Source organism: Vollenhovia emeryi, unplaced genomic scaffold (genome assembly GCF_000949405.1).
Source record: "Vollenhovia emeryi isolate VEMERY1.0 unplaced genomic scaffold, V.emery_V1.0 DF939152.1, whole genome shotgun sequence".
NCBI classification, from domain to species: Eukaryota; Metazoa; Arthropoda; class Insecta; order Hymenoptera; family Formicidae; genus Vollenhovia; species Vollenhovia emeryi.
In genome coordinates this window covers 1510790-1575038 of record NW_011967214.1, presented here as the reverse complement: position 1 = coordinate 1575038, position 64249 = coordinate 1510790, and the positions used below count along the sequence as shown (strand labels likewise).

Here is a 64249-nt window from a genome sequence, read left to right as displayed (position 1 = left end):
ATATTAATTTCGCGAATCGACGTCGCGCTCTCGTGCCAAAATCGTTGCTTCCGGGAATCCGTGACAAAGAAAACCAGGGATTAACTCGTTCTCCAACAAGGTTTTCAATCTTAAATGGACAATGGAAAAGTTTCATAAACTAATCCAAAGTCATATTTCCCGTAAATTTTAAAAATCTCTACCACTCTTTTCCGATAAGTTGAATATTTTAAATAAAACATTAAATGCCGTAATTATTTTATCATTATCACCTATCCATTTTCAGGAAACGAATCTACGAGATATATTTAACTACGATCTACTATCTACAAACTACGAATTACGAGGTGTAGATTCGTTTCCTTAATAAACAAAATTCGCACTCACCGACCTGACGCGCAGCAGCGGAGTTGTTGTTTGTTGTCTATCTGTAACACAAATATAAAATTTATATTAAAAAACAGTGTTTAACAAAACCAATTTTGCAAAATATAATTTCAACGCGTATCTAACTTTTTATTCAGTTAGATTTAAATGATTATAACGTGAAAGATTTTCCGCAAAAAATCTGTATCTTAATTTTTTAATTATTTTAAAATTATGGTGAAATAAAATGACTCAACAATAAACCGGAAAACATTAATTTTACAAAACAGGAAAAATAATATTTACCGTAAAGTTGCTCCGCCGGCGCCTGAAGCCTATCCGAGGCCTCCTCCTCCACTCAGGTTGTCCTTCGGGACTCCTTCTGGGACTCTTCCAGCAGTCTGTAACATACAATTACAAAATTCATGTTAAAACAGTCCAATTATTTTTAATTGTGGTAAAATAAAATGATAGGAAGGAGATAAATTTTATACGAAATGAAAAGTATTTACCTCAAAGATGCTCCGACGACGCCCGATGCCTATCCGAGGCCTCCTCCTCCACTCAGACTGTCCTCTGGCACACTCGCGAAAGATCGTTCGCGCGATTCTACACTCCCGGTTACAAAGCTTTACTGCGATTATTTTATACGGCACTCCCGAACGCGATGGGTACCTTTGGTTGTCCCGTCTTTAGGGTCTGTACTCTCTAAAAATTACTCGGTGCATCATTACTGTAAATCAATGAATATTCATTGTTTTCAGTGATAATCCACTGATTGACTTTTAGAGAGTAACCCTTCAGGGTACTTAAGCCCCTCCACCACGGCAAGGTAGTACCCGAGGAGGGGATTATCAACAACAAACTGTGCAATTACATGTGTGTATATTTAGAAAAATTAATATTGAGTGAACATAAATTAGTGTTGCTATTTAATGCACGACGTGAGAGAGATTCATCCAATCGAAAGATTAATTCACACTCTCGATCTTGGGACAAAATCAATTTTCTCGGAATTTATCAATAATGCCTCATAAACTAATAATCCGAGATGAGCCATTCTTATCTCGTTAGAAGCGCTGAAATCTTAGCTTTCCAACGAGACCAGGAACATCTTCCTACGATTTTTCTGTGCGAAGTTATTGGCGATTATATCGACTCGCGATCTTAATCCTTATTCAGAAGCAGCAGCTACGGCGCGTATATGCGGCGTATACGCGGCGTCTGGCGCGGCGTCTCGCGCGACGATGTTTACTACCGAACACCTGTGCCTCGTATGTTTTGATGCCAGTTTTTTGGGGACGTAGTACGCACGTGTACTATTCGCGTAAAATTTGCGCGGCCTACTTTCATGAATGGTGAGCGCGCGCCCGATTTTTAAAACGCTATAACTCGGCGAAAAATCGACGTAGCGACACGAACCAAAAACCAATCTTCTTCGTTTTGCATCCCGCAGATGTCTACCCTGAATATGTATGCCCTTATCATGAAACTTACACACGGCAATGGAATAAAAATTAAAATTCTGAAATATAAATTATTATACGTATAACTGCAGAATAGAAAAATTGGCTGACAAACTATATTAGACTGTATAGCATGATTGCCCAATAAAATTGTAATATTAAATATAGAATAAAGGCTAATGTAACGCCAATGTTACGTATAATTGCACGGTATTGCATTTACATTATTTACCAATACTACGCCAATACTTTGTGCTATCCGGGCTTTATATACCGACACTTTATATTAAATTATAATTCAACTACAGATTTAATATTTTTATTTTTATTGCAAGAAAGTAACTGCAAAATAACAATTCGTTACTTTTTTAGTAACTGTAACACGTTACTTTTCAGAATTAGTAACTTGTAACTGTAACTATATAGTTACATTTTTAGCGAAAAAACTGTAACTGTAACCAGATACTTTTATAAAGTAACTTTCCCAACCCTGGGTTAAAGTTAAGCGACGTTTGGTGAAACCTAAATACCCTTCAGAACGTGTGTATGGTGTTTTCCCTTTATCCCATATTTGTCTAAATATAAGGTACTCTTTTTTCTAGGAACAACGGAAGTGAAAAAAGATCTCTAACGAGGTAGAGTTTCGAGAAGTTATTTGCCAGAAGGATGCAGGCGGATCGAAGATAAAGATCGAAGAGAGAGAGAGAGGTGTTCTCACGTTTTATCCTTCCCGGAAATTAAGAATTCGGCAGACGAATTGGGACTCTATAGTAAAACGTGGCCTCCACCTTTTCCTGTCGAACATGCCCTCGGATCGTTGATGAGACACGAAGCGGCCATAACAATTAAATATATTGATTTATAATGAGAGGTAAATGCCTATCATTTTTTACATTACGTCGCAAAACGAAATTGTATTTGCTTTATAATTAACGATTATTACTTAGATTCTTGCAATTTAAAAAAGATGGTTAAATTTCCGTGGCAGATTACCCAAATTCTGCGTCTCTAATGCAAACAAATCGCGTATATTCGGTCCGCATTAAACGTCGTGGCGAATTTAATTTAATTCGCTGTTATATATGTACCTCTCATTCATCTTCCGCACTTCCGTGAAACGCCTGATTACGGAAGGAGCGCCGGAGGGATGTCCTTCTTTCTCTCTTTTCTCAGCTCGTTTTATCCGACATTTATTATACGATTGAGGAAACTATTGATTAGATCGTGACGGGAAAAAGGAAGCGGATGATTTCAGAAATCTGCCGCTGGCTACGGCCGGACGCGATTAATATGAGAGGCCTGTGAAATGCTTTAAGGGGATGCTGGAGTAATATCCCACTAATCGGACTGAATCAGAAAACAGCCTGGTATCATTGAAATTAAGTTTAGAAGCCTACAACTTATTCGAGTGAATAGATTTTTTGTTAGGCTCCTAAACTTAATTTCAGTGATACCACGCTGTTGTCTGATTCAGTCCGATTAGTGGAGCACTGTCGGTCTGTATACGAAAGCCACATAATTTGTATATATTACACAAATATTTTCATGAATTGACTATAGATGCAAAAAATGCAAAAGGCGCAGAATAATTCCAACATCCCCTTAAACGTAAAAATTCTCGTTGGAGCTTTGAGAATACATTTGTAATTTAAAAAATTGATTTGCGCGAAAAAGGCCTGGGTGGAAAATATCCAGCGTGCCGTTCTAGAGTTAACGCGCGTCGGATTTGCACGCCAACCTCTTCCTTTTTCTAATTAGGTTTAGAAGCCTAACAAAAAATATATTATCGCTCGAATAAGTTGTAGGCCTCTCAACTTAATTTCAATGATACCACGACGCTGTTCTCTGATTTAGTCCGATTAGTGGAGCACTGTCTGTACACAAGAGCCACTTAATTTGTATATTACACAAATGTTTTCATGAATTGACTAGATGCAAAAGGTGCGACAGATGCAGAATCACTCCAGCGTCCCCTTAACCGCGACAAAGAAGACGAACGCTTCTTGTCGCGGTGATTTTCGGCTCGCGGGTCGCCGAGGGATGGTAGAGCGGACGCGTAATGATAACGATAAACCGGATTTGCGGCTTTTACGGTGCTTTAGATCGACCAGCCTCAAGTTACCGTGTTCGGATCAAATATCGAGTCCCACTTCGGATCTGCAATACGGCGGCGAATTTAAAAGGACGCGAACGTGTTGCGTGTTCAGTCCCGACGTCATATTTAATTGCCAATAAACTGTCCGCGTTTACGCTCGCCACGCACACGCACTCCCGGCACTCCGTCGGATTTGCATTTTGTTTTCCAGCATAAAGTCTCTTCGCGCGCGGGTTTAATCGAAGCGCAGGAAATTAACCGATCCGCAAGATCGCTTAATAGAGACGCATTTCCGGTTCAAAGGAACCTGTTTGTGGCGTACACTTTTCAACTGTCATTGTATAAAAGTTCATTTGCCATACCTGCTCTCCGTGAAGTGAACGAAAAATAAACTGCGATGCCTATAACTAACTGTTCCTTGTTACACTGCGCTTCCTTGTTACACTTAACAGACACTTAGCCGTATCGCGAATCTATCAGTTTTTTTTTAACAGCTGAATCCGGTATTTAAGAGCGATGTGTGCAAAGGTATTATAGCTAATCAATTATCGCACTGTATATTATTTTTACCCTGCGCACTATTGCGCACAATTCATTCTCGTCATTTATTCGTTGAACAACCGTTTTGTTTTTATTAAAGACCCGTGCTTTCGGCGTCATGTAAGACGACATGTAAGTTACGCCTTGCGCATTACTTTACGCACGTTGCCGAATGATAATTAAGTCTCTCGGGCTCAGAGTTAACTAAAACGTTCGCCGGTAGCTCGTTAAGATTTTTCGCGCGTACCGTCGTTCGCACGAGCAAAATGAAAGCATGTACGATTAATTATAATTACAAACCGCAAGCGCTGTGGGCCGCACCGTGTACGGCGCGTCGACATTGTATTTTTGTCGTTGGAGAAGTACCGATAACAACGACAGCAACAATTAACACCGTCCTCATTCGCCGTCAAACCATAATTTATCGCCCTCGCCGGACGCGCGGCAACGACTTTCTCGCGATTAATTCCGTCAGATTTATTGTACGTAGAAACTATGATAAAACCCTGTCAAACCTTAAACTGTGGTTAAAACAAGCGCAGAAATATACGGTTGTACGTCTAAATAACTTCTACTTCATTATTTCTGTTTCGAATCGCGCTCAATCGATATTAAGCAACAACAAGCGAGATCTTACTATGACGTTCACAGAGTCCTTGATAGAAAGCATTAAACCTTGATGTTGCCAACTGGAATACGTTTTGTTCCGAAATATTCATTGTTTTCAATTTAAAAAAAATTTTTAATTAACGAATGTTTCGGAACAAAATTATTCTAGAGATAATTTCTCTTATAAATTCTATGTTTTATACTATATTCTAGCAAAATAGAGCGATTTTCGTTTATAAATATAGCTCTGTTGGAAATTAACTAACATCAAGACTTTCATTGAAGAGTGCAGGATGCTTTTGCTAGCTACTTGCTAAATAAATCGCTGTGCTAAGTAAATCACTGCGCCCCGTTGTGTAAGATCCAGTTTCGATTCTTCCTCCGACTAATTGTAAGTACCGAGAGAGTCTCGAAGACCACAAGAAATGCCTTGGTCCAATTAAATTTACCAACAAATTCAGAAATAAATCCCGCCGTGAAGACGGTCGGCCCTCGTGCAGATAATAACTTTGAGCTCGGGACCCTCAGAGAGCTTCTGGCCAACGATTTCACATTTCGCACCCACACGCGTCGTCATCGTGAGAGGAACGCGAGCCGAAAATTGGTATGTGAAAACGGCACCTTTGCTGCCGTTAAATAAAGCACATCACGGAAGAAACTTTATGTATTCAAATTGGATATAAATCTCATAACTTATATATTGTTACTAAACTTTTATGTGTTGTTCAACAAATGTATTATGGAACAACTTACGTAAATTGCCTTCAACTTTATCGCCACACTTATACATACATCACTTAAGAAGTACAGATAATCCCAAATAAATCATCTTTAAACGAAACAAACTTAACTTTTCTCTAAGCCAGAAAATTATATGTGACTTAACTTTTCAGGTTTATCGTGTTTAAATAATTTTCACTGCTGTATTAAGTGACCGTTGAAAAATTCAAGGATTAATCTCGTTGGCTAAATAAGGAAGTAACGTAGTTCATAAAAGTAGATCAGTTCGGAGAAAGATGATCCTTGAATCTACGATTTCCCGTAGACGCGTAACGGGAACAATCGCGTCGATCGAACCGCTCGATCGAGAATCTCCCTCTCTCTGTGTGTGTGTGTCTGTCTCTCTCGAGCCTTGCATCCGCGAGCGGCGTCGAGCGAATAGCAGGGCGTGGGGTGGCTGACTACTCCGGAGCCCAGATCGCTCCCGCAAGGTGGCCTCAAGTGGGAAGGAGGAACGGCGGGGAAACGACGACTTAGAAAGTGAAACTGAAAACGCCAAGTCGGATGCGAGAAGACCCCACCCTGGCGTGGTTGTACTCGCACACCGTTAAGCCGTTGCACGCGCGAGAGCCTCGCGTACGTGCGCGTCAACGAATTTCAAGCGACGTCGAGAGAAAAACCGCGGTCGTCGCATCGAGACGGGGACCGAGTCGCGATTTTCGATATATCGCTCGTGTATCGATTTAAAATTTTCGAAAGGGTCTCCCGCGGCAAGAGACGAACGCGCGGTATCTCACGCAACGGAATCGAGAGACGAAACAAATATCCGCTAGCGAGACAAAAATCATCTTCCTACAAAGTTATTTATACAATGTACGCTTGCGCAGTTATCCTTGGAACTAAAATGAATTCTACATCGGCGGAAAGAGCGCAAACGCGACGTAGAGATAACAAAAACTCGTGCAGATTCGTAAACCGCGACGTCGCCGTCGGGCAAAAAGTCAGGAAACCCATCTCGCCTATCGTCAAGAGACCGGCCGTCCGCCTCGTCTGCCGCGAAAGGAAAAAAGGAGCAGAACGAATTTCGTGAAAGGATGCCGGGCGGAGGAAGGGAGAAACGATTTTTGCAGTCTGCCCTCGCGAGAGTAGGTGTACGGGCTCTCGGGACGTGCCACGGCGTCGTTCCGTACGACAGTATCGCGAGTATCCAGGAAGAGAGGCGTGGCGCGGGCGCGGGGAGGGAAAAGATCTTAGAAAGTAAAACCGAAGAGTTAAACTTCCACCGGCGCGGCCCGACCGTCCGCGAGCCCCACTCTGACGAGAGCGCGGCGCGCTCCGCTCCGCTCCCGTTGCTCGCGCGCTGCGCCCGTTCAAAGAGGCCTGCAACACGCGGCGCGGGCCGCGCGAAACGCACGCGCGCGCACGCGTGATTAGCAGCGACGGCTCGCCCTCGGCTATCCGTGGAAACGCGGCGCGGATAGGCGATGGGATACGCGAAGAGTAAAAGTGGAGCGCTCGCTAGTTTTTTCTCCCTTTCTTTCTTCCTTCCTTCTCGCTTGAAATTCTACCGCGACTCCGCAGCCTAAAATTCACGAATGCTCTCGCGATTGGTTAGAAACGAGGGGGAAACCGCTGAGTGCATTGTGACGTATAGATTTTTGCGGCATTAGTGGGCATTACTAGGCATTTTTTGGGCATTAGTTTGGACATTAAGCCTTGCTGGGGCATTATAAAGATATAATAAGATAAAATAAGATAAAACAAGATGAAGTAACGCCCATTGGGCATTAGTGGGTATTGGTGTACAAGATTTTGGTCAGCGGTTTCCTCCTCGGTTAGAAATAATTGCGCGCATTCTTTCGCACGGATTAATATAAATTTCTTACGTCGAAGATGCAATTGCGGCGTCCATTGTAACTCGCTGTGCAAAGAACGACAGTCGTAAAGCAACTTGCTCGGTGTAACTTTCTTTTTCTACGTTTAATTTTTTCGTCAAAGAGTTTACGGTATTATTGGATTGATTCTCCGAAGCGGAAAGATGATCAGCGGTGGATCGAGAATTGCCACCGGCTTTCGTCGAAGACATCCGAATAGAGCGCCGGGGAGTGAATGAAACGAGTGAAAGTGAATAAGTCGACGGAGATTGTGATTATATACGTGGGTAATGCCGATACACGATAGACGCGCTTCATTGATGAAGTGACGGGATGAGATATGAGGCAATATCGACATCGAAAGCATCGCGCGCAGTTTCATAAAGATTGATTCGGCTCGTAAAAAGAATCATTAGCGAACTTTGACGATGCTATCAGTTAATTAAATTTCCACTTATTACTGGAATTTCTATTCTAACGCTGCAACTAATTAATATAGTATGAGAAAAATCGTAGTTTCACATTTATTACAAAATTGTACCTCATAATTGATTAGCAGTGCAAAATAAATTCAAGAAGGGATCGTTTTACGAAGTTTTCGCTTCAACTACTTGCATCTTGCAAATGTCTTGCGTCGACCATTTCAGAGTCGAAAGACATATTTCCATGTCTTGTGTTTGTGCATGCGTATCGTACGATTTCAAAGCAAAATAATCGTGTACTCGAAAATCTTATCTACACGGAGAAAATGTTCTCTTAAAATTTACCCTGAAAATCATGTAATCGTGGGACGACACGACATTTCGAGGAACATTTTAATAGTAAAATGTATGGTAAAATTTTAAAAAACTCTTATACAATTTTTCAAAATGCCGTGTTGTCCCATGATTACGTTTTGTGAAATTTTACCATACATTGTACTAGTAAAATGTACTTATACTTACTAAATATAATTACTAGTGAAATGTAAGGTAAAATTTCCAAAAACTGTCAAAGTTCTTCAAAATGTAACAAATGTTGCCTCACGATCACATACATTTTCTAGTAAAATGGTATAAGTATAATTACTAAAGAAATATAAGGTAAAATTTCCGAAAACTCTCATAAAGTTCAAAATGTCAAAAATGTCCCACGATCACATGATTTACAGGATAAATTTTAAGAGAAAATTTTTTGAAAGTTTCTTCAAATTTTGCCATACATTTTACTACAATAGTAAAATATATACTAAGTAAAATTACTAGTGAAATGCAAGGCAAAATTTCCAAAAACTCATAAAATTCTTCGAAATGCCGCGTTGCCCGACGATTACATGATTTTCAGGGTAAATGTTAAAAGGAAATTCTCTCCGTGTACGCGTTTCTCTCCTGTTATAGTCTTTTGAAATATTCCCAAGTTAGTCGACTGAGGCGATCCCCTCCGGCTTCCTCCCGCAGGTGCGATAATGGGTCACCACTTTCGCACTGGCACACCTGGATTCCCCTGCAAGTTTACTATCCCCGGGTACAGAATTTTGTGCGCATCTCCGGCGCCGTGAGACCACTCGCCGTTTTCATGCTACGCTCGTCGCGAGGATATTTCGCATTGGAAATCAATCGCTATCACCAGGCGTTATCTCGCTATTGCTAATGTAGCGTAACGAATACACCTTACGATTATCGCGACATGATTTTGCGCGAAACGTCGTCTGGCGATCGCTCCATTTTGTCTTTTATTCCGCGTTTCGCGAGTTATCTTCGGCAATTTGTATGCAATTTGCGACAGCTTCGGCAAAATGAGATTACCGATATGATCGAACATCTCTGATTAGGATATTACACGGCGACAAAAAGCGAAAGAGAAAAGAAAACTAAATCCGAGCAGGTTTTATCGCAATAAGACTTGATTTTCGACACTAGACTGCGGAACCTTTTGTATCTAACACCGAAGTCGCTGTCACAATTGCGAAAAGATGCACGACTTGGGTCTCGTCTCGCGTGTTAACGTTATTTTTCAAAAATAAATCAGTGAATTATCACTGAAAACAGCGAATAGTCACCGATTTACAGTTACCTATAAGTATACTACTGCGACTTTCAGTTATATATTTACAACTGTGAATCAGTCACCATTCACTGTTTTCAGTGATAATCCTGCACTAATTGATTTTTAGAGAGTAAAGCCAACGGCACACGATACTATTTTTCCTACTGGATTGCTTACGAGAGCCAATCAGGAATTAGCCTTAAGTCACCCGATCCAAAACTCTAAAAAAAATGGCTTAAGACTCCATAGATGCGCCGATCTGCGGCGACACTTGCGGCAACGCGCGCGCGGCAATGCGAGTCGATCGGTCCGAAGCCGCGAGCTTCCTGCGTTGAAGTTGAAATCTCTCGATTCGTTGCCGCAGTTCAACGCGTCCATGGCGTCCTTAGCTTCGGACGGATCCAGAGACGACACGGCGCTCATTCATTCGCGGTGCGCGAGACATATTTTATGGGAACGTCGTCTCGATTTTACTCACGCGCCTTAATGAAGCTATTTACAGTCATAATTTCAATTTGATTTAGTTGCGAATCGGGGGCGAGGCTAATTATGCGGCTCGCGTACGTCCGCCGTGCATTAAAACGGCGATAAAACCCTTTCCTTACGCCCACGAGACGCCGCGCCGGTGGTAACGGGAGACGGAGATGCAGAACTATGAGAACGTTAAACCGTATCTCACGTGTCTCCCACCTCCCGCGATCGCATCGCGGACCCCGGCATCCATCCCGTCGGCGCATTTGCCGCCCATTGAGAAACACCGTAGACGGTGCTGCGCCTTCCCCCCCCCCTTCCTCGACCCCTCCTCGCCCCACGTTTCGATCACCTGGGTTACCTCGTTGCGGTTAGACGACCGCGAATTTCTCGAAAAGCGTGTACCGACTTGGCCGACGCGCGAGATCCTCGCCCTTCCCAAAAATTCCTGCTAGGTACACACCTTCTCCGCAGGATAAATCTCTGCCTTGACTTTGCGCACCTCGCTTTCCCTCCCGCGCATATACTCTCACAGCCTGCCGGCGGCCTTTGTAATTTCCTTATACAGCGTGCTATATACGCTTTACTTATAGCTCGTATGAGGATTTACGGAAGTTCTCATTTTACGGCGCGCATATCGAACCGCGGCGAAATTCAATCGTCGGAAATTGTAATTTCAAACGAAGAAACGACTTCACGTCGAGGAACGAGATGTTTTATCTCTTTAACAACGCCGGTCCAGTTTCGTCGCGCCGAAAGTCACGGCGCGGCGGCGACCCGGCGAGGATTCGCCTCTCGGGCGAGCGCGCCGGAGCCACCCGGTGGGACGCATCCCGGTGTGCGCGCCCCGTAAACGGTTCCGATGTTCTCCTGGACCCCCCCATAAATGGCGCGGCGCGGTGCAGCGGCGGCGCGACCCGGCAGTTCGTATCAGCGTCAGGCATCTCGGGCACCGTGTACCTACCGATGTGCTCTTACACGTGTGGGAAGAATGTGGAATATCGCGAATGGAATGAGGCAACCCGCAGACACACACCGGCGCGGCGCTCGCGTGCACACGCGAGCGACCGGGGCGGCCGTGTGTGCGCGCGTCCGCGGCGCGGGGCGCGGGATGCGCTCCGGCGGGCGTGTAAGAGCATAATCACCGGGAACAAAACGCCGCGAATTACCGCCTCTATCTTCGTAAACGGGGATCTCCTCCGAGCTCGACTCTGCTCGCGCATTAACCCCTTGCACTCCCGGGCCCGACCGGGTTGGCAAACATTCGCGATTTTCGCTCCCGCGTGTGCGCAAGGAGACCAGCAAATTTTCCACAGTTACGACTAAAATAATTATAAGTTTTTTAATAGCACGGTGGTGCAACTTACGTGGAAATTACGTGGTCGAGTGTATATTAGACAACATTTTTTATGCCTTGTAGCTCTTACGTCTCTCGGAAAACGCAGAGAAAAATATCAGTATAATAAATGATAAATATTCAGTATTAATATTTAAAGTAACGCGGAAAACTGCATGTGGCCACTAAATTTCTGTTGTAAAATATGGACAGCTACTATTTAGTTGTGGTAGCTAAATATCTTGCTACTGTGCCTATTGTATTAGGTGCGACAGCAAACCGTTTGCTGTGCTTTTAGAAATGTATAGTTAAGGCAGCAAAATATTTCTAGCAAATCATGATTGGCTACGGTAGCGAAAAATCCTTTTTCAGTGAACGACAGGATAATATTAATAATATTGTAATATTCCTCACACACTGTCATTTGTTTCATGTTTGATCAATAAACAATATTTCAACAATATCGATGTAGGGTAAGGTGACCAAATTCGAATCAGATACAAAATGCGGATCAACAATTTGATGAGTCGCTAATAAGCAACATTAAAACACATCGATGCCTTTTATGATATCGGCAATGTAGCATAAAGTTGTAAATATATGAAAGATCCAAATTTAAGTGAATTACTTTAAAATGCTGTTGATCCGCATTTGGTACCTGATCTGAATTTGGTCACCTTACCCTATACGTTAATTGTACGATAGATGCGTTGGGAAAAATTTATCGCACTTGCACAAGAAAAAAGGTTTAAAGTACATTTTTGCATTTTTATAGTTTATCAATTCAAAAATGTTTGCATTTCTATCTAGAAAAATGTCGTAAGTGTAGTTATAAAATTTACTTAAAAAACAGACTAGTGCGAAGATTGTGTTTCATTTAAAAATACAGTAATGTGGTAAAGGAAAGAGACGTTTAAAAGAAAAATACAGTTTTCACACGGAGAAAGATCCTTCAAGATAAGAAAAGGATAAAGACAATCTTAGCAGACCGCGTGCACGATTCGCAAGCAGAGAGAGATTGAAAGTTTAAAATTATTCTATTGTAATATTTTTCATTCCTGCCAGTTTTCTCGTGCAGAGGCGATACGCTGAAATATGTGGAAATTATCAGATAATTACTCCGCTTTGCTTGGGAGTGTAACCTGCTAAAGTGCGGCAATTAGCCGCGAGCATCTCGGTAAACAATACACGTGCCCACGATCCGTTGGGTGGAGTTCACAATACGTCAATGAGAAAAACAATGTGTGATTTGGCGGATAATTACGGACGCGATAATTATACTCACACGTTTATATACGTCGTGACACATGAATAACCGATCCAGTCCTATCCTGGTATTTTTAACACAAAGCTTTCTTTCTTCCTCCCTATCGCGTTCGCATTATTCTTCGTGTATTATTTGATTATTACAATTTTAGCTCATTTAACTATGAGAAATTGTTAATTTCTCCTACGACAATTATTCTCTCATAAACGATCAGTCTTACGGGGAATAAAAAATAGATGTAATAATTTATACAAAAAAATACAGTTCATGTTTTATGAAGAAATGTCTTCATAATTATTGATTTAAAATTCTATTTATTTCTATGTCGACAGAGCATTCGTAGGTATTTGCTAGTACACCCTCAGAAAGGATTTCTGTCACTGACAATGAGACGAAAGATATTCTTGACGCATTTATATTTCTCACAACCTCATTTAGTATAAAAATAAGACAATATCAAAATAAAATCAATAATTCTTATTTTCCTCTATCGAATTAAAAAAAAGATTGACTTACTGTATTGAGACAAGAGTAACTTATATCCATGTAAGTTTATGTATTCTTGCGACGTTGGCACCACGATATTTCGATTCCGATATTCGACAAAAGACGAAGTTAATAAGCTGTTAGGAGCCACCTAACGAATAATTGTCTTGAGTAAAGTAATATTTTTTTGGATTAAGATATTTTTTTATCGGTGTATGATTGACGCTATATCGATCCTATTTTATGATACATTGAAGTGTAATAGCATTGGATCCGGAAATTTTTTCTGTAGGTGTAGTAATACAGAGCACGCTTGTATTGTACATGGTACAAATTTGTCGATCGGCATTACCAGGGTTGACGTCATCCTAAATACCGAATCGCCTGCAAGCCTGATATCGCAATAATTACGGTTGATTCGTAATCATCGAGGAGGATCGAAACAGGCCGAGCAAAGAGAGGGAGGGACAGTTCCGATGAGGAGAGAAATCTGGTCATTGGCCTAGTTATGATTAAAATGAAGGATTGGGTTATACGAGACGGTAGATAATTTGAGAAAAATGTCCCGTTCGCGATAATATGATATAAACAGATATATGTTGTTTTATTTGTTAACATGACATATAAATATTTTCTAAACCGTAATTAATCTTTTAATAGCTCATTAGTATAAAAAAGATAATCGTTTATGTAAGAGATTATTTCAAAATTATTCTTTGTCCTGCGAATTCGATTTGTAATCGATTATTCCATTCTTTACACTAACTAAAAAAAAGATATTTTATTCCACACGTTACTGGTATTGATCAAACAATGCGTGTTAATTATTTGTAAATTTATGCTAATTAAAGTGAAATGTTAAATTCAAAATAATTCTACATAACATCGTGATAATTCTATTTAAGACATTATTTAAGAGTATCAAGAGGGTCAACGCAATAGCGTTTTCCGTTTAGACTTCTAGAGAGAGTGCAAAAAGAAATTTACTCGACCTACTTATGGTCGCGACAGGGAGGCGAATGGGAGAAAAAAAATTACCAAACACATGATCGGCAAATTAGATGTGCGCGAGGTGGGTGAATACACCGAAGGTATCTAACTGGTTCCGGTTACGTCACGGAGGTTTCCAAGGTCCCCTTCGGACTGACCGTCGCATGCCGGAGATACCGAGTGATCCAAATGACAAATCGTAACTCGCAAACAACCGTTCCAGATCAATAGCGATGACAAAGAAATTTGAGACGACGTTACAATGTAAAAGTAATTAAAGTTGAATTGAATTGATTTAATTTTTCACACCATTAACGAGAATTTTTAATGTCATTGTTAAGGGTCACTTTAGTGGCCGAAACGTTTGACTGTCTTTTAACATTTCGTATTTATTGATTGTTAAAAAATACAGTACTCCACCCTAACACCTTGTGCCTGCTCTTATTGCCCAATCAATACTTTGTTAAAGACAATTATTGTTTAATGAATTTTCCTGGTCACAATATACGAGTCTACGAATCAAGACAGCTGATCTCGTTTCAGAATACAACTTTAAATTAAAGTTAATAAAAGTACGAAGAGTGTACTTTGGCCGGCATTTTAGGAGCGTTTGAATGATAATGTCACTCTGTAAAGACGAAAGAAGATTCCTCCGCGACTTCTAGGACGAAGACCTAGGACGAGGACCTTCGCCATTATGTAGGCTAAGACAATGCGTTTTATATGTAAATTGACAATGGAATTCCGTCCGGTGTATTTCCTGCGAGTGGTAGTCGACGTTTGCCGAGGGGGCAACGTTCAAAGTCAGAGCTCGTGACAAGTCCAAAAGATCCTCGCACACCTGGCGATAAATGTCCGTCAGCGAACATTCTTTAATGATTCACCGTTCGGGATCTCACTTGCGCTTGTTCGTCAGATTCGAAAACCATATTAGAGCGATGTTAACGCGTGTCATGAGATTATCTAGCGGCTGTCACGGTCTCGTAAATGAATCCCGACCGAATTCTCGTCGCGGCCAACAGCGGATGGGGCTCGGTAAAATTTCTAGTAAATTATTTCTAAAATACATAATCGAATGGCGATAATTAAAATGGAAACACTTAGATGGATCCATCATTAATTGTTTCATCGAGAATCGCGGCGTACGTGAAATAATCATTTTTTTTTTACACACAATGTTCTGCGCACACAAATTATTTCGCGCGATCAAGAATCTGGTGGCTCGTATAGTCCCCGCGTTAATATTATTCAAGTGTACAACTACAGAAAAAAATTCCGGATTCAATGCTATTACACTTCAATGTATCATAAAATACAATCGATATAGCGCCAATCATATTTATTATAAAAAGAAAGGAATATTTTAATCCTAAATGCAAAATTCTCAAATCTAGAATAAAGTATATAATGTATCGTCTTTTGTCGAATGTCGTGGTGCCAGCTTCGTGCGTTGTAAGATGGAGGGAAAATTTACTTTAAACGCAAGAATATATAAACTTACATTTATATAAGTTACTATTGTCTCAATACAGTAAGTCGATCTTTTTTAATTCGATAGGAGGAGAATAAGAATTATTGATTTTATTTTGATATTGTATTACTTTTATACTAAATGAGGTTGTGAGAAATATAAATGCGTCAAGAATATTTTTTGTCTCGGTAACAGAAATCCTTTCTGAGGGTGTATATACAGTGACGGGCAGAATGGTTGCGACACTTTTCTCTTTTAGTAAGTTCAGGAACGTGCAGTTAGATTTAGAGTTACGTTCCTTCTTCTCCGAGGAATATTTTACTCGGCGGCTATTCCGAAGCGATTCTGAGCGTTTCCGATCTATTTCTCGGGTAAAATATTCCTCAGAAAAAATGGTTTTGAAACGTAAACGTGAATTTAAATGTGCACTCCTGAACTCATTAAAAAGAACAAGTGTCTCAAACAATTTTGTCCATCACTGTACAGTCATAAATACGCACGATAACTGCCGAGATGTAAATGGTCCGTAAATCTATTTTCGCGAGCGGAAAGCGAGAGAGAGGGGGGAGAAGGAGGAGAGAGAAACGCAGATGTGTCGTTTTGAAAAAAAAAGTGTCGCAACTATTCTGTCACTGCACAATCATAAATGTGCACGATAACTGCCGAGATGTAAACGGTCTATAAATCTATTTTCGCGAATAGAAAGAGAAAGAGGGGGGGGGGGAGAGAGACGCAGAAGTGTCGTTTAAAAAGAAAAAAAAAATACGTGGTAAGTGCCCGGCAAACATTTTGCGGGTCATTTCCGTCCGGTCTCGAGATCCTTATCGAATCGCGGGAGGTGGGGGACATGCCTCGATTCATCATCCGGCCGCCAGAAGTACAATTCGTGCGCGCGCGAGTCAACACAAAGAAGCGTGATTGCGTGCCGCGTAACGCGAAGAGGTGTAACGAAGCCGCCCGCGCGGACGCCCGGCTGTACCGCTGACAGTTACGTAGGCATGCATTATGCATTTTCGCTCTACGCTCGGCCGTACACAGCGCGCTCCTCCCACTGAAAAACGCGACGGTGTGTGGTGACCAATCCAGAGAGAACAGAAATCGCGTCGCCCCTTCCGCGTCAATATCTTACCGCGGCGCATAATAAATGCACTTGCTCGTCGAACACGCGCGGGGACGAATCCTCGCGCGCGCCGGCTTAGAGATGCGCGCGATCCCGTGTTGTATGTAGCCCTTATTGCGCGAACACGAGTTTGCATGTCGCGACGAGATAACTCGACGGCAGTTTCATTAGAAGCCGAATTAAAAAGTATTATATTATATTTTGCTGCGGAAGCGAACAGCCTGACATCCAATAAGAGCGAATACCGCAAGAAGAAAGGAAGACGAAATATACAGACGCACATTTACATGTGCAACTGTATTCTTTTGATTAACAATATACATCGAGATTATTCAGCTTTCGCATCGATGTTATCGCGAGCATTAATCATATCTGTACCTGAGAGGTCAACTGTCTTGATTGACATTTAGCAACTAAGTATACATATATAGGAGAGAGAATCCGAAATGAACTTGCATTTCTATAACATCTTTTATAACATTCTACAGTTTGTTTGAAAATCCTATTTTTCAAAGAATAAAATAAATAAAAAAAATTAGAGCGGTGAAGTATAAAAACCTCTAAATCGGTAATTTTTTAGTTTACAACAGTTTACTTCTCAGATGTCGCGAATGAATTTTGCACAGACCTACTCACGTCGCCTTTGACATCTTTTCGTAATTTTCCTCGAAGCAAACGGTAGATCGGAAGATTTAGATTGAAAATTGCACAAGTGAGGATTTCGCCAGTAATAGCCGGGCCAACCAGATAAGATCTCTGTACTTAACTTATCTAGAACGTCGTTAAAGTAAGATTTAAGGCGAGCCAACTATAGCGTTGCGCCCACGGGAAAGCACTGGCACGAAAATTGCGACGAGCCTAACGAGGATTTGAACATGATTCGAGCATCGACAATAAAGACGAGTTTGCGGCCGTCGAGATGGCCCATAGTCGATGAAAGTCGAGAAGGCGTTACGATATCTCTATTAGCACATCGAGATTCAAGTTGCTCGGTACAACAAAGACTTAAATCCGTTGTACAAGAATTATCTCCATGGTATCCACAAGGCTCTCATTTCTACGTTTCATTTGTGCTTGTCGCACGATATCTCGAATATAAAAATTGTTAATTAAAACGAACGCGTTAAAATAATGAAATATACGTAGGAACTAATTTTTTTTCAACTATTTTTTTCCAACACTAGAGATTTCAAAGCGCCGTTTACTCTTGAGCATTGTGTATATTTTTAAAATTTTGTACACGCTCGAGGAAAGTATTCTATGGGCAACGTCAATTTAACGTAAAAGGTAATTTATCACTCACCGATACGATTCGCAATGGCAGAGTGACAGTCTACATCGCTAACTGTATATACGTTAAACTGTAAAAATACAAATACGTATATGATTATTATAGAATAATTACGTAAAAGCGAAATTATTGTATTAAATATTTTATATTGTTTAAAATAGGTGTGTATTAAAATAATTATATAGAGTAAAAGGTCCTTCCTTTTAAATATAAACTCACAAAATTTTATACGTACGTCTGTAACACTATTCGAATCCTCGTTCGAATTATTTGAATAAATAAAGCAAAAACCGAGAACAGATGTTTTATTTTACACAAGTAGCAAATAAAAATGTAAATCACTCACCTTACGATTGCTCCGCCGTTGCCCGATGCCTCCAAGGCCTCCTCCTCCTCTCGAATCTCCTTGTTGCACTCACACACACTCACTCGCAAAAATCATCGATCGCGCGAAATTTCGGGCACTCCCGTACGCGATGTGAAATCACGACAAATCACGTTTAAATTAGCGATATAAAACGCAACGCGAGCATCGGAATTCAAGCACAATCTGCGGTAAAGAAGTTATTATTAGTCCGCGACGAAACGATATTTTACAATCTTTATTGTCATCCAATATAACCCTCGAAATGAATTATGTGAGCGAAATCTCCAGCGACAAACAGTTGTTATTAATTGCGACAGTTAATACAGATAATTTCCAACTACATTTACATAAGGTAACGACGCGCGATTAGCGATCTTTTCTACTTTCTGCCCGTTCGAGTCGCGAAAAACGACAGAGTGAATTACCGCACAAAAGCCAAATCCGCACAAATTTCTCTTTTCCCGAAAATGAAACAGATTACGCGATATGGACAGATAATTAAAAGCGCGGTGCGTAAACGAGATGTAATTTTAGACGAGTTAGTCTCGTGAAATCCACGTTGATAAAAGCCGTCGCTTGAACGTGCAAATCGAGAGATGAATGTTACTTATTACTAATAAATGTGTATAAATCAATAGCGTTTTATCCCCATATTAACCGCGATCGCGTATTGGAAACTGATAACGCGAAAATAATACGACACACGGAGCGAATCTCGCCGCTGCCTGCCGGCGCGACGTTCGGCGAGCGAGTGATACCGCAGCGGCCTTCGCGTAAACAATGGCCCGCGTAACGTCGCACGATACCGTGCGGGAAGAAAAACAACAAACGTTGAAAGTTCGTTGTACGCAAAAACAGTGTACGTCACCGCGCCGATAGAAAAACAACTACGAACGTTGATAATTCGTTGTCCCGCCTACGAAATTGAAAATACTGTACTGAATAGATTACATTACCTTGTTCCGCGACTGTTACTACGTTTTGTGTATTATTCTGCGGACTTATTGGTATTGATTAAATTAACGATTAATTCCGTTCAATCGAGAAAATGTTTCGGAACAGAAATCGTTGTTACTTAAATTCTAATTACTAAGATTAGAGGTTTTACCTCAATAGTTGATCGCAAACGTATATTTCTAAATTGTAAATCTTCATTTATTATGAGCAAATTATCGAATTATTTACTTCAATAACAATATAAATTGGTATTAAGTACTCTATTAGAAATAGCATTGCACTATTTGATTTTAATTTGTATTTATTCATCCTCTTCTTTACACATTAAGATTTTCTTTATGTAAAAAAGACGCAATCTCACATACTGTCAAAATACATGTTACACGATTTCCGCACTGACAGCTACTCGCGGCACAAAGCCAAGCGAGAGAATCGGCATTGCGGAAAAGCGTCAATAATTAAATCTCTTACACGCCTTTTTAAAAAGAAGATTAGTTAACGTTGTATTTCATTAGAATAAAAATTTCTTTCATTCTCCTTCACTCAATTAGGTATTTGACTTCAACTTCTTTTTCTTGAACTTTTCGTTTATTCTCTAATCATTTTTAAGTATATTTTCTCGCGAACTATCAAAATTTTAAATGCGAGGTGAACACGACACGAATCTGAAAGAGACGTGAAGCATATCGCACTTCAAGAAAACCAATCGGCATTGCGAAAAAGCGTCAATAATTAAATCTCTTACACGCCTTTTTAAAAAGAAGATTATTTATCGTTGTATCCCACTAGAATAAGAATTTCTTTCATTCTCCTTCACTCAATTAGATATTTAACTTTAACTTCTTTTTCTTGAACCTCTCGTTTATTCTCTATCCTTTTTTAAGTATATTTTCTCGCGAACTGTCAAAATTCACATGCGAGATGAAGCATGACACGAATCTAAAGCAGAAGTGAAGCATATCGCGCTTCGAGAAAACTAATCGGCATCGCGGAAAAGAGACTTCAACCTTTTTTAGACAGGGATAATATAATTTTGAATATACCGATATAGCATTGCGTGTCTAAAAGACTTCATAAAGATATCGTTTATGTCTAAAAGACAACTTAATACCGTCTTAAAGATGTCTTTTAGACGTGAATGCTATCTGGATAATTAATGACACAATTAATAATTTCTCACGCTTCTTCATTCAGTCCTACGGTCGCACCTCGCGGCCCGCCTCCTGTAAATATCGGCGAAGGAAAATGTACGACGTAATAACATCGTCAGGTTGGTAACGTAACAAGACGCCGAGGAGATCCCCGCCCGATGGATCCCGGATGATCGGGCTGATCTCCGAGAGGAGCGTTTAGGATGATTAACTTTCACCGCGGCGCGGCGGCGAGCGAGGCTTCCGGTGCGCGCACGCCATTGTCAACGACGTTCTTACCAGGGCGACGCTATTCCGCGCGCGTTTGTCGCGGCCTTTGTCGCGACACGCACGACACCATCAGCGACATCGTGCCGTGCCGTCCTCGCCGATATTCGTCCGCGTAGGCGTTTAATGATGGGCTCCGCGGCCGCGGGCTCCGGGCGCCGTGTATGCGTGCGTGCGTGCGTTCATGCGCGCGCGCGCGCGCGCGCACGCCGTCAACCCCGCGGTGGAGAGGTGTCGTCGCATGAGAATAGAATGCTTCAACGGGAAGAGCGAGGGGGGACAGTCCGTCGCGACGCGGTCGCGAATTCCGACCCGCCTCCATGAGCCTCAAATATCACGATCGACGACCCTGAAGTGACACCAACACGGTGAACCTCCGTCGTTCATCCGGTTCTCCCGTCGGAGGCCCCGTTGAGCAACGTGCCGGGCGTGAACGAGCGATCGCGTATAAATTTCGAGCGCAGAAAATCGACACAATACGCGTGACACGACAAAAGATTCTGAAACGGTATTAAATCGGTCGCTTCTTTTTTTCTTTCCCTCCTTTTCCCTCCTTTTTTTGTTCCCTTTTCCACGAGAACGCGACGAAGGGTACGGTTACATTGTGCGCGATTTTGTGACTATGCAGAATCGCGAGAAGATCCCATTGTCGATGCAATTCGTTTGCTAACGACGGTCATTCAAAGCGACACCGGGCATTGTAACGTCGCGCGAGCGCGGGCCCGGCTTTCGGCGTCGTCAGGCGACATGACGGCGGCCGCGTGCCGAGCCGAAGGCCAAAATTTGTGCACGTTGCAACACACGCCGCCGCGGGAGAGAGAATCGCCGGCGAAACGGGCGAAACGGCACGACATTTAGCGGAGGAAAGCCGCGGCGAGGGATCAGAGAGCGTCTTTTTGTCCGGCAACGAGAGGTCGCAAAAAAGTCATCAAACCGTGAAACCAGGGAAGGCACTCCGAGAGTGGCTCACGTTTCTCCGCTTCTTCTTCTTCCTCCTCTTTTTTTCTCCTCTCCCCGCTCTTTTTAATCCCGTAACGCCCTGACCAGGTAACTGTGTCAGGACCGCTGTGCCCGAGATCACCGACGGTTGCGCAACAAGGCGGAGCGTGGAGATCCACGAGGATCCGATGATCTAAGGTCTCGGGGCGTATACACCGGCCTCCTCGATTTACTCGCCGTGCTTAGCTTCCCGGCCAACCTAAAGCTAAGGAGTTAACTCGAGATTGACCCAGAATGTCGCGGCTTGAATAAAGTTCCCGTGAGCGATGATGCGGAGACCGAAATGGGTGAATGCAGAAGCATGGAAGTTGTGTGATTCTGACGCGGCTAAATAAAAATTATGTACAATTATATATCGCAGAAATGTAATTCGTAGGCAGCTGCGAGCGTTACAATTAGCAAGGTTCTATTTCGCAAATCAATGACAAGAAATCTCGTAAAATTAAAATCTGAAAAACTCGAAATAAATAATTAGCAGTAAGATTGTTAAAGTTGATGAACACAAAATTTTCACTCTCCAGTTCAACGAAAAAATTTTGTTTCGTAGAAGAAGCCTCGTGACGAATATAAATAACATGAAAGATGTGATAAAGTGTTTTTTCCTCGAAATGCGACTGGACGAAGATGAATAGCTCGGTATGATTAATCAGATAATGAGTGCTCTCATTCGCATAAAAGCTTGATCTACTGCGCTTCCAAGATAGAATTGCACGATCTAACGGCGCGATTAAGAAAAACTTGAAAAAGTTCCGTAAAGGAAGAACGGATTGCAGCGATTACAACCGACAAGTCGAACCATCGAGAAGCGCTGATCGTTTGCGAATTGTAATTGCATACTACATTATAACTTTATGTGGGCTGTGAAGATAAGGCGACTTTTAACAATGCGTGTCGTGTAACAATACATAAACATTTTTACTATCAGTACAGAGTTAATCCTAATCGTAGCATTAGTTTGGAGTAAACACTCTCTTTTATCGATCTCGGTGTTTCACCAAAGACTTCCAGAGTTACGACACTGATCGAAGAGCGACAGCGAGGACGAGTGTGTGTGAGAGAGAGAGAGAGAGAGAGAGAGAGAGAGAGAGAGAGAGAGAGAGAGAGAGAGAGAGAGAGAGAGAGAGAGAGAGAAAATTGAAGGCATCTAAAGCCAAACAGGGTACGATACGGTAATAACGAGCTGGTCCGGTCCTAGGACAACCGGATCGTCATCGTGGAGAACCGGAGAATACCGGAGCAAAATGGTGGGAGGGCCACTATACAGTTCCAGCGGTGATGAATTAGCGTCAGGAAGCGAAGAACAGGAGTACTATGGGCATCGCGACGGTGAGCAATGAAAAACGGTTTCGATCTTTAACTAGCGAACTCACGCCGTCAACGGAAACACCGACGTCCTCGTGATACGACTTGCGACAATACCGAAATCGACACGCGGCAGGACCGAGAGTCAACGGATAACGCAACATTGAATGACGGGTAACCAAGAAGGCGCATATGAGGGAAGGCAGTTGCGACGGATGTGACGTAATGAAGACGAACCAAGTGCGATTATCGATACCGTACCATCGAAGCGAACTTTATGACGTGTATAAGCGCAAGCTAGGATTATTCTTCCAGATCTGAAGAAATAATCTAACTTTAACACCGATAACTTCGATGCGGTCGACGAAGTATGTTACATTACTGTGAAAGCAATTTTTGTTTTGCATTACACTTTAACATATACCTGAGGTATACCGCTAGACTTCTGTTTTCCACGACGTTACTCGTGACGTTTATTTATCATAAAACCAATCCAATGTGCGTTCGTATCTCCTCGATCGCAGATACATTGTCACGTTGTCCCACTGACAATGAGTAAGGAATCCCAGGTAGGAGCACGTTGCGCTATATCGATGCATATCCTCGATATATCGATATGTCACAACGTGCTCCTACCTAGTATTTTTTTAGTAAATGGGACAACGTGACGATGGGACAACAAAGTACGACCAAACCGAAGATATATGTATACTTGGGAGCCAACGATACAATGCAGGGAGAGTCTCAGGCCTATCGGATGTCTTTTCTGCCACAGACAGTGCGATAAATTCGGAGCCGATTCTACCTTAACAGAACTTTACTGGTAGATCATTCCTCGCTGATATTTGTGAGTTGCGATATTACCTCGCGAATTTAAATCTATACGATCTTTCGATATCGTTGAAGCAAAATTCAAACAAGAGTGTAAATGAGGTAATCGAGCATTGAAATTGTCGATAATAATCAATTTCTTTGGCACAATGTTGAAGCTCGCGTTTCCCGAATGTGAGATTATTCTCGATGAGCAGGCAAAGAAAGGACCAAACCGTGAAGAAATGGTCCAAAAATCGCAACCGTCTAAGTAAACGCAAGTTATTAAATATCTGTGTGCATTTTGTTGTCTCGTAAATCGCGCAGGTTTTATCGGGACGAGGAAGAATGCGAGACGAGGAAGACGAGAAAGAAGAGGAGGCGGCCGAAGAAAGGACGAATATATTCGCGTTCGATGGAGCGGTAGGGTGTCGATACAGTTGCAAAGGTGAATTAGTTGCCTGGGAGGTTGCACCGCGAGTAACGATAGAGAAGAGATAGTGACTGTGTTCGATACTCTTCGTCCCATCCCTCCTTCCCTTCCTGCCTCACTCATTCTCTCTCTCTCTCTCTGTCTCCCTCCGGCTCGCTCGCTCTCCGCGAGAGCACGTCGGCCGGCTGGGAGGATTCCGGTGTGTCGGTGACCATCGGGTGGGAGTGGTGCACCAACACCATCCACCACCTCTCTTCGGGGTCCAGATCGGGGCGCACGGGGAGTGGGGAAGGACAGCCAGAAGAGTGCCGGAGGAGCCTCAGCTAGGAGGAGACGTTGGCCAGAGGGAGAGACGTCCTTCGCCGACGAGGTAGGAAAAGGAGGGCGCGAGGAGAGGGGCGGGGAGAGGGGGGGGGTAGAGGCGGCCGAGGAAGAAGGAGGTGGGGAGGGGGGAGGGCAGGTCGCGTGCCGGCGTGGTGCTACTCCGGAGCCGTAGGAGAGGAGAGCACTTACCTTACCGACGTCTCTCACGGTTAACACGCAGGGGAGCTCCCTCCGCTATATCTCTCCGCGTGCGTTCTCACATACACGTAGAAACGGGGCGCGCTCCGATATACGTGCACGCAGACGGCGCGATTCCTCCCCCCTCCCCGTGTGTGTGTGTGTGTGTGTGTGTTCCCCGGTTGTGTGGCTCACCTACCTACCTACCTACCTACCTACCTACTTACTAACCTACCCGCACCGCGGCCTACGGATTCAGTCTCCCCGCCCAATCCGACGGTACCCACGGCGCGGTACGTGTGTATCCCGCGTGTCTGTGTACGGTCACGGCGCGCATGTGTGTGTACGGTGTGTGCGCCTGTGCGCGCGCGAGACGTTCGTACGCGGCATCGCCCGCCTCACACATCGGCGCGCGGCTTACTCACCACCGTACGGACCACTCCGCTCTCGTCGCGTCTCACGAATCTCCTCCGTGAGCGCTCACGGTTCACGCTGATATTCCGCCTCGTCCGCGGCACGAGGAAAAGAACGAGAGAGACAGCGCGAGGGTGGGAGGGGGAGGGGGAGGGGAGGGAGATATCACACGCCTCAAGAGAGGACCTGGACAACGGAGCACCAAACGATCGCCGGACGGTGGTGAGCAACGTGGTTGCGGCTCCTTCCGTCGCTCCTCCCGTCAGAGAGATCAACAGTCAGGACTCGACTGTCCTGTCGACGCGACGCACGCGCGCGCCTCGATACACATCCGGGCCTCGCACCGAGATCGCCAGTGTGGTCCCACAGCGATCGCTCATCCGGATTGGACCTCTCTTCACAAGATCGATTGCCGCCGTTTGGCGCCCGATCGGAGCACGAGGACAGAACGAGCTCTAGTCAGCAAGAAGAGAGAGAGAGAGACAGAGAGAGAGAGAGAGAAAGAGAGAGAAAGAGAGAGAGAGCTGTCTCTCTGAGAAAACGGGAGGCTGTCTGGTGCGGTGTGTGACACAAAAACAAAAAAAAGGGACACGCGTCGTGCATCGCCGGAGCGGGAACGATCGGAACCGTTATCCGAGCACGTGGTTGCGGTACCACGAGGTGCAAGAAACGAGGAGGCTTCCGGTGGATCCTGGATGTACTATCGTTGAGGAACGATCCGGCACGGGTCGGCGGAATGTTCGTGCGGACGTTCCGGTGTCTAGTATCCTCGTAAGGGCCGACGTCTTTCGCGCGCGTGGAAAGGGCCCCGCGAAAGAGGGAGAGTGATCACGAAGTGTGAGGCCAGTGTGTTGTTGCAAAAAACAAGTGTTCCCTCAGCATCCAGCCGCCCTTTCTCTCGCCACCCCTTCCGCCCCCGGTATATAATCTGACTTTCTCCCTTTCCCTTTTTTCTGCTCCCTTTCCTTTCACGCCTCTTTCTACCTCGCTCGCGGATTGCCTTATGAGCAGAGCAAAGGTGGAAAAGTGTCGCGAAGCCAACGCAAGTGCGGGAACCGCTGTCACCCTCGGCTTCAAGGTCGTGGCATGACGTATAAGGTAAGGCGATTTACGATTTTCTCTCTTCCCGTTGGTCGTCACGACACCGGGACGCCGTGTGTCGTCGGTGTATTCCTGCGCTGCTAAATATTTATGAGTGTCGTGCGCTCGGTATTTTCCAGAGAAGAACCAGAGCGTTTATGAATCATTCCTATTAATATTCTTGAATATTTCCATCAAATGGCAAATCACATCAATCATAATCTTGATAAAACAGTTTAAACGTGAAATAAGATGGGAGTAAAGAGGCACTTAACACCTTCTGGAGAGACACGACTTGTCAATAAAGCGATGGTTCGCGCAGAGCTTTTATTCGCAAATTTCTGTGTATTTAAGTCAGTCTAGCAAATTAATTCGACGGATCCAGTTTCGTAAGCTATAAAACTAATTTTATACAAAAACCGCAATTCCTGTCTTCCTATCCAGATTGTTACAGAAATGCTAATATTAAGAAAAAATCCTTACCGATTGAATCGTGCGTCCGACGTCGTCGACGAAATCTCGACTCGTACTCCTGACGCCGGCGTCCCGCGCTCCCGGTAATTACGGAGTTCCCGCGAAATGCAGACGCGGTGTCGCGTGCGCAGCAATCTGCGAACAGGAATATTGAATAGCAATAGGCGGAGACGGGAGAGATTCATTTGAGTGAGAACAATCGAACGCTCACGAGCATTACCGCGCACGTTGTCCGACGTTTTACTCGTTGTCGACGTCTCGCCTGACAAGTGCGAACGTTTCGTCAAATATGACAATTAAAATTAATTGACAGAACGCCTACACGTTACTCCGCTACTCAATTCTTTGTGATTTGCAATAGATACGTCATGTTTGTAGATACCGCAATATTCTGCAAAAGCCATCATTCAATTGATTCAAATAATTTTATATCATTCAGATATACAAGTTTTTCTCTCGGAGGTTGTCTGGATTTCCCGAGGGGTAAACCGCTGAGGGCATTGTGGTGTACAGTGACGGACCGAATGGTTGCGACGCTGTTTTTAATGAATTCAGGAACGCGCATTTAGATTCAGGCTTACGTTCCAAAACATTTTCTCGGAGGAAAATTTTATGCGGGGTCTACAAGGCGAGTCTCAGAGTCACGGGTCTAAGAATAGTCGATTGGTGAATTCTTGTGTGTCTGTCTGACTGAATTGACCAATTGCACTGGGAAAAGTTTCCATCGGCTAAACCAATTAAATGGCGTTTCCGATGATTAATCTTGCCGATTACGTTTTCCGCGAGGGAAAAACCGCTGAGGGCATTGTGGTGTACAGATTTGCGGCATTACTAGGCTTTTTTGGGCATTAGTCTGGGCATTAGGCCTTACTGGAGTATTATACACTGAGAAAAATATCCGATTAAATATAATCGGATAATCCAATTACATGATAACAAACGGATATATCCGATTAAATTGTATATCCGATGAAAAATTTGATCGGTTTTTCAATCAAATTTCATCGGTAATTGCATTTCATCGGATAAATTTCATCGGATATATCCATAATATAATCGGAAAACGTAATCGGAAAAATTAACCATCGGACATACTATTTAATTGGTTTATCCGATGAAAATTTTTCTCAGTGTAAAGATAAAATAGGATAAAACAAGATGCATAAGATAAAATAAGATAATAAGATAGTGTGATGCCCACTGGGCATCAGTGGGCATTGGTGTACAAGATTTTGCTCAGCGGTGTCCCCCTCGGTTTTCCGATTAAATTATTGATATACCCGATGAAATTTATCCGGTGAAACGCAGTTACCCCGGTGAAATTTCATTGAAAGACCGATCATATTTTTCATCGGATATACAATTTAATCGTACACATCCGTTTGTACGTAAGTGGATTATCCGATTGTCCTTAATCGGACATTTTTCTCAGTGGACGGTCGATTATTCTTACGACTGCGACTCCGAGGCTCGCATTGTAGACTCCGCATACCTCGAGAAATAGATCGGAAATGCTCGGAACAGTTTCGGAATGGCCACCGAGTGAAATATTCCTCGGAGAAGAAGATCTGGAACGTAACCCTGACTTTAAATGCACGTTCCTAAACGCAGTAGAAAAAAAAGGTGTCCCGGCCATTCTGCCCCTCACTCTACAGGTCTGCGGCATTCCTAGGCATTTGTTGGGCATTAGTGAGCGTTACTTGGCCTTGCGGGGGCGTTACAAAGAATCCAAACAGATAAAACCAGTGAAACGAGGTAAAATAAGATAATAAAATCAACCAACGTCGAATTTTAATGCATTAGTAGGCATTGGCGCACGTGAACGTGGTCAGCGGTTTACCCCTTGGAATTTCGGTTTATTTCTCGCAACTTTAGTGGCTAATTTAGTAACACGAGTTCGAATAACAACAGTACAAAAATTTGTACAAAACACTCACGAGCGTGGATCGCGCGCGCTTTCTCATCGCGGATCTTAACACCGCGGAGATCGTGGCCTTGCGTGGGGCGTTATAAAGGAGTCTAAAAAGATAAAAGCCAAATGAAACGAGATAAAAATCGCGTAATGCAATTAAAAGGGACGCAAAGTCACGCCCATAAATTCGCGCGCGAAAACGCGTTGGACGTCTAATTCGTTTCGAGACCAGTTTCCGAAGCCGCGCTTGCGATCCCGCGCAAGAGCGAATCCGCCCACGCTCGTCCTTATATCACCGAACGGTTCGTTTTGCCGCCCAAGGAAGCAGACGTTGCAAAAGCTATGTTCCTGCGTCATCCCCGCCGTTTCCTCGTTCATAAATTTACGTGCCTCCAGGCGCCCGCGCGCGCGCGCGCGCGCTCGCGACTGCGCCCATTCGAGGGACACAGAACACGTAAGATTATACCGATACGCGGCGCGAGACACGGGAGACCCCGATAAATATGTTTACGTTGGACGAAATAACGCAGGCCGCATTTACATAATGCAAACGCAAAAGTGACGGACGTCGAATCACGCGACAGTCGCGGTAGTCACGAAATCTCGTTTGTACAAACACATCTGAGATATTTTAATTATTAAGTGCCAAAAAGTAATAGCTACGTTGAGATTCTTACAAGGTCGTAATCGCCGTGAATATCAATCGGGGTGAAAAAAAAGGGGGAGGACGTTCCTCAGTGAACACGGAGCGTCAATTACGTTGCATTTGCGTTGCGGTGCCTCACTCAACGACGTAAATATAAAATATAACACGTGTGTCGCATTGTTGTGATTTTCTTAAACACTTATTTAGAAGCGGAATGAGCGTTTGAACGGAAAAACCGGAAATTGTGTAAAAATGAGACACAACCTTGCGAAAGAGATCAGATCGAAGTGCAACGTAACCGGTGCTCGGTGTTTACTGGGGACCGTCGGTGAAAACTGTGATAGGACCACGCAAAGTTCGCTCCATTGTACTTCTCTCGCGTCAAATCGCTCTCGGTGTGTATAATGAAGGTGACGCGAGTCAGGATGTTCGACTAAGTGGCACGAGAGATACACCGGAGATGCATTATTCATAGCGCACGGCTTGCGTCGATAACACACGCAATAGACGCGCTACCGAGCGCGCCGGCGACGTTAACAGTTAATTGATAACAGGTAAGTCGAGCGCGGGACGCGGCGAGGATTTTTGTTGCCGCCGAGAGGCGATGCCGATCTCGATATAGACCGACCGACAACGCCGTTAACAGTTATGTGAAACCAATGCGGTCGAGAGCGGCAGGCCGGCTCTTGTCCCGTGGCCTATTATTTTCTTCTCCCTTGCACGAGCCTGCCTCGCGCTCTGCTCGCCCGATCCATCTCTGCCTCGCTATCGGCAATTTGTTAGAATCGGCTCCGTACGTGCGCCGACGCACCCATCGACTATCCGTACGCGATAAATCGCAAATTACGACGGGCGCGAACATCGCGCGCATCGCACCAAAGTAATTGTAAATAATACGCGCCGGATCGCCTGCCTCTCTCGCCTTTGGGAATTACGATCATTTGTGCGAGCGGAGAGGATTCGTACAGGTAAATCTCGCGCGGGTAAGATCCCCCGGATCTTCCCACCGCTGCGAAATTGACTGACTCACGAGACCGATCGCAGGAAACTCATTGAGGGATCGTAATAGTTCGCGTCGTACTTGAAATCGATTATGCGTAACGTGTCGTTCGATTTCGGCAATTTACACGCGGAAAAAGGAACGACGTTGTATCAACAGAATCGGTGTAATTGAAATAAAATCGTTGAGACAACATCGGTATTAATCAATGAAAAATATCAGCTTGTTGTCTCAATAATCTGGATGTTTAGTTCAAGGCTTAAAATTAAAATCCATAGCAAATACAATTGAGTGAATTATTTGTGTTTGCGGCAACCCGTGATGTTAACGTTAATTCCAGCAACTTCATTTTGTTTAATTCAATAGCATTTTTTTCCGTGCGCAATCATAGAGGAAAGTCCTTTATTATGAGATAGGATCTCAATATGGAATAACGCGGTGCCTAGAAATCTGTTTAGTGGAAAGTTCGTTGTTAAATTGTGTAATCGTTGCGAAAAAAAAATATCTGTGATTGAATTTGGGAAACCTGCTATCTTGTACCAGGGGACTTTCCTCTATCTGGACTAAAGGCCAAGAAGTATACGGGCCTTCTTCTTCCTCCAAGAATTCTTGGCCCTCGATCCAGGTGCTTGTTTGCGCAACGAGCGATTCTCCTTTTGTTATTAAATATATTATCTTACGTATTGAAAAACGAGCTCTCGGAAGATTAAATGTAGAGTCGAATAAAGCCAGAGGGTGATCGATCAGATACGGTTTAACACGCAACACGCCGTACGTGACGACTCCGCCTACTCCGTTTTTCTCGTCAATCCCATCCTTGCAAAACCGTGCGGGACGTGGCGGCGTCAAAGGCGATATTACGCGAACGACATCGGGATCCTACCCTCCCTCGTTTTTCCTTTTTTTCCTTCGCGTTGCTCAACAAACGTATACAAGCGGTAGGCCGGCTATTTGAATACGCCGGCTATTACGAGAATGGAGAGCACGACAATCATGAGAGATTCCCAGACGTTCGAACAATGTCCTCACCTCGGTCCTGGACTGGCGCAAACGGCAATAAAACGGGCCCCGAACGACATTGCCGTCACCGAGTACCGGCCATTAAGTTCCTCTCTGCCGCGGCGATCCTACCAACCGGTGTCTTCCACAATCTGCAGCGATACACGCACTGTCTTAATATTAAATAATCGCACGATCTCCGGATATTCGACGCGTCATTAAAGCGCATTTTTTTTAACGTTTCTATCAACTCGAGCGTTGTAAAGTAAGCGCTGGACATTATTTTAAGTCCGATATCCTTTATTTTATATTTGCAAATTAATTTTCCCCTTTTCAACCCCTGTCGATTTATTTATTGCACTTCAGTATATATTATATTTTACGAAGTCCTCGTACGAGCTGCATTTAAAATTTCTTCAGGCTCTTTAAACAATTTTACAAAATTAAGCGAAATATTTCAAGTCCGACAAGATTACGATAATTTGATTTAGGTGCGGTTTTACCAACGTCGTTTAACTCTACGCTTAGCTTAATTCGTTCTTTGTCTCTTTCGAAAGTAACAGAGTTGGAAAGAGACAAAGGACTTTTTTTTAAATTCTCTACGGGAACGACGTGGACTACGCTGTCATTTGGCGTAAAATAGAGACAAAGAACGAATGAAACTGAGCTTAAAGTTAAGCGACGCTGGTGAAACCGGGCCTTAATGTGTTTATTAATGCCAGTAGCCAACCGCATGTCGGTGAAAAAAATGATTGGAGTGAGCGCAATTTTTTTTTTACAGCGAACGGATTCACTCTGCGATGCAAATGATCTCCGCTCGAAGAACGGGGCTTATATAAGAAGTCGTTTAGGAGGGGAAAATTGAAATAATTTCAATCGTCTTTTTGCCTATGGCCATAAATGTAAATTCGTTTCGCGACGAGGCCGGGATCCTCGGTGGCATAAAGACTGATGCGTGGGCCCGCGCATGCCGTGTCTATTTATACATTCTCGCGCGTACAATGGACTCGCTGCCTTTAAATTAAATTCGTGCAGTACCGCAATGCCATTGTTAAATTTCATTGCCGTTTAGAAACTCCGTCTCGCGCCACGGACAATCCACGCGGGATTCTCGGTTAAACGAAATTTACGATTCGCATTCGAGTGACAGTGCGATACCGTAATGAGCAATCACGATAAGCCGTTTTACATATGGTATCTACAACCCATTAATAATAGCTGCAGATAAGTTCGAGAAACTCAACGTTATCTCGCGATGTGGCCGCCCGCAGGAAACACGCGCAAACCAGTTTGCGAAGAAAATTATGAGCGCGATCCGCTAAAAATGTCGGACCGCGCCAAAATCCTTGCGAGAGATCGATCATAAAAGGCGTTTACGCTCCGGCGATTTAGTCGACTGCGTAACGGGTCTTAAAACGCTCCCAAAGATTCAGGACAGAGTCGAGTCTCCTCGAGCCTCTATTAATGCCGATTCCACGAATTAAAGCATCGTGTCCATGCTAGAACCTGGTCCAAGTTCCAGTTTCGAGAAATTCCGAGCTATTCCATAAAAGCTGCAAGTTGATTGGCCACACGTTTCTCGGAACTAGAACTTGGACCAAGTGTCCACGATGCTAGAACCTGGTCCAAGTTCTAGTTTCGTGAAATTCCGAGCTATTGCATAAAAGCTGCGAGTTGATTGGCTACAGGTTTCTCGGAACTAGAACGTGGACCAATTTTTAGCACCGTGGACGCAGGCCTTTACGTATTGCCGCTCGCGACGGAAATGAAAATTCGCAAACTGCCTCGTCGTGGAAGGTGTGCGAGAACACCGGAGTGTCCACGCGTTGCATCCCGCCGAAAGATCGTTCGGCGGCAGCCCGAAACACGAAGCTGACGCTTTTACGACTGGGCGGCGACCACTGAACATTACTGCGGACGTGTGATTTTTTTTCCACTTCGGTCTTGATTTATGTCTCGAAAGGACGAGGTGCACCGTTTGAGCAAACTGCATATTAAATTAGCCATTCTCCGGCGAAAAAAAGAAACGCGAAAATTATAGACCGGGCCGCGCCGGCGAGCTTCTTAGCTCACAAAAGTACAAACGAAGCGCGCGCCCTTGCGCAACGAACTTAGCGCGAGGTACATCGTGACAATTGTACAAAAAGCGCATTGTTCGTCATTTAATTGTGGCGAACGGACTCGACGTTAGCCTTGTGGCACGGCGAGACTGCATCGACTGCATCTTCGAGTGGACAATGCGGCGACCTTGCCTTCGTGGAAAGATAATTGTAGCGCGTCGAGATGGAAGCTTAAATTTGAGGCCACAGCCTACATTCGTGATGTAAGAGCGGCGATAACATCGTGCGGTGCGTAAAGTGGCAAACGGAGATGTAAAAAAGGGCCGAGCGGTACCTACATCGTTTTATTATTCAACGCATATGTATGCGCGCCACCACTTATCCCATACACGTTGACCCTCTTACTTCATCTTGCGATTCACTGCGGCTTCCCCGGCTCGCTATCTCGCTTAATCGAACATCTTAAACGTATCGTACAACTAAATAAACATTTGCCAACAACAACGACTGCGATATCTAATTCGATCTCCGCGGTTAAATCGCGCGGAAAGTACAGCAGTTTGCACCAAAATTAATGAGAGAGTTAATTAAATTAATTGAATCCGGTGACTCTCGGTGACAATGCGCTACATTTGCTGATCATGACCGGGTTTCATAAAAGTCAGTTAATTGTCGGTAATTAAGCAACGTACCGCAGAAACATCGAGCGATAAGTTATTCAATGCATACACGATGTTAATTTCACTATGAATCATCGGAAATATTTACATATTGCGATTTTTTAATAAAAAACTTGGGACGCAAAATTGCTCCAATAAGAATCTACAATTATAATGAATGTAAAAGATAATTGTAGCTTAAAATACATAAAGAGTTAGACGTCCAGGTTCAAACCCTAGCTGAGGTAATATTTTCCACAATAAATTTTCTGTATTATTAAAAATGCCAGATATGGTCAAGAAAATACTGAAGCTGTTAATTACTGCTGGCAACTTGAAGAATATTCTTATTAGTAAATTATATAGAGTTGTAGTATATCATCCACAGAAAAAATTTCCGGATCCAATGCTATTACACTTGATTGTATCATAAAATAGGATCGATGTAGCGCAAATCGTATTTATTACAGAAAAAGGAATACTATAATCTTAAATGAAAAATTCTAAAATCCATAATAAACTGATAGTACTTAGCGTCATTTGTCGAATATCGTGTGCCAACCTCTGGTAAGTCGATCTTTTTTAATTCGATAGAGGAGAATAAGAATTATTGATTTCATTTTGATATTGTCTTGCTTTTATACTAAATGAGGTTGTGAGAGATACAAATGCGTCAAGAATATTTTTGTCTCGGTAACAGAAATCCTTTCTGAGAGTGATCCAATGAAATGAATGCATTGTGTACAAATTTTTGGTAGAAGGATGAAAATTACAACAGATCAATGCCGAAACTCACAATTCGATCGCGCGATGACGAGGAGAATCGACCGCGTTCGCATCAGGTACGCATGTTTCTGATTTGCTTAATCAGCCCTCCGTCATCGCTGAAGGTTGCGCACACTTGTTACTTCTTGCTCGTCATTGCGAGACGAGCCGCCTTCCGCCTTCGCATTGTTACATGCGAACATAATCGTGAATTGAAATCGAAACCAGCATCTTAAGGCGGTCAGTCATCTGACAAATTGAAGAGGGTATGATCGTGCACGCTACAATTTCGGTTGCCTGCTCATTAGCGATCTTTTGCAATGGTTATGTTGAACACGAGCGATAAACTTTAGTTAAACACAAATCTGAGAATACAAAAGAAACTTCTGCAATCTTGATACCGCGAACGTTTATTTACCACCTTGAGATACTGTTACTCGCGTCATTTGCTTATCTATCAACGGACGCAGGAATGTAGTGGACGTTACGAGATCGCCGATTTGTCAGGCTGAAAACGAAAATGTTCTCACGATCGATGCGGTCTATTAACGATCTACCTGCTCATTAAAAGCGCAGAAAATCTTGGTGAACGTCGCGGCACCCTTCAGAGAGGCTTGTGTTATCCCACGCATCCTTTCACCAATTTTCGTTTCGTGCATCACCAGTCGACGGCCTTGCGATGGTGTTCGAGTACCATTTCGTTCCAAGGTTGCGGGAGCACTAGTAATTTATTAGATCGTTGATTACACCGTTTTCAGGCGTCATATTTTACGAGAGCTACCGTGACTTTTGATCAATTTTATGAGAAATCATAGTCAATTGCATTAATATAATAATTAGGAAATACACATTGAGCGTTTAAGACAAAGAACAATAAATACGGCTATCTTTCGATTTCGCGCGATAAAATTTTAATCCTTTTATACTTAAGGTTTTGATCGAGAAAATATAAATGTGAATCAAGTATATACGTATATTTGATAATAATTTTAACGCATTGAACATCATAACCAGGATTCGTTCAAGTACAACGCGGAAATTAATGAGTAAACATAAATTCGTACAAAAACAAACTGTTCACGAAGTTCATAACTTTTAACAAATAATTAGCGCCTCTAAGTAATTTTTTAAAATCTCAGTTTTATCAACATTTCTGTACCTAAATAGTAGAAACTGTCGTAACTGCAAAATTATCGATTTCGATGTCTTCATTTCAACTGAACGCTGTAATTAATTATTGTATTATTATCTTTTTGAAGAAGATACTTTTAAACAAAAGAATGTTATGAAAAAGCAACTTATACAAATGCAAGTTAATTTTGATTCTCCCGTATAGATTCACTGAACGTCAGTTGTAACAGTTGACCTCTCAGGTACAGATTTTATAAATATACCTTGAACTTCTAATTAAAATTATATGATTATGCCATTATTCGTTATTAAAATTATTTCTGTCCTTGTTAGTTCTTCTTTCTCCATTTGCCATCAAATCGTTTTCCTTTTTCACAAATCAAAGAGATAGAGAGAGACTTGAAATTTTTTTCCAAAAATTACAAGGCGATCGATATAAGAAACGCACTCTATACCTCCCTGAATATTTTCTACTCGCAAATGCATCGCGAGAAAAGAAACGTGACGATGACTAAAAGGTCGCCGGAGCGCAGAAAGAAATGGGCCACGAGGCTGACAATGCCCCGACGGTATAAGGCCCTCGCGCTCTCGTGAGAGAGAAGAGGCGAGGAGGAGGAGAAAGACAAAGAGATGGTGTTGACTAACAAACGATGATTTCGTCGTACTGCGTGAATATTTCATGAGGAAACGGTCGGAGATGCCGCGTAGAAGTTGGGCGGTACGGCCGACGAGATCGGCGGATCGGCAGACGATCGAGCGTGGAGAGGAGACGAGATAGATGCGTTACGGCCAAGAGGGACGACGAAGAGGGAACGGGACGATCGCGGAAGAGGACGGAAGGCAGATCGGTGAAGGAGGAAGGGAGTGCAAGTGGAAGGGAGGTTAAAGAAAGGGAATCAGGCCAACGGCTGGGCAATAACCGGCCCCGGAGGAAAATTCATGAAAATCTATTCCTGATTTCGTGGCGGATCGCTGTATATACTTATGCGCAATATGGAAGAGTCCGTGTAATCCTGTCGGCGATTTCAAGCGATCGAGCAGATTCCCCGGCTTTCCTTGTACGCCTGGCAAAAAGTTCCACACCCCGTTGCCCGTTTCGACGCGACGAAGCGATCGCGCGCGATTTTAAAACGCGACAATTACCCGGGGAAATAATTAGAAACCGAGCGCTATCTAATTTAGTGAACGAACGAACGTTATACACGCAAACTGACGACAGTGTAAATTATATTTTATACGTTAAGTGTTCGGATTTGATAACGTAATTTTTTAATCGTCGCAAATAAAAGTAACAGAAATATTTGTTAACTGCGCGTTCATTTATGATTTCATTAATTTTCTAATTTCTAATGTGTCCTACAATTTCAACACTTAACACAACGTTTCGATGAAACTTTAATGACCCTAAAAAAGCTGAGCTTTTCCAACTGAGAGAACATGAATTAGCGAGCCTACGCATAAACCGTCGGAAGAGTTTTATGTTAATCGAGAAAATCTTCTCTCATTAGTAATCATTATGGAAAGCGGTCGGCAGTATTGAAGCGCGATATTAAATCGAATGTTTAATTACGCGGTCGCTTCCTGACTCGCGCTCGCCCGACAACTAATAACGTGCTAATCGATTAATTAGGAAGGCACTTTCTAGAGCGTCCAATTAAATTACGTTCAGCCCATTCGGTCTCCGTGTGCCATCGCTCACGGGCGTTCCCCATTTATTTTCTATACTGTCGCGCCTCTCGTTTTCTTATTCGCGGTCGATTTCACTCCTTTTAAATCACAATCGCTCGTTAAAGATGAAACTTTATTTGCTCAATTACGAACCGGATCGACCGTTTGTCGAAACGCGTAAACAAATTCGAGCCTTGCGCAAGCTGAATTTTATTTTGTCGTAATAACAGTATAACGCTTCGTCATGCGAATTATATGTGTTTCTAATCATTATTGTCTTCGTTTTGCCATATTTACGTTGGTACACGTTAGAAGATCATTTTTATAACGACGCGGTAGAAAATATTGCACTTCAAATGCTGGTCTGAAATAATGACAGTTTAATTTCACTAGACAGTTATTATACAGTATGTTGAAGTTCTAGGACAATGTATCTTTGAATTATACCGTAATTGTACAATATTAACTTGTTGATATGAACCTAGCAATTTGACGGGACACTTTTATCAAAAATGTTAAAGATTTATACTAGGTAGATTTTATGAAAAATCTCTCTGCTTTGACGTAACATAAATTACAACTATTAAAATTTTCTACTTAAGTAAACGATTATGTTTTACGAGAGACTTTATGAAGTAACTTGGCTGGATATCAAGACAAAATTATCTTCTAACAAATCTCAAATTAACCGTCAATTCCTGAGGAAATTGTTCTGATAGCGGAAACCCAACACGGCTTGGGGCCGGTTTCTCCAGCCTCTTGGTAAAAACTAACAGTTAAATATATTATATGTTTGTTTTTGTCTCTGAAGGAAAAATAAAGACACACATATGATTTAACTATTAGTTAACTTATCGAGAGATTGGAACAACCGGCCCTTAATATTCTTAAGGCCAGTTTTACCAACGTCGCTTAACTTGAAACTTAGCTTAGTTCGTTCTTTGTCTCTTTCCAACTGTCACTTTAGAAGGAGACAAACGTGAATTAAACTAAGATTAAAGTTAAGCGGCGTTTGATGAAACCGGGCCTCAGATAATAAGATAGAAAAAGATGGGGAGAGTCAACTGAACTCTGGTCAACAGTTAACCGGCGTTTGTGAAACTGGCCCTTAATAGTCAGCGGATGCCCGGCGAGAGTCGCTCGCCGTTTTGCGCGGGCAAACATCGTATTCGCCGCGTTCGCTTTTCATCGGCCGCACTAACGGGCAATTTCGCAAACTCGGATATCCGCCAGCGGGTAAGAAACCATTTTCAGCGTGGCTAACAGAACTGAGAAAATTATTGTGCCTGATGATGATCGTGTTTAATGGCGGAACCAATTGTTTAATATCTCTGTTACGCCAGAACCCTTCATCGCTTCTCTCCTCCCCGCGACCGTCCTATCACCGTACTTGCTCGTCCTAATCCGCGATTTCCTGACGAAAGGCCAAACGCGGTGGAAGCGCGCTGCGGAATTCATGAGAAAGGCTCGTGTGCTGCTCGCGACGAATCTTGATGTTGCACCTGGCTCTCATACGTAGCCCCAGGTTGTACTAATACTTTCACAGTCGACTTTTATCGCGCGCAGCTTTTTATCAAATGTGAAACTATGTTTATAAGCAAGACTAGGCAAATGTCCATTGCGTCTGAACATTTGCGCATCCGTCCTCAGCGTAGAAGAATCTGCACAAATGCGAATAATAAAATATTTGCACTAGAAAATACATCTCGCGGTGTAGCTGCGTCTGACGCAATTCTGTGTAAGATGAGATGGTAACTGCTTATTAAAATTTTTTATTTCGTGGTTTGTGAAAACAGTTAAATTATAGCCGGGGTAAAAAATATATTACTGCCTCTACCGCAAAAAGCTACACGAAGTTGCTATAAATGACGGAAACTGTTGTAATTAATATTATAAGATACGTTAAGAGAGTAACAACTTTCAATTTTAGACTCCAGCGAATTCCGTCCGATTGCCGGATCGACATCTGTGCGTCGAGAGAGATGAAATGTCAATAAAATCAAGACGAGACGAGAGCAACAAGTTAAAGCGAGCAAAAGCGAGGCGCACAAGTTTATTGAAATCTCGAGAGGAAGCAATTGAAAATCGTAGCGCGATACACCGAGTCATTCCTTCCGTTCGCCATCATGGAAATTTTTCCTTATTTACGATGTATCCTATTCACGTTAAATCAAAACTGGTCTAAATAAGTGTAAGAGGAATCAAATTAATCTCTTTATAATCTACGGCCATGCAAAAAACTTATTATTATAAATACGCGATACTGGAAAGATCAACATCGTGATCGTCTTTTTTATGTAATCGGCTTCACTTATGAGTTACGCGGAATTCGACGGGGTTGCTCGTTTTACGGTGAGAGCGCGGATCGGGATTCCAGCGGCGGCTTACACTTTGGTTTCATAAGGAAGCGTCCAGAGCGAGTCGCTATTTAACTAAATCACAGCGCGCTCGCGTAGAGAAAACTATCGAATAGAACGCGCGCCATGCCAAGATATGTCCGCGCATCTCAACGGTCCGAGCGATCTGAAATTCCGCGGGTACACGCCGTGAAAAGGAAATCCCCGGCGCGGAGTCGCACTCCGCGCGATCGCAATCCCCGCATTGAAATCGCCGGCAAATGCCGAAATGCCGATCGGTTTTCCTCCTCCCCCGACGTCCCCCGCGAGTGCCGATCGAATCGGCCAATTGTCGGGCTCGCCGGCCCGGAAAAGCAAGCAAAAAAGCCACGAGGTGGAAGTTAGTCTCGCTTGGGCAGATCCAAACGCCGTCTCGTTGCTCAATTCTGAAACAACCGATCTCGATGTAACAGTGACGGAATTGTGTACCGATCACGCAACCGTTCCCGTTTTTGCGGGATGATAATAAATTGCCAGCTACTTTCGATGTACCTCGCAATTCTTCAAAGCGGACGTGAGCGTCTCGCGGGGTTTCTCGAAGATAGCGCGAGAAAGGATACTTGTAACAATCTTATTGACAGTTGTCTCGTGTGCAATCGGTTATTAGCCCTTAAGTTCTTGTTTTTATTTCTGCAACATTTTTTTGTATAATTTAGTTTTAAGATTACATTTGTTGTGTACAAAATTGTTAGTACAGTTTAGTTTTAATAGAGGCAAGTACCCTATTATGAGTTAGGCTTCTAATAATGAGACAGCAGATTTTCAACGTCCAAATTCAATCACAAATCCTTTTTCGCCGCGATCTAACAATGAATTTTCCGCTAAAAACAGATTTCACTCCAACGGCAATAAATTCACGGTGGAACCAACAGACGATGCCTGTTATTTTAATAGAAACCCCGCTATCTTATATTAGGAGCCTGTCTTATATAATAGGGGACTTTCCTCTATATATTAAATGTAGGCCTAGTTTAATTTGAGCAAAATCTCGTGTGCAATTGCACGGAGAAGTGTCTCTTAAAATTTACCCTGAAAGTCATGTGGTCGTTTTTGACACTTTACCATACATTTTACTAGTGAAATATATACTAACTACAATTACTAGTCAAATGTATAGTAAAATTTTAAAAAATTCTCATACAATTCTTGGAAATGCCATGTTGTCCCACTATTACGTAATTTTCAGGAAAAGAATTTTCCTCGTGTGGATAATTAGACTTCAAGTTGTTGTGTTCGAAGTCTCTACTTTCAGCCAGCTTCGTGCTTTGTAAATGGTACCTAAACGTATATCTCAACCAATAGGCTGCGTTCCTGAAGTTGTTGTGTATCTCTACGATCAATAAAGAAATCTTATGGACAGTGCCAATAAAAACCACTCGATTCTTTTCCGATGATTCGGACCCTATTAGAGTCACTGATTGTAAAAGTAGTCGATCTAGTGAATCTTAATTCCCCCGTCGGCCTGAAAAGAGGCGAGAGAGATAGCCCTGTTAGCCGATAAGACCGTTGATGCGCCTCGCGATCGCGCTCCCGAGTACATGAGACGACAGATCCCGAAGATTAATGATCGCGATCGGCTGCGAAGTCTCTCTCCGCGAGACGTGATGAATCATGAAATTCGAAATGTTTTTCCACAAGTCACAACGTCCACGTTATTGCTCAGCTGCCACTTGACTCCTCAATTAAGGAAGATAGTTTTCGCGTTAATCAATTTGGAAAAAGTGGATTTTAACTTCCCGCTGAGGTAACATCTCGGCGGAGATAAAAAGCGGGGTGAGAGAGGAAAAAGGGTACTAGCGTGTTACGTGAAAATGTTTGGAGGATACTGCGAAATGCCACGCGTAAAAGTAGGCGAGTCACTTCCAAACGTGTGTTGTCTGACCCGAGCCTGCCGGTTTCCACTTCCAAGAAGCGGCCGGGCAGGCGCGATTAGAACCGATTTACACGGATCGACTGCGATCGTCTCGCGCTGTCTTTCAGCTGTCGGTTTATGCGTAACGTCGCTAGTGAATTAAAGAGCCATTAATTTACTTTCGTTGGAAAAAAGATCCTCCGCAACACGACGCGTACATAATTCATTCCAACACGATCATCCACGAGCCTCGCGGAGAGACAGGGACACGTAAAAAGGATACAAGACCGACATTAACGCGCGTATTAAACGGCTCTCTGTTAACTGTAACGGAGAATACGCTCGAGGATGTGCATACGTGCAGTCGTAAATTATCGATTACTAGAGTTAATGTGTTTGTCATTGCGACAAAGATGCACTTATGTATTATTTATTAACTCAATTCCCAGCTGAATGCTAATATATTTCATAGAAAGGACCTTACACGAACCTTATGGAAAATGAATTTTGGTGAAATTGGCTGAAACTTTGCCATTTTGTATTTCAAGCTGATCAAAAGTTATCATAGATAATAGTGCCTATAAGTAAGTCGTACTTTGAAAGCGCTGTCAAAGCAAAACGGCTCATAGAATCGACTCGTGGCAATGGTAACTTTCGATCAGCATCATTCGAAGTACATTAGGAGACACCATAGGACATAGTAAATATAGACTGAGCGTCCCAACGATTACACGATCTAACAATCAATTTTCCACTAAACAAATTTCATTTCGAGGGCAATAAATTCACAAATGAAACCAATAGATAATGCCTATTAGTTGTGAAAAAAGATTTGTGATAAAATTTTCATGTTGAAAACCCGCTATCTCATATTAAAAGCCTATCCCATAATAAAGGACTTTCCTCTACATACATGGAAAATGTATATGCGTTCTACCTGTATCTAAATTCATGTGGGAAGGCATCAGTGAGTCCTAGTGTACAAAATGGCGAAGTTTCAACAAATTTCACCGAAATGCATTTTCCACAAGGTTTGTGCGGAGTCCTTTATTAAAAATAACAACTGCAGGTCTATAGAGACACGTGTACAGCGGTGGACAGAATGGTTGCAACACTCTTTTTCAATGACTGCTTTTCCACCGAGGGTCAGAGTCGGGCTAGAGTCGGGTCAGAATCGGGTTGGGGTGAGCGTTTTTGCGGTGGAAACACCAAACTGGGTCAAAAACGCTCACCCCAACCCGATTCTGACCCGACTCTAGCCCGACTCTGACCCTCGGTGGAAAAGCAGTCAATGAGTTTAGGAACGCGCATTTAGATTAAGGGTTTACGTCCTTCGAGAAAAATTTCACTCGAGAAACAGATCGGAAACGCTTGAAATGGCCATCGAGTAAAATATGCCTCAAAGAAGAAGATTGAGGAACCCCAAATCTAAACGCGCGTTCCTAAACTCGTTAAAAAAAACCGTGTCGCAACCATTCCGTCCATCACTGTGCAACTTGTCGAATCCACCGATCTTCAGACTGCTTTTACAACCGTTATAAAGTCATAACCGTTACAACGGTAGAATCATAAATCTAGAAATACTCTGTCCACTGCACGTTGTCGAAACAGCTGTATACATATCGTAAAAACGCCATGTTATAAAATCGCAAATAACAGAGCAATGTCTTCTCGGCGAAACCGAATCGCTTTTGAGTGATCGGAAAGAACGGTCGTCGTGCGGCAGACCGATCGAAGTCGTGCAAAAAGCCGTGTTTCGACCTGCGTGACGCGGGTTCCTCCGAGAGAGACAAATCGTCGCCGAGGGAGGAGCGTATTTATGGGCGGACATAAACGATATACGATACCGAATGACAATGCCGACGTTTGCACGCGTTATTGGCAAGACTACCGGCTACGATAACGTCTGCGAGGGAGCGCGCCGGAGGAGGGAAGGCGCGCGCGTGGGCGCCGCGCACATGTCGGCTCCCGCGTACAACCCACGGGACAACGTTCAGCCTTTTACGTCGCGATGCCGAGCGGAATCATAAATAATAATCGTCGGATTATCGGCGGATGCACGCGCGCTCACCTCTCGGCGTAAATGCATGTCGGCGAATTAATTCTCGCGGCGCGGCGCGGCGCGGAGCGGCCTAGCGCCGCGCCGCGCTGCGCCGCGCTGTGCGTCTCGTAGCGCCCGTGAATAATGAACGGCTGCCAGCCGAACCGCGAAAGCGGCGTTTAAAAGTTTTAAATGTACGTTACGCACCGGCCGCGGTGCGTGGCGTCTTTGAAAGCACACCACGAGGACCTTTCACCACGCGTTCCACGTTTGCGGATTATTTACTACCTGTTGCTCGGTTGGACGCGCGTTAATCGGGCCGCGGCGCGGGCCTCAGAACGAAGACGTCTCGAAGCGGCGGGTCTTCCCTCTCAAGGTAGAGGAACGTCCTCTATTATGAGCCAGGCTCCTAATATGAGATAGCGGGCTTTCAGCGTTCGATTTCAGAAATCTTTTTCGCAACAGTCGCACGCGCGATCCGACAATAACTTTTTCGCTAAACGGATTTCACGCCAACAGCAACAAACACATGGCGGAACCAACTGACGATGCCTATTAATTTAGCTTTTATCGAGCTTTTTATATAAAATGCTTTTTATCGAGCCGAAATGTTTTTTATCAAGAAGACCGATAACACGCTAAATTTACAAACAGACACCGAAAAGTAAAGTGTAGTTCGGAATGTCCTCACTAGAGAGATGAGCGGAATAAGACTTTCTCATAAGAAGACATTCATATAAGATTACTTATCTTTTCTTTGAAAGGTGCTTTCTTGTACTATTCTTTATGAGTGCAAAGTGATGTAACCAATGAACATAGTGAACGCAATGTATACATATATAATAAAACGCGGGGAATATTACTTGCAATATAAATACAATTATTACTATTGCACATAGTTATTCACTTGTTCTACAAATTTCACTTGTGGCTGTTATTGCAATATTTATAGTACACCTAGCCAAATTAAAAGCTCGTTTTGGTTTATGAGAACCACATCGTAAGTTGCATGGACCAATATTGTGGCTACGAGAACTAGAATACATTGTTAGATCAACCATAACTTACGTAGTTGGAAGAATTATAAAAATGTGGCTGGCTCCTCGAATGACCGTAAATTATAGTGAGATTGTGGTAATTGCAACCATTTTTTTCTGTCAGCGTATGATAAATTTACGTTTCGTTAGCGCCATAAATTTTCTGGAATTAAAATAGGTGTTTCGTGCGATTATTCGCCGGAAGATATTCTCAATTTGTTCCCGGCTGTAATAGCGGTAAAATGGTTCGCGATCCGCGCGCGTATCTCCTTTGTATTCCCTCGTTTACATCCTTTCACCGTGAGACGCCGAACGGCGCGCGTCCCGCGTACGTTCCGATGAATCATAGCGGCTAATGAGCCCGATAAACTTTGCGTAGTAACGATTTTTCTTTACGACGAAGAAGACGTTCTGCGCGTTACGTGATCGCGCGCCACGTCATATCTCCGGTCGTCATAATGTTGCCGGAGGGGCAACGCTCGTCGCTACCGACGCGAGTAACAAGGTAGACGCGGAGCGGTGGAGAAAACTACTTGCTTGTACCTCGCTCTCTTTCAGCGTAATGAATGCATTTCTTTGGGGCCGAGCAGTTTTTCGCATTACGCGCGTCATTACACGCCGTATTTCCCAAGCTTGTAAAGAGCCGATACGCACTTCCAGTAATATAGTAATAAGGTAATTGGACAAGGCTCGCGGTAACATGGGCGCCAGCAGCGAGCGCAAAGAACGCACTTCCACCCTTCTGTGACTTCTCGTGGGAGCACGCGATTAAGTGTACCACTTCTGGAGAGAGTTTTATGAAATAAAAAGCTCTATCTGTCTCCATCTTCTCGTCTATCAAAATAGCCGCTACGCAAATCAAAAGAATTGATATTGATTTTAACTGCTTAAAGTACTTTCGACGGTATCAATGTTGAGTATCTTTTATAGCAGCGTCTCGTATCAGTCATTTAGGAACTCGATAAAAATTCTAAAAAGAATTCAGTTAATTAAATTAATTAGAAGCACTTTAATTTGAAATAATCAGGAAAATATTAAAATATTACATCTGTTTCATTATTTTAATAATCCTAGAACACGCACTTGGGTTTGACAGACCCCCCGTTCGTATTTTCGGTTTCACTGTTCCCAGAACTTGTTCCATAAAATATTTATAATAATCTACGATTTGTCTGAAACATTTTTCCATTTTTGCAAACCAAAGGCTCTAACGAAAAGAACTAGCTTTATAAAGTCGTACACCCTAAAAGTCAATCAGTGAATTATCACTGATTGATTTCTAGAGTGTAATCTGTTCAGTTTTAAGAAAGTTACAGGTATCTCAAGTTGTAAGGAGCGAGGCCCATGTGCGTGTTTTTTTCCGCGCGTGCTCTGGGTTTAAAGAATCCAAATAAATGATTCGATCGGCAGGTAATTCCCGCAGCCTACGCGAAAAATGTATGTCGACATTTACGCCAGTTTATAAGGAAGTATCCGTCCACGGTCACAAGTTCAGTAAGCACTCGTTTGCAGGAATATTATTAAAATAATTATATATGTATCCTCCTCGGGGCAGTCACGAAAATAACATGTGCCCGAAGACTACCGAAATTTCACGACTGCCCGTTGCACACGGCGTGCCATTTTTTCGCGTCGCGCAATGTATCAATTTAGCGACTTATGGCGCTTTATCTCCAACAAGGTTGGGCTTGAAGCGGCGCGCGTCGTAATTAAATACCGGCACTTCTTGATCGGCTTATCGGTAGGTGCGATCGCGTGGGTCCTGCGCGCGGACCCCGTACGCGGGTCCCACGTACGGAGAGCGAGGAAGGAATGAGACACGCGGTCGAATGTATCGATTACTTTTATTTTGCCCCCCCCTTGTTTACCCCACCCTTTCAGCGCCATCCTTAGAGCGGAAGAGACTGCGGAGAGAAATTGTGTCAGCCGAGAAAAAACGGCCGATTGAAATCTCGCGGGCGATCTCCGACAACGTGACCGAGCGGCTTATCTCGCTGCAATAACGAGTGACTAATTCGTTCAACAAACTGTAAATTTCCAAGTGAGTACATTCGCGAGAATATATCGCGCGTTTATGCGAAATGCGAGTGTTTTTCAAAGGCATTTGGAAAAGCACGAGGGGCTTATTCGTTAAGGCTTTACTGATTTCATTCTGAAGAATGTTGCTCGAGTGCTATTTGGAGAACGTATAGTATTATTTAAAGCTTCTGCAAATTGTAAGCGATTTAACATCGTGGCCAAAGCGGACGTCGCGTTCGCAAGAGGAAGAAGAAATAGCGACAAATCGCAGCGGTGAAATTAAGATCGCACAATACTTGAGTGATCTAAGGATGTTAGAGGGGAGCGATTCAATGAAGATTTCGCTGCCGCGAGGTGCATTAAGTGCCGCCTATTATGCACGCGAAGAAAATTGGCGCTTCCTTCTTTTGGTCTCGCTCGGCTCTCTTTTTTCTTTGCGAAGAAAGAGGAATTACGTCACGCGAGAAAAAACGGCCGATTAAAATCGTCTTCGTGCTCGACAAGCGACCAGGGACGCCTCGTTCAGATAACAAGTAGCGAATAAATATCCGTTACATGACCGGCGTTTACGGTGCGTTATATACGCGAGAATTAATTAAAGTGAAAATAATCGTCGCCTGCGAGTCGCAAAGGAACGATCCCGCACGGAAAGAAAAATGTTACCGTATGTGACGGCGTTTCACTAAATTTCAGCTGTAAAATATGGACAGCCAATATTTAGTTACAATGGCAAAGTATTCTTAGCAAACCACGATTAGCTACGGGAGCGAAAAGTTTTTTTTTTTCAGTGCGTACTCGTATTGCGGGACGCAACTATCGTAAATCGATTAGAATAAGGCTGGCTCGTAGAATATAATTAACGCATGCTAAAGATCGTGTTTGTACATGCATATGGCCATAGATTCTATGCACATACGATTAATAAAAACTTGAAGAGATTTAAATGCACGGAAAGAAACATGTAGCTAAAAACTGCATGGCAACTGAATTTTAGTTATAAAATATGGACAGCTAATATTTAGTTGCGAGCTAATATTTAGCTATAAATATTATATAAAAGATGTTTAGTGCCGAGTTATGTACATACGTTTGCAGATTACTTGAAAAGGGTCCAAATCTGGGACCGAAACGTTGTGGTGTTTTTTAAATAAAAACATTGGTCAGTGTAGGTCGTTTAAAAATTACGTATAAATATTTTGCTACCGTGCCTAATGTATCAGGTGCGATAGCAAACCGTTTGTTGTGGTTTAGAAATTTATAGTTATGGCAGCAAAATATTTTTAACAAATCATGACTAGCTACGGTAGCGAAAATTTTGTTTCTTTTTTCAGTGCACTTGAAAGCAAATTTTGTATATCCTTACTCAGAAATTGTAATAGACAGAAATAAAGCTCTATCGTATTGTGTACAATGAAATAAAATAAGCATTCGTCGAATCGTATTCGATAGAATATCGCGCGGTGCTAAGATGCATGCGGCCCTGGAGAAGCACTTATCGTACACGTAGGTGAATGTCGGCAGAGAAATCATACCAGCAAGGACGACGTAGCGAGAGAAAGAGCAGGACAGGGTGAGCGGACCGAGCGGGAAAGAGATACAAACCACGCCCGGACTCATCCCGACTTTCTAGAAACCGAAAACTGGATCGCGGCTGCCAACATCTCGGGAGATCTCGAGAAACGTCAGTCCCGGTTGATTCACGTAACAGACGTCAGTCCTCGCAGACCGCGCTCCTCTTTCTTTCGCTCTTCTTATTTCTCCTCCCGTTCCGCGTAACCGGCTACCATTTCCCGTGGACATTACTCACTCTCGGTCGCTTGGAGAAACTCCGCTCGGCGCAGAAAAAAATCCGGGATTTTTAATACGAATTAAAAGCAAGCGCGATCGGAGAACGCACTGAATTAGAGTCGACGATATGTCTGCCAATATTTTATTTCTGAATTATCTCGCAGTAAAAGTCGAATTTAACTTTTAGACACTAAATCTTCGATCTTTGTCCCAGACAGCTAAATATGGAATAGAATTTTTTTTAATAAAAAAACCATTCACAACTTTCTAATTAAGTCATTCATAATCGAATTACCTTTTGTTTTTACACTTTTTATCGACATAATGTTTTTTTCACTAATAGAATGCATGCTAAATCCCTGAGTCTTTTAAAAAGCTGCCAGGGACTTGTACGCCCCGGTGGTCGTGAAAGGGTTAATATACCAATTTGAAGAGTATCACGGCAAGACTCCTGAGTTATAACATGCTGCCAAAAAGTTCGAGACAGTTCGATCCAAGCGGAGGTTCTTGTCCCCTTAAATTCGACAGGGCGTCGCCCGAGGATGCGTCCGCACTCGAGTAGCGCGAAAGTTTCTCCTCGCGCGAGTATTATTACAAGGAACAAGGGAAAGTACATGTAAATCGAGCTTAATCGACCGCATCTCTCGCCGGACAGCACACACGCTCTACTACTATCACTTTCTTGCGAAGACGCGAGGCGGCGACGGCGGCGGCGACGACGACAATACAGAAAAATCGACCGCCGTGTAAACTTTCGTCTACTTTCGACTTCGAAACCCAGGTCGCGAGGAATCCCTCCTGACGCCCATAATTAACGCTTTTCACTGTTATCCTCGGACGAGCGAGATTTTTGCGCCGCGCGTCGCCGCTCTTTTTCCGCCTCGCCCTCCCGGCCGCGCTGTCGGCGCAACGAGCTGATTTCTCTTTCGCCGAAGTGGACAACCGAAGAGTGGATTAGAGTTTCTGGTTTGTAACTGGATCAGTCCGAACGCAACTGAGTGCATAGGCGGAGCCGTCGATCGCTAAACGATCGCGATCTCCCCCGAGATTGTAGATGTGTTTACGACTCGCTGATGGAGACCATTAAATCATTACATTAATTGCTTACGGCTACTTACAGCTGGGAGATTTTCCAGATCGTGTTTGCATATTAAGAGTTTAATAAGTAAATTCACTGATAAATATCTTGCTCTAACCCGCCTCTACCTTTCCTCTTCTTCCCGCCTTCTTTCATAATAACAGTTATTTTTCTTTTTACACAGCTCTTATTTTCGAAATCATACATATTTATGCATCTAACGTTTATTTTTTAGTCTTTGAATAAAAAGATTATTTATACATTTGAAACGTAAGAGCCACGAAATAATAAGATTCTCGAAAATAATACAAAAACATAACGACAATACAATTATATGTTTAGTCTTTATATTAATACCGGCATTAATTCATAATTCCACACATTTCATGAATTACGTATAATTATTATAATCCAGATTATGTCTTACGTTGTCTCTTATATTTCCCTATTAGTTCTATCGGAAAAATCAACGATAGTCACAGTGAGATATGTTTCCGATATACATAATAAAAGCCTCTCGCGTTTCTACGTTTGCCTTGGTAGCACGTGGCGATTGAAGATAAAATATACTCGCCTTCTCGCCATGCGCGGATGGAGACATCAATGCTCGCAAGAACGCGCGGAAAGCAGTGATCTCGACATAGCTGCGTCACTTTCAGCCGACGAATCGACTTATCAAGACGATCTCTCCGCGGCACACAACAAACAAAAAGCGTTATTTTTCTTTCTTCGTGACTGAATATTCCGCGCGGAAACGTGTCGATAATCGTTGCAGCCAGCAAATAAACATGACAGAACGGAAGATAAAACAGAAGATAAAAATGTGAAATATTCCCCGCGTCTGTAATTTATGAAATTACAGGTTGAATTGATTCCATCATGTTTGCACTTTGAATTTTAAAATCTGCATTCCAGCGATATAAATGTAGTATACCGTAACATCAATATTTATCATTATTACGTGTATCAGTTTACACAGCTCGAGACTTTTCTATTTCTTCTTTCCTATTGTGCCGTTCTCTTTTGTTGTACGTATCTCGTGTTTCGCTTGTCTTTTTAAGATATGATTAATAATATGTTTATACTTAACCGACGAGTTGTTCAAACAGACCTTTCGGATTGTTATAGATATCGTTACTTCATTACATTGCGGAAGAACTTACGGTATCCATTCGCTGACGAGCGAAACGGAAAAAATCCGAGCAAAATTAACTGCGCGTATGATCGCGATCCATTAATAAAATTCTGTCAATTAGCGGGCGCTACGGAGTCCGAAGCACGTGCCAGAGTGAAACGGTGAAGCATTTAGAAACAGGACATAAAACGAGAGTAAGAGAGCAAGAGAGAAAGAGAGAGAGAAAGGTTCGACTGAATGATCCATAATGCGGGATCGTAAAAATCTGATAGACACATCTTACGTATCTGGCAGGTGTTCCTACTTCATCTATATTTTCTTTTTCTATCTCCGACGTCAGGCGGTAAAAATTCGAGCAGGTCGATTTGCCCGGGAGATCGATTTCTTCGGCTTCTAAAATCCTTGCCGTATAGCCTCGGGCCGAAGACACATTTATCACAACGCGATTGATGCCTTGATTTATCGAGTCCCGTTGCGTTCCCTCTCTTTGCCTTTCTCTCTTTTTTTCACTCTCCCTTTCTCTGCCTATCTCTCTCTGCCTCTTTCGCACTACGATCGGCAACGATTCACGACGATGTTGAATCAAGAAAGGGGAGAGAGAGAGAGAGAGAGGAGGGTGGGGGAGGAGATCCTTTCACTAATGTTTCCAAATAGCGTCGTTTTCTAGCGATCCTATAACGCTGCTCTATTCTTCTCGACTCGCCGTAATCTGGTTCTACCGCGAGCGTTAGAAAGAAAGCCTGGCACGATGGGTTTTTGATTTATGAAGCGCAAGCGGTGAGGCTCGCTTGTCAACCGGCGGATGTTACGCGATACGTATCTCTAATAATCGGTTGTGTCTATCTAGAGATGCCGCAGATTGGTATATTCAATTACTTTTGACTGACGTTTCGAGTGTTGTAATCGGACGCGACCTTAAAATTTATTTAACGCCGCACCGTCCGCTCGCGTTGCTCAACAACGCATTTTTCATTTTCCCCATTGTCTTGTCAACTTGAATTTTTACTATCACTTAAGAGATTAGTATACTCGTATACTTTAACATATAATATTCCAAATATATACAAAGTGCAGACCGAGACAAAAGAGAAGAATTTATCTTTTATCTTTAGAACTTTAGCAAAGCGTTTATCTCTTTATTAATTGGTCATGGCTCTTCGGTTTATCTATATCTGCCGGTACAGTAAAACAGTCTCATTCCAAATCCTGTCTATTAACATATTAGAAATCATTGTTTTCTCATACAAAAAATGCAGATATTGATATAGAACGTTCGAACACGTGACCGTTCGATATTTCGAGAAAATTTGCTTGCAAAAAGTATAATGAATGATAATAAATTAGTTGATTTAATAAATTAGTGAGTTTTGCAATTTCTAGCGTGTATAAGTCGCGTTATGACGCGCATGCGACCTCCCATACAACACAAAAGCTTGCAACAATATTGCCGCAAGATTGCAACATTGCATCTTGCAGTGTGATGGTACATAGATATTGCAGAGACATTATTTTACAATATTACTTTAGTAATGTTGTAGCAATATTATTTTAAAATATTGATACAATTATGTTTTTAATATGTATATGGTTTCCTCATATCACTTTTATAGTTTACTAGAAATGACAAAATGGCAAAACGCGCGTTTCGCGCGCGCAGTTTGTAGTTCAGCATTGTATATTTTTAAGAATTTGTATACATGCAAAGAGAAGTAATTGTATGCGCAACGTCAATTTAAAATAAAAAGTAATTTTTCACTCACTGATACGACTCGCAACAGCACAGTTGTACATCGTCAACTAGGTATATATGTTAAACTGTAACAATACAAATATGCATATGATTATAGACTAATCATGTAAAATTGAAATTATTGTATCAAATATACTTTATATTTTATATTTTAAAAAATAGGCATTTATTAAAATAATTATATAGAATGCTGAAAAAGCCTTCCTTTTAAATATAAACTGATAAAATTTTATACGTACGGTTTTGTCTCTAACACTTATTCGAATTCTCGTTCGAATCATTTGACTAAATAAGAGAAAACACACAGAACAGATGCTTTATTTTGCACAAGTAGCAAATAAAATAAAAATGTAAGACACTTACCTCACCATTTCTCCGCCGTTGCCCGATGCCTCCTTGGCCTCCTCCTCCTCTCATTGTCAGATTTCCTTGTCGCACTTACACAACACTCACTCGCAAAAATCATCGATCGCGCGAAAATTCGGGCACTCCCGTACACGATGTGAAATACCGCGAAACGTACGAAATACCATTAACAAATAGATATCGCGTGACTTTCTATCATACAAATTACTCAAATTAACAATTTGCATTTTTGATTCGGAAGAATGGATAAATCACTTTTGAATTGGCGATACAAAAGGCAATACAAGCATCAAAAGCATAATCTGCGGTAAAGAAGTAGTTATTAGTCCGTAACGAAACGATATTTTACAATCTTTGTCATTTAATCTAATCCTTGAAACGAAATCGATAGATAATTAAAAGCGCGGTGCGTAAACGAGATGTAACCGTGACAAAATACCACGATTTACCTTTATAATTTAGATGAGTTAGTCTCGTGAAATATCTATACGTTGATAAAGAGCCGTCGCCTCAACTTGCAATTCGTTTCTCATCACAAGTTGTAGAAACTTAATAATTAATCGACAATTCTTACTAATAAAGGTGTGCAAATCGGAGCGACTCGCGTCACTGCTTGCCGGCTCGACGTTCGGCGAGCGACTGATAGCGCGGCGACCTTCAGGTAATTTGGCCCGCGTAACGTCGTACGATACCGTGCGGGAAGAAAAACAACAAACGTTGAGAATTCGTTGTCCCGCCTACGAAATTGAAAATACTGTACTGAATAGTTTACATTACCTTGTTCCGCGACTGTTACTACGTTTTGTGTATTATTCTGCGGACTTATTGGTATTAATTAAATTAACGATTAATTCTGTTCAATCGAGAAAATGTTTCGGAACAGAAATCGTTGTTACGTAAATTCTAACTACTAAGATTAGAGATTTTATCTCAATAGTTGGTGTTTACAAATGTATATTTCTAAATTGCAAATCTTCATTTACTATGAATTTAAAAGAGAAGTGAAGCACACCGCGCTTCGAGAAAACATACTTGTATATTATGCATGCATTATATTACTATGTTGCTGTAATATTACATTGTAATATTTCTGGAGGCGGACATTTTACCGTTGCTGCAAGATTGCAGCAACGTTGCAGCAACATTTCGCAGCGTTTAGGCAATGTTGCAATCTTGCGATAAATTATTGCTGCAATGTTGCTGAAACCTTGCTGTGCTGTATGGGCTAGGCGTGAAAATTTGCCGTGGAATTACTTTCCTCTAAAATATTTGAAATTGGATAGCCGAAAGTAAAAGATACAATTCCTTTAAAATGTATTAGTTGATTAATCGTGCCGTACCTTGGACGTTTCAGATTACCCCAAGCGGAGAGCAGGAGCAAGGCCGAGTGATAGAGGCAGTGTGATGAGCGGATACCTCGGTAGCATCACCCTGCCCCCGACGTTGCTGCACGACCCGAAGTATCCTCCAGCCATGCGGGAGAAAGATTCGAGCCCGAGAAAGATGCCGGGCCACATAAGCCCAAAGCAAGCCAGCATCTATCCTTTGAGCGTCCGCGTGCCGGACGCGGAGGAGCTGCCGTACGATCTCAGCCACGGTCACGGCCGCGGCCTGTCGAGCCCGACGAATCAGCAACAGCAGCAGCCGCATATGAGCCCCGCGGCCAGACCGCCCCAGTCGCATCACCAGGACGAGCTCGACTGCGAGCCGCTCGATCTCCGTGTCGATCACAAGAAGGAGCGGCTCAGGGATGAGAACCAGAACGAGATCGAGGTGTTGAATCAGAACAGCCTGGGCGGTGGTCTGCCCTATCACACGGTGCTCTTCCCGCAGCATCACGCGATGCACCCGCTGGTGCTGGAAGCGATGTACAGATCGCACCATCACAGCTCGCCAGTGCCCGATCTGCCAAAGATCCAAGTCAGAGCGCTTCCCACGATGGTGCCGCTACCGCCCAACAGATTCTCCTCGACCTCGTCGTCCACATCCTCCTCATCCTCGTCGCAGCCAACCGTGAGAGCTGTCAGTCCGGCCGTTGGTCAGCAATCCCAGCATCAACCGAATCATCCCTCGCAGCAGCAGCAGCAGCAGCAGCAACAGCAGCAGCAACAGCAGCAGCAACAACAACCGCAACAACAAAGCTCGAGTCTCCCGCCCTATTCGATCAGCATGCAAGCCGGTCTCAAGCCCAAGGACAGATACTCGTGCAAATTCTGCGGCAAGGTATTCCCTAGATCGGCGAACCTGACGAGACACCTGAGGACGCACACCGGCGAGCAACCGTATAAGTGCAAGTACTGCGAGAGGAGCTTCAGCATCTCCAGCAATCTTCAGCGTCACGTCAGGAACATCCACAACAAGGAGAAGCCGTTTAAGTGTCCGCTTTGCGAGAGATGCTTCGGCCAGCAAACCAATCTGGATCGTCATCTGAAGAAGCACGACGCGGACGGGCCGACGATACTAGACGAGGTCAGATCGAGATATCACGGTCAGCTTCCGCGAGCCGACGATTCCTATTTCGAGGAGATTCGCAGTTTCATGGGGAAGATCACCTCGCAACGACAGGGCATACCGTACTTCCCCGGTCTGCTCGGTCACGCAACCGATGACTTCAGAAACGACAAGCAGCAGCTGGAGGAAAAGCGTGGCGACTCGTCGTACTTCAGCGACCGGGACAACCTCAGTTCAAGGTCGAGCAGTACGGCCAGCAGGCCGGAGAGCGTCCAGGAGGAACAGAGGGAAGTGAACTCGCCACCACTGTCTCCCGGCAACAACACCTGAGTCCTGGAGCGCGAACATCTGCATGGTAATCCAGTTAAGAAAGGTGTGCGTCGGTTCAACAGAACCCGATGCAGTTGGAGAACAAGAGAAAATTCGATATTTCGAACCGTCGGAATTTGGACTGGCGAAAGACTTGAGAAACTTGCAACAAAATTCTATGACGATTTCCGCTACGAAGAACTGTTCACAGTGATTCTAATTAATTTAAAATTACTGTATGGGATAAATTATTTCTCGTGGAAGCCGAAACGTAAAGTTAAACCGGCGGGGCCTGTGAAGAGAAAGAAAGTGATCTATATTCATAAAGATAAATCCTAAAGATTTGTGACGAATCCCTTGCTCGAGATAGCGGGCAGCAGTCGAATCAGTTTCTCAGTCTAGGTTTTAATAATTGCGGACTTTGAAACGAATTCGCGGAACGTTACAGCTGAAATATTAATACGTAGACTCAATTCGCTATGAGAGGAAAATTAAAACGTGGTGCCTTGAAGAAACATGTGCCTAACTAGGACGTATCGTCCTTCGATCCTGAAGAATACGTTCCAACCGGATCAATATAAAGAGCCTTAATAATAAAGTTAGATAAACAATTAACTTACACTAGATATCGTACAATATTAGAATCTTAGACTTAAACGCGTGCTTGAGTGAGCCGGAAAGTCATAGAAAAATAGGCGGAGTTGATCGTAATCGATAGACCGATTTGCGAAGATGGAAAAGATGAAGTCTATATAGACTATAGTCTATATATGATATAGACAGTTACTTTATAAGAGAAGATACAAATATATCTCTTACGTTTTGACGATGTTTAATTTTATTCATTTCTACATTTCTAATTTTATCGGAATTACAATTCTGCGTGGCACAACTTGAAGCTAGATTATTACACGTGTTCAATATTTACGTTTGCGAAATGAGATGAAAACTGGTATTACACTTGATAAATTTAGATCCGCCGTGAATTTTTATTTTACCTCGCGTGTATTTGTGTCTTCTCTTTCATATTTCTCACATACAAGCTCAATATTAATGATAAGGAGCATTTTACTCATTCTACTCTCTTCCTAAGCGCAATTAGTAGAATCATCAACGGTGTAAATGTATAAGACATAATTAATTTATGCTTGCAGGCTGTCGCAACATTTCTATTTGCTTACGAGAAAATTGCCATAGATGAATTTAACTACTTCATCGCCACCCCATAAGTCGGAGTCGTTAATAACGCAAAGTTTTTCATTAATACCGGGCAAAAATATATAAATTACATCAGCCGGCCAATATTATTCGCCACTGGTAAGAAAGTCCTGTGGAAAAAAAAAGCGACATTGTTCTTAAATTACGTTAAGCCGCGCCGCAAATTACGACGGCATAATGCATGACTAATTTGCAAAGAAGAAAGGATAGCACGGAAAAAAGCGCCGGCACTGTAATTAAGGCCGTTGCAATCCTTTCGATCGTCCCTACACTTTTCCACCTTTCACGGCGCATTCCTTTCGCGCGACGGGTTCAGCTCGAAACTACAGAAATCCGATTTCGAGATCAAGTATCATCCGAAGAAATTGCGCGCGTGAACTTTTCACTTTAAAATAAACACGACGTATATATTGGCTTTTTCAGATACCAACAAATTATATACGATAAATATTAAAAACCGCAATGGCAATAACAATTTCGCAACAGCCCAGATAGCATGTCCCAAAGACATCTTTAAGACGGCATTAAGTTGCCTTTTAGACATGTACGTCTGAAAGTTATCTTAAAGGTATCTTTATGACGCCTTTTAGACATGCCCTGCTATCTGGGAGGTTGATGTACGAGCCTTTTTAATAATAATATTGCTAATGTAAAATTAAAAGTCCACAAGTCACGCAGCTACAAGAAGCGTGAAGAAAAGTCCAGTTAACGTTCATCTCTTGTTCACGTTACTAAATTTGCATATTAAACCCAACGAGCATCTGAGCGGGAAATCGGCACGTCGCGTGTCGCAAGATTCGCGAATCTCGTTGCGCTCTTCGGGAAAAGTTCGCGAGCCGAGGCGGACGAAAAAGAATCGATGGAAGAACGAGTTCGGGAGAACAAGGGACGCGATTCGTTGCGGCAGAAAGCGCCGCTGATGGGCGACCACTCGATTTTACGACCTAGAAAGTGAATTTCAGCGCTCGGGCGCCTTCGAGCGTAATCCGCGGATCGCGGAATCGCCGGGACCAATGATCCGCTGAAGGAAGCGGGATAATAAAATAGTGTTTAGAAATCGATGGGCGGATCTCCGTGCGCCGATCGGTCTTGCCGCCGATCGGCCGCGCGTTGGGAAATCGGAAGAGCGCGGAAAGTTCGTCGCACTCTGCGCACCTCGGATCATTAAGTTCTCAATCGGGGAAGCCGGTGACGTGTCGCGGAGATATGCCAGAAATTATCTATCGCAATGAAACGCGAATACCTAACGCAATACGTTTCTCAATCTTCCCTGGCAGCACAGCGAAACAGGCTAAACCATGGTGTAAAGATACAAGGTGAAACATCGCGTGTGTAACCAATTTTTGGGGCAAATTGTTCATTGGTTCTTCCTGCATTCAACCGCGATGATTTGAAGTTTGAAGATCGGGGCAAACTGATGGGTCAAATTCGGTTGTTCGGGCCACTTCTGATTGGTTGCGCATCCACCAGATTGCTTCACCTTGTATCTTTACACCATGGGCTAAACATTGGCCCAATACAGCCAAATATTGGGCTAATGTTTAACCAATGTTTGGCCAACGCACTGTGCCACCAAAGTTCCCACGCTGAAATATACACCTCGATACACGAACCGTTGGAACATCCGTAGACGCGCGTAATCATCGCCGATGATCGAACAAGAATATAATGAAAGTTTTTTTTTTCGAGAATTGTCAAAGAGATAATTACGTCCACTTTTCAATTTCGCGGAACGTCTGAATGAAGACTGATCGCGACACGTCTCCGCTGCTCCGAAGAGGCGGAAGAGAAGGCTCTGCCTCTTCGTCTCCGAAACCAATTCGCGCCGGGAGAAGAAATCGGTGACCAGCGGCCATTAATATATAATTATCGCGCCGGCCGAGAGACGCAATCGTTACGGCGACGCGATCCTGTCCGAATCTAAATCGCGAGCTTAACGAACTCCACGATGTTCATATATAAGGCTCGAGATCGTAATCACTTTACCGCATCGCGCGGTGTGGTTTTTGAATTACCTAATCCTGTCGCTCGGGAATCAAATAAGAGCACAAGTGGCAATTTATCGGTAGTAATTTCCGCGCGATATTGTTTTCTTTATTGCGCAGTAAACACCTAAACTCTGCAAGAAATTAACGGGAAATGTCGTCGTACGATATCTGATCTCGCGGATCTGAAAGATCGCATTAACATGGATCGCCGCTGACACGTCTCGTTAGGCGGCTTTTTTTTCAAGCTCGCGTCGGCAAGTGACAGCGAGATGTGGCGATTTCTGCTCCGCTTGTCCAACCGTAATGCCCTGTTTGTGGCTAACGTCGAGGAAGCGATATCCGCCGATATCGCAGCGCGTTCGCGACGGGCAAAAACTTACGCGGCGGCAAACGGGTATCATTCCGGCCGGCACTTCTGGCGAGAACGGTGCGAAATCTGCCGAGGTTCTCATCGAACCGCGGAAACGTCTACGGTGAAGAAAGGACCCGGTCTGAAACCGGCGCGGCGCGGCATACACGGGATCTCTGCGGCGTGGAAAAGCCGCGTGCTTCCTGCCGGCGATGATCGGCAAGAAGAGGCGAGTAAACGAGCGGAGTGCCTGGTAAATCCCACCGCGGGCAATCCCACACGGATGATGATATATCCCCCCGTTTCCTGCGGACGGTCGCTGAAGACCGTACCTTGGGTAAAACGATGTAATCGCCTTCCGCTCCTCGAGTCAGGTGCAAATTTATCGGCACTTTCTAGCGAGCGCTCGATACCGCCGCGCGCCGGTATCGCAGGTGCGGATTCCTCCAGGAGGATCGGTTGATCCTCGGGATTAACCCGATCAATTCCTGGTAGCGAGAGCGTAACGCGGGAGGTCAAAGGGATAATGGAGGCTAAGGCGTAAGGGGAACCGTATGACTGTCCGTCCGTCTTGCGTGTGCGCAAGGTAGATTTATGCGCGAGAGCTTCGTGTGAGGGCAGATCTCGAGGACCTCACGTGTCCGGTATCTTTCACGTAGCGAGAGAATGCGAGATCTCGTGTGCGTGAATGCCTCGCGTGTACCGGAGCCTTACGTGTGTACTATCATTGGGTGCACAAAGATCTCCGTGTGGACGATTGTGGAAGATTGAACGTGCAACCTCCGCTAAATTATATCGCTGAATTAGAAGGCTCGCGGCTTGAATGGCGGATGGATATATTCTCTCCTAGAGTCACCATTGCGTGGCACTCCCTTATTAAAATTGCCTCTTCCTATTCTATTATCTTGGCGAATTCTTTCTAGGGAAAAAGAGCTGTCTCATTACTCATTTTCTCTGCCTTCGTTTCTTTTCTTATACGCATTAAATCCAAAATTTAAAAACGTATGCGAGGTGGTCTGGCAAACTGAGTTACTGAAAATTAAGTCACGTTGGACCAGATCTCAGAGCGGATTTAACTGTCAAAGTCAAAATAACTGGTTTGTACCTTTTTCAATATTATAATGGCACATTTTCTGAAATTTTCCATGGTCTTTCTTGCAACGTGTAAATGATTAAATTGACCGATTTCTTTTCATTATACTGAATACATTCCATAAATACGGTATAGACGTACGCTCGATTTGGTCTCTCTCTACCTCGGAGCGAAAACTTTAATTTCACCGTGGAATTGAAAATTTAAGTTCACGCTGAGAAGAAGTTGTAAATAATAATTGAAAATATATTTTGGATAAAAATTAAAATGTCAAAATTTTTTTATTTCATCTGTAAGCAACCGTATATTATTTATAGAATGGATTCGATATATGTGTACACAATTTGTACTTGGGCAGTAAAAATAAGTATACCGATCGCATCGATAGTTCTAGGGTTAAAGTATCGCTGGGCGAAAAATTTTGGCGAGGATCGCGCGCGTTTAAATGTTATTCGAGAATTCCCTGCGACCCGATCGTTAAAGTCGTAGAGTGGAACTGACCGAGGAAAATACATATAATTACGAATTTCGTCATTAAAATAATCCCGCGCGACACGCGATGCCACTATTACGAGCGCGCGCAGAACTCGATTTTCTAGAGTTCTGCGGAACGCAGTTGAAAATCCCGTGCGGCGAGCCTTAAAAACGGATTAATCGCTTCCCGGCTCCTCGGGCGCGAGTTTACTGCGCTTTCTAGATCGTGCCGACACCATCGAAGCGGAAAACAAACAGCACGTCAGTTTCGTGACTGAAAGTGTTATCTCGAGCGACTCCGATTAATTGCGAGACTCACGTCTACGCGTAGCCGCGATGCCGATATAATATATCGTTCAATCCGAGCTGTTTCACCGATCCGCATTCGTTCCAAGACTGGATCGTCATTACGAGGACGTGAGAGTCGCGGAAAGACACGAAAATCGGCGCAAATGTGTAAACATCGGAACGTTTCGATCTCAAATTCACAATTTATCATATTGATTTTGACTTCCAAGTACGAAAAAACCCGCACATTCGTGAATGATAATAAAGATATAACAATCAACGAGCGCGAAAAATAATAATTACACGTTAATACAGGGAGAGAATTTTCTTTCAAAATTTATCGTGGAACAACATGGCATTTTGAAAAGCTTTATGCGAGTTTTTTAAAATTTTACCATACATTTTACTAGTAAACTCTCACAAAGTTCTTCAAAATGCCATAACGGAACAAAATGTAGCTGCCGTAGCTAAAACCTGCATGTGGTAACTAAATTTCACACTGAGAAAAATATCCGATTAAATACACAGATAAAAGGATGATGTATCAATAAGTCAGTGTAATTGAAATAAAATCGTTGAAACATCAGTCAGATAGTTGTCTTAATAATCTGGATATTTAGTTCAATGCTTAAAATTAAAATCCATAGCAAATACAATTGAGTGAATTATTTATGTTTGTGGCAGCCCGTGGCGTTAACGTTTAATTCAAGCAACTTCGTTTTGCTTAATTCAACAGCATGTATTTCCGTGTATAATATGTGGATAACCAATTACATAATAACAAACGGATATATCCGATTAAATTGTATATCCGATGAAAAGTGTGATCGGTTTTTCAATCAAATTTCATCGAATGTGTCCATAATTTAATCGGAAAACGTAGTCGGAAAGATTAACCATCAGAAACATTATTTAATCAGTTTATCCGATGAAAAATTTTCTCAGTATAGTAATAGCCAAATACCCAGTGAGAGATGATTCGTCAATCGATGAAGAATCGACGTCAATTTGACGGTATCAATTGTATTGGGTGCGACAGCAAATCCGTTTACCGTGGTTTAGAAATGTATAGTTATGGCAGTAAAATACTTCTAGCAAACCATTATTAGCTACACTGAGAAAAATGTCCGATTAAATATAATCGGATAATCCAATTACATAATAACAAACGGATATATCCGATTAAATTGTATATCCGATGAGAAATGTGATCGGTTTTTCAATCAAAGTTCATCGATAACTGCATTTCATCGGATAAATTTCATCGGATATATCCATAATTTAATCGGAAAACATAATCGGAAAAATTAACCATCGGAAACACTATTTAATTGGTTTATCCGATGAAAATTTTTCTCAGTGTACGGTGGCGAACTTTTTTTTTCAGTGATGTTGACCCACGAGTACATGAGTTTCAGAATAAATTAAAAAGTTTTTACTAGTAAAATGTGTACTAAGTATAATTGCTAGTAAAATGTCTGAAAACTTTCAAAAAACTCTCATAAAATTCCTCAAAATGCCACGTTGTCCCACGATCACATGATTTCCAGGATAAATTTTGAGAGAAAATTCTCTCCGTGTAGAAGAAAGTCCCCTATTATGCGATAGACTTCTAATATGAGATAGCAGATTTTCAACGTCCAAATTCAATCGCAAATCCTTTTTCGCCGCGATCCAACATTGAATTTTCCGCTAAACAGATTTCACTCCAAGGGCAATAAATTCACGGTGGAACCAACAGACGGTGCCTATTATTTTACAATTAGTAGAAACCCCGGTATTTCATATTAGGAGCCTGTCTCATAACAGGGGATAATTGCTCTACACAAAACGCGTTGCTTCTGTAAGATTATCGGAGCTCCCGTTTGACTTTTATCATAACTCAACGGTAGCCGTAAATCGCTTTAGATCGAAGGCAACGTTACATCGCGAGGCCCGTTCGATTACCAGCGGTAATCTCGAACGAGTCGCGTGGGGCTCGCTCGCCGTAAGGCGATTTAATCGTTGCTTCCGGTACGATATTGGGTGCAAATTTATCGGCGCTTTCTAAGCGCGGAGGTGGTACCGGGCAAATCCCGACCTTGATTAACCCGATCAGTGATTCGTAACATTGTAACGAGGGGCCCCCGTCCGGCGCGGGGATGACGTGAGCTACGGAGTAGCTCAAGGTGCTCCCGCGGTGTTGCATCTCGCATCTGTTGGATGCGATTCTTTTCCACGCCCTTCCCACCTCATCGCGCGAGCTCGGCGAAAAACGGCCCCGCGCTTTCTACGAGAGACGTTTGCGGATGCAAACGCGCGGAAAGATCCCGGCGTGCGATAGGGCCGACAATGACTCGTAAACCGCAACATTTTAACGGTGCGCTTCCCCGAAGCGATCCACTTTTGCACCGCGCGGCTCGTAGGGAAGGATCTAATAAATACCCACCGGATTATTATACGAATCGCCGCGGCGGAAAGTGCTGCCGTCCTCCCCGGCGACAAGAATTTAATATCGCCGGATCGAAATTATTGCGCTTTCTAAACGATGGTATCTTGTACGCAACGTGGGTGCCTTCGAGATGGGAGCAATCTTGCGATTGTGACGTTGAATTTCGATTTTGATGCAATTTAAAGTTCAAATTCAAACGACTAGAGCTCGCAGAAAAATGTTTTCGCGAGAAAACGTAGTGGACGCGGATGATTTAAACTATTTTCGAATCATTGCTAATAGTATAACAAAGGGCTCTCGATAATGCAATTAACAAATGACAAGAAGGTGCCCTGAGAGTTCAACGCAGTTGACTGTACAACGTTTAAACAGGTATTGTAGATGAAGGGTTAAGGCCCGGTTTCACCAACCTCCCTTAACTTGAAACTTAATTCGTCCTTTGTCTATTTCCAACTGTTACTTTAGAAAGAGACAAACGTGAATTA

At 43.1% G+C, this 64249-nt stretch overlaps 1 protein-coding gene across 1 annotated transcript; it reads left to right on the top strand.

Annotated features, from left to right (window-relative positions):
* The first annotated feature begins 25491 nt into the window (after positions 1–25491).
* Positions 25492–56839, top strand: LOC105565472 (transcription factor hamlet-like). Its single transcript, XM_012018716.1, has 2 exons — positions 25492–26405; positions 54518–56839. The coding sequence occupies exon 2, from the start codon at positions 54568–54570 to the stop codon at positions 55942–55944; it is 1377 nt and encodes a 458-aa protein (XP_011874106.1). The 5' UTR covers positions 25492–26405; positions 54518–54567; the 3' UTR covers positions 55945–56839.
* The last annotated feature ends 7410 nt before the right edge of the window (positions 56840–64249 follow it).

Bases quoted from the DNA above. Each gene is read 5' to 3' on its own strand.
- LOC105565472 (XM_012018716.1), top strand. From the start codon at position 54,568: ATGAGCGGATACCTCGGTAGCATCACCCTGCCCCCGACGTTGCTGCAC.